Below are 70861 nucleotides of genomic sequence, written 5' to 3' on the forward strand. Positions count from 1 at the left end.
ATTTTGGGGTTTTGTGATTCCACCTCACCTCCTCCTTTTTAGTGGTCGCCGTAGGGTTTACAAAGCACACTTTGGGGTTTTGTGATTCCACCTCACCTCCTCCTTTTTAGTGGTTGCCGTAGGGTTTACAAAGCACATTTTGGGGTTTTGTGATTCCACCTCACCTCCTCCTTTTTAGTGGTTGCCGTAGCGTTTACAAAGCACATTTTGGGGTTTTGTGATTCCACCTCACCTCCTCCTTTTTAGTGCTTGCCGTAGGGTTTACAAAGCACATTTTGGGGTTTTGTGATTCCACCTCACCTCCTCCTTTTTAGTGGTTGCCGTAGGGTTTACAAAGCACATTTTGGGGTTTTGTGATTCCACCCCACCTCCTCCTTTTTAGTGCTTGCCGTAGGGTTTACAAAGCACATTTTGGGGTTTTGTGATTCCACCCCACCTCCTCCTTTTTAGTGGTTGCCGTAGGGTTTACAAAGCACATTTTGGGGTTTTGTGATTCCACCTCACCTCCTCCTTTTTAGTGGTTGCCGTAGGGTTTACAAAGCACATTTTGGGGTTTTGTGATTCCACCTCACCTCCTCCTTTTTAGTGGTTGCCGTAGGGTTTACAAAGCACATTTTGGGGTTTTGTGATTCCACCTCACCTCCTCCTTTTTAGTGGTTGCCGTAGGGTTTACAAAGCACATTTTGGGGTTTTGCGATTCCACCTCACCTCCTCCTTTTTGGTGGCTACCGTAGGGTTTACAAAGCACATTTTGGGGTTTTGTGATTCCACCTCACCTCCTCCTTTTTGGTGGCTGCCGTAGGGTTTACAAAGCACATTTTGGGGTTTTGTGATTCCACCTCACCTCCTCCTTTTTAGTGGTTGCCGTAGGGTTTACAAAGCACATTTTGGGGTTTTGTGATTCCACCTCACCTCCTCCTTTTTAGTGGTTGCCGTAGGGTTTACAAAGCACATTTTGGGGTTTTGTGATTCCACCTCACCTCCTCCTTTTTAGTGGTTGCCGTAGGGTTTACAAAGCACATTTTGGGGTTTTGTGATTCCACCTCACCTCCTCCTTTTTAGTGGTTGCCGTAGGGTTTACAAAGCACATTTTGGGCTTTTGTGATTCCACCTCACCGCCTCCTTTTTAGTGGTTGCAATAGGGTTTACAAAGCACATTTTGGGTTTTTGTGATTCCACCTCACCTCCTGCTTTTTAGTGGTTGCCGTAGGGTTTACAAAGCACATTTTGGGGTGTTGTGATTCCACCTCATCTCCTCCTTTTTAGTGGTCGCCGTAGGGTTTACAAAGCACATTTTGGGGTTTTGTGATTCCACCTCACCTCCTCCTTTTTAGTGGTTGCCGTAGGGTTTACAAAGCACATTTTGGGGTTTTGTGATTCCACCTCAGCTCCTCCTTTTTAGTGGTTGCCGTAGGGTTTACAAAGCACATTTTGGGGTTTTGTGATTCCACCTCACCTCCTCCTTTTTAGTGGTCGCCGTAGGGTTTACAAAGCACATTTTGGGGTTTTGTGATTCCACCTCACCTCCTCCATTTTAGTGGTTGCCGTAGGGTTTACAAAGCACATTTTGGGGTTTTGTGATTCCACCTCACCTCCTCCTTTTTAGTGGTTGCCGTAGGGTTTACAAAGCACATTTTGGGGTTTTGTGATTCCACCTCACCTCCTCCTTTTTAGTGGTTGCCGTAGGGTTTACAAAGCACATTTTGGGGTTTTGTGATTCCACCTCACCTCCTCCTTTTTAGTGGTTGCCGTAGGGTTTACAAAGCACATTTTGGGGTTTTGTGATTCCACCTCACCTCCTCCTTTTTGGTGGCTGCCGTAGGGTTTACAAAGCACATTTTGGGGTTTTGTGATTCCACCTCACCTCCTCCTTTTTAGTGGTTGCCGTAGGGTTTACAAAGCACATTTTGGGGTTTTGTGATTCCACCTCACCTCCTCCTTTTTAGTGGTTGCCGTAGGGTTTACAAAGCACATTTTGGGGTTTTGTGATTCCACCTCACCTCCTCCTTTTTAGTGGTTGCCGTAGGGTTTACAAAGCACATTTTGGGGTTTTGTGATTCCACCTCACCTCCTCCTTTTTAGTGGTTGCCGTAGGGTTTACAAAGCACATTTTGGGGTTTTGTGATTCCACCTCACCTCCTCCTTTTTAGTGGTTGCCGTAGGGTTTACAAAGCACATTTTGGGGTTTTGTGATTCCACCTCACCTCCTCCTTTTTAGTGGTTGCCGTAGGGTTTACAAAGCACATTTTGGGGTTTTGTGATTCCACCTCACCTCCTCCTTTTTGGTGGCTACCGTAGGGTTTACAAAGCACATTTTGGGGTTTTGTGATTCCACCTCACCTCCTCCTTTTTGGTGGCTGCCGTAGGGTTTACAAAGCACATTTTGGGGTTTTGTGATTCCACCTCACCTCCTCCTTTTTAGTGGTTGCCGTAGGGTTTACAAAGCACATTTTGGGGTTTTGTGATTCCACCTCACCTCCTCCTTTTTAGTGGTTGCCGTAGGGTTTACAAAGCACATTTTGGGGTTTTGTGATTCCACCTCACCTCCTCCTTTTTAGTGGTTGCCGTAGGGTTTACAAAGCACATTTTGGGGTTTTGTGATTCCACCTCACCTCCTCCTTTTTAGTGGTTGCCGTAGGGTTTACAAAGCACATTTTGGGCTTTTGTGATTCCACCTCACCGCCTCCTTTTTAGTGGTTGCAATAGGGTTTACAAAGCACATTTTGGGGTTTTGTGATTCCACCTCACCTCCTGCTTTTTAGTGGTTGCCGTAGGGTTTACAAAGCACATTTTGGGGTGTTGTGATTCCACCTCATCTCCTCCTTTTTAGTGGTCGCCGTAGGGTTTACAAAGCACATTTTGGGGTTTTGTGATTCCACCTCACCTCCTCCTTTTTAGTGGTTGCCGTAGGGTTTACAAAGCACATTTTGGGGTTTTGTGATTCCACCTCACCTCCTCCTTTTTAGTGGTTGCCGTAGGGTTTACAAAGCACATTTTGGGGTTTTGTGATTCCACCTCACCTCCTCCTTTTTAGTGGTCGCCGTAGGGTTTACAAAGCACATTTTGGGGTTTTGTGATTCCACCTCACCTCCTCCATTTTAGTGGTTGCCGTAGGGTTTACAAAGCACATTTTGGGGTTTTGTGATTCCACCTCACCTCCTCCTTTTTAGTGGTTGCCGTAGGGTTTACAAAGCACATTTTGGGGTTTTGTGATTCCACCTCACCTCCTCCTTTTTAGTGGTTGCCGTAGGGTTTACAAAGCACATTTTGGGGTTTTGTGATTCCACCTCACCTCCTCCTTTTTAGTGGTTGCCGTAGGGTTTACAAAGCACATTTTGGGGTTTTGTGATTCCACCTCACCTCCTCCTTTTTAGTGGTTGCCGTAGGGTTTACAAAGCACATTTTGGGGTTTTGTGATTCCACCTCACCTCCTCCTTTTTAGTGGTTGCCGTAGGGTTTACAAAGCACATTTTGGGGTTTTGTGATTCCACCTCACCTCCTCCTTTTTAGTGGTTGCCGTAGGGTTTACAAAGCACATTTTGGGGTTTTGTGATTCCACCTCACCTCCTCCTTTTTAGTGGTTGCCGTAGGGTTTACAAAGCACATTTTGGGGTTTTGTGATTCCACCTCACCTCCTCCTTTTTAGTGGTTGCCGTAGGGTTTACAAAGCACATTTTGGGGTTTTGTGATTCCACCTCACCTCCTCCTTTTTAGTGGTTGCCGTAGGGTTTACAAAGCACATTTTGGGGTTTTGTGATTCCACCTCACCTCCTCCTTTTTAGTGGTTGCCGTAGGGTTTACAAAGCACATTTTGGGGTTTTGTGATTCCACCTCACCTCCTCCTTTTTGGTGGCTACCGTAGGGTTTACAAAGCACATTTTGGGGTTTTGTGATTCCACCTCACCTCCTCCTTTTTGGTGGCTGCCGTAGGGTTTACAAAGCACATTTTGGGGTTTTGTGATTCCACCTCACCTCCTCCTTTTTAGTGGTTGCCGTAGGGTTTACAAAGCACATTTTGGGGTTTTGTGATTCCACCTCACCTCCTCCTTTTTAGTGGTTGCCGTAGGGTTTACAAAGCACATTTTGGGGTTTTGTGATTCCACCTCACCTCCTCCTTTTTAGTGGTTGCCGTAGGGTTTACAAAGCACATTTTGGGGTTTTGTGATTCCACCTCACCTCCTCCTTTTTAGTGGTTGCCGTAGGGTTTACAAAGCACATTTTGGGCTTTTGTGATTCCACCTCACCGCCTCCTTTTTAGTGGTTGCAATAGGGTTTACAAAGCACATTTTGGGGTTTTGTGATTCCAGCTCACCTCCTGCTTTTTAGTGGTTGCCGTAGGGTTTACAAAGCACATTTGGGGTGTTGTGATTCCACCTCATCTCCTCCTTTTTAGTGGTCGCCGTAGGGTTTACAAAGCACATTTTGGGGTTTTGTGATTCCACCTCACCTCCTCCTTTTTAGTGGTTGCCGTAGGGTTTACAAAGCACATTTTGGGGTTTTGTGATTCCACCTCAGCTCCTCCTTTTTAGTGGTTGCCGTAGGGTTTACAAAGCACATTTTGGGGTTTTGTGATTCCACCTCACCTCCTCCTTTTTAGTGGTCGCCGTAGGGTTTACAAAGCACATTTTGGGGTTTTGTGATTCCACCTCACCTCCTCCATTTTAGTGGTTGCCGTAGGGTTTACAAAGCACATTTTGGGGTTTTGTGATTCCACCTCACCTCCTCCTTTTTAGTGGTTGCCGTAGGGTTTACAAAGCACATTTTGGGGTTTTGTGATTCCACCTCACCTCCTCCTTTTTAGTGGTTGCCGTAGGGTTTACAAAGCACATTTTGGGGTTTTGTGATTCCACCTCACCTCCTCCTTTTTAGTGGTTGCCGTAGGGTTTACAAAGCACATTTTGGGGTTTTGTGATTCCACCTCACCTCCTCCTTTTTAGTGGTTGCCGTAGGGTTTACAAAGCACATTTTGGGGTTTTGTGATTCCACCTCACCTCCTCCTTTTTAGTGGTTGCCGTAGGGTTTACAAAGCACATTTTGGGGTTTTGTGATTCCACCTCACCTCCTCCTTTTTAGTGGTTGCCGTAGGGTTTACAAAGCACATTTTGGGGTTTTGTGATTCCACCTCACCTCCTCCTTTTTAGTGGTTGCCGTAGGGTTTACAAAGCACACTTTGGGGTTTTGTGATTCCACCTCACCTCCTCCTTTTTAGTGGTTGCCGTAGGGTTTACAAAGCACATTTTGGGGTTTTGTGATTCCACCTCACCTCATCCTTTTTAGTGGCTGCCGTAGCGTTTACAAAGCACATTTTGGGGTTTTGTGATTCCACCTCACCTCCTCCTTTTTAGTGGCTGCCGTAGGGTTTACAAAGCACATTTTGGGGTTTTGTGATTCCACCTCACCTCCTCCTTTTTAGTGGTTGCCGTAGGGTTTACAAAGCACATTTTGGGGTTTTGTGATTCCACCCCACCTCCTCCTTTTTAGTGGTTGCCGTAGGGTTTACAAAGCACATTTTGGGGTTTTGTGATTCCACCCCACCTCCTCCTTTTTAGTGGTTGCCGTAGGGTTTACAAAGCACATTTTGGGGTTTTGTGATTCCACCTCACCTCCTCCTTTTTAGTGGTTGCCGTAGGGTTTACAAAGCACATTTTGGGGTTTTGTGATTCCACCTCACCTCCTCCTTTTTAGTGGTTGCCGTAGGGTTTACAAAGCACATTTTGGGGTTTTGTGATTCCACCTCACCTCCTCCTTTGTAGTGGCTGCCGTAGCGTTTACAAAGCACATTTTGGGGTTTTGTGATTCCACCTCACCTCCTCCTTTTTAGTGCTTGCCGTAGGGTTTACAAAGCACATTTTGGGGTTTTGTGATTCCACCTCACCTCCTCCTTTTTAGTGGTTGCCGTAGGGTTTACAAAGCACATTTTGGGGTTTTGTGATTCCACCCCACCTCCTCCTTTTTAGTGGTTGCCGTAGGGTTTACAAAGCACATTTTGGGGTTTTGTGATTCCACCCCACCTCCTCCTTTTTAGTGGTTGCCGTAGGGTTTACAAAGCACATTTTGGGGTTTTGTGATTCCACCTCACCTCCTCCTTTTTAGTGGTTGCCGTAGGGTTTACAAAGCACATTTTGGGGTTTTGTGATTCCACCTCACCTCCTCCTTTTTAGTGGTTGCCGTAGGGTTTACAAAGCACATTTTGGGGTTTTGTGATTCCACCTCACCTCCTCCGTTTTGGTGGTTGCCGTAGGGTTTACAAAGCACATTTTGGGGTTTTGTGATTCCACCTCACCTCCTCCTTTTTAGTGGTTGCCGTAGGGTTTACAAAGCACATTTTGGGCTTTTGTGATTCCACCTCACCTCCTCCTTTTTAGTGGTTGCCGTAGGGTTTACAAAGCACATTGTGGGGTTTTGTGATTCCACCTCATCTCCTCCTTTTTAGTGGTTGCCGTAGGGTTTACAAAGCACATTTTGGGGTTTTGTGATTCCACCTCACCTCCTCCTTTTTAGTGGTTGCCGTAGGGTTTACAAAGCACATTTTGGGGTTTTGTGATTCCACCTCACCGCCTCCTTTTTAGTGGACGCCGTAGGGTTTACAAAGCACATTTTGGGGTTTTGTGATTCCACCTTATCGCCTCCTTTTTAGTGGTTGCCGTAGGGTTTACAAAGCACATTTTGGGGTTTTGTGATTCCACCTCACCTCCTCCTTTTTAGTGGTTGCCGTAGGGTTTACAAAGCACATTTTGGGGTTTTGTGATTCCACCTCACCTCCTCCTTTTTAGTGGTTGCCGTAGGGATTACAAAGCACATTTTGGGGTTTTGTGATTCCACCTCACCTCCTCCTTTTTAGTGGTTGCCGTAGGGTTTACAAAGCACATTTTGGGGTTTTCTGATTCCACCTCACCTCCTCCTTTTTGGTGGTTGCCGTAGGGTTTACAAAGCACATTTTGGGGTTTTCTGATTCCACCTCACCTCCTCCTTTTTGGTGGTTGCCATAGGGTTTACAAAGCACATTTTCGGGTTTTGTGATTCCACCTCACCGCCTCCTTTTTGGTGGTTGCCGTAGGGTTTACAAAGCACATTTTGGGGTTTTGTGATTCCACATCACCTCCTCCTTTTTGGTGGCTGCCGTAGGGTTTACAAAGCACATTTTGGGGTTTTGTGATTCCACCTCACCTCCTCCTTTTTGGTGGTTGCCGTAGGGTTTACAAAGCACATTTTGGGGTTTTGTGATTCCACCTCACCTCCTCCATTTTGGTGGCTGCCGTAGGGTTTACAAAGCACATTTTGGGGTTTTGTGATTCCACCTCACCTCCTCCTTTTTAGTGGTTGCCGTAGGGTTTACAAAGCACATTTTGGGGTTTTGTGATTCCACCTCACCTCCTCCTTTTTAGTGGTTGCCGTAGGGTTTACAAAGGACATTTTGGGGTTTTGTGATTCCACCTCACCGCCTCCTTTTTAGTGGTTGCCGTAGGGTTTACAAAGCACATTTTGGGGTTGTGCAATTCCACCTTACCGCCTCCATTTTAGTGGTTGCTGTAGGGTTTACAAAGCACATTTTGGGGTTTTGTGATTCCACCTCACCTCCTCAATTTTAGTGGTTGCCATAGGGTTTACAAAGCACATTTTGCGGTTTTGTGATTCCACCTCATCTCATCCTTTTTAGTGGTTGCCGCAGGGTTTACAAAGCACATTTTGGGGTTTTGTGATTCCACCTCATCTCCTCCTTTTTAGTGGTTGCCGTAGGGTTTACAAAGCACATTTTGGGGTTTTGTGATTCCACCTCACCTCCTCCTTTTTAGTGGTTGCCGTAGGGTTTACAAAGCACATTTTGGGGTTTTGTGATTCCACGTCACCTCCTCCTTTTTGGTGGCTGCCGTAGGGTTTACAAAGCACATTTTGGGGTTTTGTGATTCCATCTCACCTCCTCCTTTATAGTGCTTGCCGTAGGGTTTACAAAGCACATTTTGGGGTTTTGTGATTCCACCTCACCTCCTCCTTTTTGGTGGCTGCCGTAGCGTTTACAAAGCACATTTTGGGGTTTTGTGATTCCACCTCACCTCCTCCTTTTTAGTGGTTGCCGTAGGGTTTACAAAGCACATTTTGGGGTTTTGTGATTCCACCTCACCTCCTCCTTTTTAGTGGTTGCCGTAGGGTTTACAAAGCACATTTTGAGCTTTTCTGATTCCACCTCATCTCCACCTTTTTAGTGGTTGCCGTAGGGTTTACAAAGCACATTTTGGGGTTTTGTGATTCCACCTCACCTCCTCCTTTTTAGTGGTTGCCGTAGGGTTTACAAAGCACATTTTGGGGTTTTGTGATTCCACCTCACCTCCTCCTTTTTAGTGGTTGCCGTAGGGTTTACAAAGCACATTTTGGGGTTTTGTGATTCCACCTCACCTCCTCCTTTTTAGTGGTTGCCGTAGGGTTTACAAAGCACATTTTGGGGTTTTGTGATTCCACCTCACCTCCTCCTTTTTAGTGGTTGCCGTAGGGTTTACAAAGCACATTTTGGGGTTTTGTGATTCCACCTCACCTCCTCCTTTTTAGTGGTTGCCGTAGGGTTTGCAAAGCACATTTTGGGGTTTTGTGATTCCACCTCACATCCTCCTTTTTGGTGGTTGCCGTAGGGTTTACAAAGCACATTTTGGGGTTTTGTGATTCCACCTCACCTCCTCCTTTTTGGTGGCTGCCGTAGGGTTTACAAAGCACATTTTGGGGTTTTGTGATTCCACCTCACCTCCTCCTTTTTAGTGGTTGCCGTAGGGTTTACAAAGCACATTTTGGGGTTTTGTGATTCCACCTCACCTCCTCCTTTTTGCTGGTTGCCGTAGGGTTTACAAAGCACATTTTGGGCTTTTGTGATTCCACCTCACCTCCTCCTTTTTAGTGGTTGCCGTCGGGTTTACAAAGCACTTTTTGGGCTTTTGTGATTCCACCTCATCTCCTCCTTTTTAGTGGTTACCGTAGGGTTCACAAAGCACATTTTGGGGTTTTGTGATTCCACCTCACCTCCTCCTTTTTGGTGGCTGCCGTAGCGTTTACAAAGCACATTTTGGGGTTTTGTGATTCCACCTCACCTCCTCCTTTTTAGTGGTTGCCGTAGGGTTTACAAAGCACATTTTGGGGTTTTGTGATTCCACCTCACCTCCTCCTTTTTAGTGGTTGCCGTAGGGTTTACAAAGCACATTTTGAGCTTTTCTGATTCCACCTCATCTCCACCTTTTTAGTGGTTGCCGTAGGGTTTACAAAGCACATTTTGGGGTTTTGTGATTCCACCTCACCTCCTCCTTTTTAGTGGTTGCCGTAGGGTTTACAAAGCACATTTTGGGGTTTTGTGATTCCACCTCACCTCCTCCTTTTTAGTGGTTGCCGTAGGGTTTACAAAGCACATTTTGGGGTTTTGTGATTCCACCTCACCTCCTCCTTTTTAGTGGTTGCCGTAGGGTTTACAAAGCACATTTTGGGGTTTTGTGATTCCACCTCACCTCCTCCTTTTTAGTGGTTGCCGTAGGGTTTACAAAGCACATTTTGGGGTTTTGTGATTCCACCTCACCTCCTCCTTTTTAGTGGTTGCCGTAGGGTTTGCAAAGCACATTTTGGGGTTTTGTGATTCCACCTCACCTCCTCCTTTTTGGTGGCTGCCGTAGGGTTTACAAAGCACATTTTGGGGTTTTGTCATTCCACCTCACCTCCTCCTTTTTAGTGGTTGCCGTAGGGTTTACAAAGCACATTTTGGGGTTTTGTGATTCCACCTCACCTCCTCATTTTTGCTGGTTGCCGTAGGGTTTACAAAGCACATTTTGGGCTTTTGTGATTCCACCTCACCTCCTCCTTTTTAGTGGTTGCCGTCGGGTTTACAAAGCACTTTTTGGGCTTTTGTGATTCCACCTCATCTCCTCCTTTTTAGTGGTTACCGTAGGGTTCACAAAGCACATTTTGGGGTTTTGTGATTCCACCTCACCGCCTCCTTTTTAGTTGTTGCCGTAGGGTTTACAAAGCACATTTTGGGGTTTTGTGATTCCACCTCACCTCCTCCTTTTTGGTGGTTGCCGTAGGGTTTACAAAGCACATTTTGGGGTTTTGTGATTCCACCTCACCTCCTCCTTTTTGGTGGTTGCCGTAGGGTTTCCAAAGCACATTTTGGGGTTTTGTGATTCCACCTCACCTCCTCCTTTTTGGTGGCTACCGTAGGGTTTACAAAGCACATTTTGGGGTTTTGTGATTCCACCTCACCTCCTCCTTTTTGGTGGCTGCCGTAGGGTTTACAAAGCACATTTTGGGGTTTTGTGATTCCACCCCACCTCCTCCGTTTTAGTGGTTGCCGTAGGGTTTACAAAGCACATTTTGGGGTTTTGTGATTCCACCTCACCTCCTCCATTCTAGTGGTTGCCGTAGGGTTTACAAAGCACATTTTGGGGTTTTGTGATTCCACCTCACCTCCTCCTTTTTAGTGGTTGCCGTAGGGTTTACAAAGCACATTTTGGGGTTTTGTGATTCCACCTCACCTCCTCCTTTTTAGTTGTCGCCGTCGGGTTTACAAAGCACATTTTGGGGTTTTGTGATTCCACCTCACCTCCTCCATTTTAGTGGTTGCCGTAGGGTTTACAAAGCATATTTTGGGCTTTTGTGATTCCACCTCACCTCCTCCTTTTTGGTGGCTGCCGTAGGGTTTACAAAGCACATTTTGGGGTTTTGTGATTCCACCTCATCTCCTCCTTTTTAGTGGCTGCCGTAGGGTTTACAAAGCACACTTTGGGGTTTTGTGATTCCACCTCACCTCCTCCTTTTTAGTGGTTGCCGTAGGGTTTACAAAGCACATTTTGGGGTTTTGTGATTCCACCTCACCTCCTCCTTTTTAGTGGTTGCCGTAGCGTTTACAAAGCACATTTTGGGGTTTTGTGATTCCACCTCACCTCCTCCTTTTTAGTGCTTGCCGTAGGGTTTACAAAGCACATTTTGGGGTTTTGTGATTCCACCTCACCTCCTCCTTTTTAGTGGTTGCCGTAGGGTTTACAAAGCACATTTTGGGGTTTTGTGATTCCACCCCACCTCCTCCTTTTTAGTGGTTGCCGTAGGGTTTACAAAGCACATTTTGGGGTTTTGTGATTCCACCCCACCTCCTCCTTTTTAGTGGTTGCCGTAGGGTTTACAAAGCACATTTTGGGGTTTTGTGATTCCACCTCACCTCCTCCTTTTTAGTGGTTGCCGTAGGGTTTACAAAGCACATTTTGGGGTTTTGTGATTCCACCTCACCTCCTCCTTTTTAGTGGTTGCCGTAGGGTTTACAAAGCACATTTTGGGGTTTTGTGATTCCACCTCACCTCCTCCTTTTTGGTGGCTACCGTAGGGTTTACAAAGCACATTTTGGGGTTTTGTGATTCCACCTCACCTCCTCCTTTTTGGTGGCTGCCGTAGGGTTTACAAAGCACATTTTGGGGTTTTGTGATTCCACCTCACCTCCTCCTTTTTGGTGGTTGCCGTAGGGTTTACAAAGCACATTTTGGGGTTTTGTGATTCCACCTCACCTCCTCCTTTTTAGTGGTTGCCGTAGGGTTTACAAAGCACATTTTGGGGTTTTGTGATTCCACCTCACCTCCTCCTTTTTAGTGGTTGCCGTAGGGTTTACAAAGCACATTTTGGGGTTTTGTGATTCCACCTCACCTCCTCCTTTTTAGTGGTTGCCGTAGGGTTTACAAAGCACATTTTGGGCTTTTGTGATTCCACCTCACCGCCTCCTTTTTAGTGGTTGCAATAGGGTTTACAAAGCACATTTTGGGGTTTTGTGATTCCACCTCACCTCCTGCTTTTTAGTGGTTGCCGTAGGGTTTACAAAGCACATTTTGGGGTTTTGTGATTCCACCTCATCTCCTCCTTTTTAGTGGTTGCCGTAGGGTTTACAAAGCACATTTTGGAGTTTTGTGATTCCACCTCACCTCCTCCTTTTTAGTGGTTGCCGTAGGGTTTACAAAGCACATTTTGGGGTTTTGTGATTCCACCTCACCTCCTCCTTTTTAGTGGTTGCCGTAGGGTTTACAAAGCACATTTTGGGGTTTTGTGATTCCACCTCAGCTCCTCCTTTTTAGTGGTTGCCGTAGGGTTTACAAAGCACATTTTGGGGTTTTGTGATTCCACCTCACCTCCTCCTTTTTAGTGGTCGCCGTAGGGTTTACAAAGCACATTTTGGGGTTTTGTGATTCCACCTCACCTCCTCCATTTTAGTGGTTGCCGTAGGGTTTACAAAGCACATTTTGGCGTTTTGTGATTCCACCTCACCTCCTCCTTTTTAGTGGTTGCCGTAGGGTTTACAAAGCACATTTTGGGGTTTTGTGATTCCACCTCACCTCCTCCTTTTTAGTGGTTGCCGTAGGGTTTACAAAGCACATTTTGGGGTTTTGTGATTCCACCTCACCTCCTCCTTTTTAGTGGTTGCCGTAGGGTTTACAAAGCACATTTTGGGGTTTTGTGATTCCACCTCACCTCCTCCTTTTTAGTGGTTGCCGTAGGGTTTACAAAGCACATTTTGGGGTTTTGTGATTCCACCTCACCTCCTCCTTTTTAGTGGTTGCCGTAGGGTTTACAAAGCACATTTTGGGGTTTTGTGATTCCACCTCACCTCCTCCTTTTTAGTGGTTGCCGTAGGGTTTACAAAGCACATTTTGGGGTTTTGTGATTCCACCTCACCTCCTCCTTTTTAGTGGTTGCCGTAGGGTTTACAAAGCACACTTTGGGGTTTTGTGATTCCACCTGACCTCCTCCTTTTTAGTGGTTGCCGTAGGGTTTACAAAGCACATTTTGGGGTTTTGTGATTCCACATCACCTCCTCCTTTTTGGTGGCTGCCGTAGGGTTTACAAAGCACATTTTGGGGTTTTGTGATTCCACCTCACCTCCTCCTTTTTGGTGGTTGCCGTAGGGTTTACAAAGCACATTTTGGGGTTTTGTGATTCCACCTCACCTCCTCCTTTTTGGTGGCTGCCGTAGGGTTTACAAAGCACATTTTGGGGTTTTGTGATTCCACCTCACCTCCTCCTTTTTAGTGGTTGCCGTAGGGTTTACAAAGCACATTTTGGGGTTTTGTGATTCCACCTCACCTCCTCCTTTTTAGTGGTTACCGTAGGGTTTACAAATCACATTTTGGGGTTTTGTGATTCCACCACACCTCCTCCTTTTTAGTGGTTGCCGTAGTGTTTACAAAGGACATTTTGGGGTTTTGTGATTCCACCTCACCGCCTCCTTTTTAGTGGTTGCCGTAGGGTTTACAAAGCACATTTTGGGGTTGTGCAATTCCACCTTACCGCCTCCTTTTTAGTGGTTGCCGTAGGGTTTACAAAGCACATTTTGGGGTTTTGTGATTCCACCTCATCTCCTCCTTTTTAGTGGTTGCCGTAGGGTTTACAAAGCACATTTTGGGGTTTTGTGATTCCACCTCACCTCCTCCTTTTTAGTGGTTGCCGTAGGGATTACAAAGCACATTTTGGGGTTTTGTGATTCCACCTCATCTCCTCCGTTTTGGTGGTTGCCGTAGGGTTTACAAAGCACATTTTGGGGTTTTGTGATTCCACCTCACCTCCTCCTTTTTAGTGGTTGCCGTAGGGTTTACAAAGCACATTTTGGGGTTTTGTGATTCCACCTCACCTCCTCCTTTTTAGTGGTTGCCGTAGGGTTTACAAAGCACATTTTGGGGTTTTGTGATTCAACCTCATCTCCTCCTTTTTAGTGGTTGCCGTAGGGTTTACAAAGCACATTTTGGGGTTTTGTGATTCCACCTCACCTCCTCCTTTTTAGTGGTTGCCGTAGGGTTTACAAAGCACATTTTGGGGTTTTGTGATTCCACCTCACCGCCTCCTTTTTAGTGGTTGCCGTAGGGTTTACAAAGCACATTTTGGGGTTTTGTGATTCCACCTTACCGCCTCCTTTTTAGTGGTTGCCGTAGGGTTTACAAAGCACATTTTGGGGTTTTGTGATTCCACCCCACCTCCTCCTTTTTAGTGGTTGCCGTAGGGTTTACAAAGCACATTTTGGGGTTTTGTGATTCCACCCCACCTCCTCCTTTTTAGTGGTTGCCGTAGGGTTTACAAAGCACATTTTGGGGTTTTGTGATTCCACCTCACCTCCTCCTTTTTAGTGGTTGCCGTAGGGTTTACAAAGCACATTTTGGGGTTTTGTGATTCCACCTCACCTCCTCCTTTTTAGTGGTTGCCGTAGGGTTTACAAAGCACATTTTGGGGTTTTGTGATTCCACCTCACCTCCTCCTTTTTGGTGGCTACCGTAGGGTTTACAAAGCACATTTTGGGGTTTTGTGATTCCACCTCACCTCCTCCTTTTTGGTGGCTGCCGTAGGGTTTACAAAGCACATTTTGGGGTTTTGTGATTCCACCTCACCTCCTCCTTTTTGGTGGTTGCCGTAGGGTTTACAAAGCACATTTTGGGGTTTTGTGATTCCACCTCACCTCCTCCTTTTTAGTGGTTGCCGTAGGGTTTACAAAGCACATTTTGGGGTTTTGTGATTCCACCTCACCTCCTCCTTTTTAGTGGTTGCCGTAGGGTTTACAAAGCACATTTTGGGGTTTTGTGATTCCACCTCACCTCCTCCTTTTTAGTGGTTGCCGTAGGGTTTACAAAGCACATTTTGGGCTTTTGTGATTCCACCTCACCGCCTCCTTTTTAGTGGTTGCAATAGGGTTTACAAAGCACATTTTGGGGTTTTGTGATTCCACCTCACCTCCTGCTTTTTAGTGGTTGCCGTAGGGTTTACAAAGCACATTTTGGGGTTTTGTGATTCCACCTCATCTCCTCCTTTTTAGTGGTTGCCGTAGGGTTTACAAAGCACATTTTGGAGTTTTGTGATTCCACCTCACCTCCTCCTTTTTAGTGGTTGCCGTAGGGTTTACAAAGCACATTTTGGGGTTTTGTGATTCCACCTCACCTCCTCCTTTTTAGTGGTTGCCGTAGGGTTTACAAAGCACATTTTGGGGTTTTGTGATTCCACCTCAGCTCCTCCTTTTTAGTGGTTGCCGTAGGGTTTACAAAGCACATTTTGGGGTTTTGTGATTCCACCTCACCTCCTCCTTTTTAGTGGTCGCCGTAGGGTTTACAAAGCACATTTTGGGGTTTTGTGATTCCACCTCACCTCCTCCATTTTAGTGGTTGCCGTAGGGTTTACAAAGCACATTTTGGCGTTTTGTGATTCCACCTCACCTCCTCCTTTTTAGTGGTTGCCGTAGGGTTTACAAAGCACATTTTGGGGTTTTGTGATTCCACCTCACCTCCTCCTTTTTAGTGGTTGCCGTAGGGTTTACAAAGCACATTTTGGGGTTTTGTGATTCCACCTCACCTCCTCCTTTTTAGTGGTTGCCGTAGGGTTTACAAAGCACATTTTGGGGTTTTGTGATTCCACCTCACCTCCTCCTTTTTAGTGGTTGCCGTAGGGTTTACAAAGCACATTTTGGGGTTTTGTGATTCCACCTCACCTCCTCCTTTTTAGTGGTTGCCGTAGGGTTTACAAAGCACATTTTGGGGTTTTGTGATTCCACCTCACCTCCTCCTTTTTAGTGGTTGCCGTAGGGTTTACAAAGCACATTTTGGGGTTTTGTGATTCCACCTCACCTCCTCCTTTTTAGTGGTTGCCGTAGGGTTTACAAAGCACACTTTGGGGTTTTGTGATTCCACCTGACCTCCTCCTTTTTAGTGGTTGCCGTAGGGTTTACAAAGCACATTTTGGGGTTTTGTGATTCCACATCACCTCCTCCTTTTTGGTGGCTGCCGTAGGGTTTACAAAGCACATTTTGGGGTTTTGTGATTCCACCTCACCTCCTCCTTTTTGGTGGTTGCCGTAGGGTTTACAAAGCACATTTTGGGGTTTTGTGATTCCACCTCACCTCCTCCTTTTTGGTGGCTGCCGTAGGGTTTACAAAGCACATTTTGGGGTTTTGTGATTCCACCTCACCTCCTCCTTTTTAGTGGTTGCCGTAGGGTTTACAAAGCACATTTTGGGGTTTTGTGATTCCACCTCACCTCCTCCTTTTTAGTGGTTACCGTAGGGTTTACAAATCACATTTTGGGGTTTTGTGATTCCACCACACCTCCTCCTTTTTAGTGGTTGCCGTAGTGTTTACAAAGGACATTTTGGGGTTTTGTGATTCCACCTCACCGCCTCCTTTTTAGTGGTTGCCGTAGGGTTTACAAAGCACATTTTGGGGTTGTGCAATTCCACCTTACCGCCTCCTTTTTAGTGGTTGCCGTAGGGTTTACAAAGCACATTTTGGGGTTTTGTGATTCCACCTCATCTCCTCCTTTTTAGTGGTTGCCGTAGGGTTTACAAAGCACATTTTGGGGTTTTGTGATTCCACCTCACCTCCTCCTTTTTAGTGGTTGCCGTAGGGATTACAAAGCACATTTTGGGGTTTTGTGATTCCACCTCATCTCCTCCGTTTTGGTGGTTGCCGTAGGGTTTACAAAGCACATTTTGGGGTTTTGTGATTCCACCTCACCTCCTCCTTTTTAGTGGTTGCCGTAGGGTTTACAAAGCACATTTTGGGGTTTTGTGATTCCACCTCACCTCCTCCTTTTTAGTGGTTGCCGTAGGGTTTACAAAGCACATTTTGGGGTTTTGTGATTCAACCTCATCTCCTCCTTTTTAGTGGTTGCCGTAGGGTTTACAAAGCACATTTTGGGGTTTTGTGATTCCACCTCACCTCCTCCTTTTTAGTGGTTGCCGTAGGGTTTACAAAGCACATTTTGGGGTTTTGTGATTCCACCTCACCGCCTCCTTTTTAGTGGTTGCCGTAGGGTTTACAAAGCACATTTTGGGGTTTTGTGATTCCACCTTACCGCCTCCTTTTTAGTGGTTGCCGTAGGGTTTACAAAGCACATTTTGGGGTTTTGTGATTCCACCTCATCTCCTCCTTTTTAGTGGTTGCCGTAGGGTTTACAAAGCACATTTTGGGGTTTTGTGATTCCACCTCACCTCCTCCTTTTTAGTGGTTGCCGTAGGGATTACAAAGCACATTTTGGGGTTTTGTGATTCCACCTCACCTCCTCCTTTTTAGTGGTTGCCGTAGGGTTTACAAAGGACATTTTGGGGTTTTCTGATTCCACCTCACCTCCTCCTTTTTGGTGGTTGCCGTAGGGTTTACAAAGCACATTTTGGGGTTTTGTGATTCCACCTCACCGCCTCCTTTTTGGTGGCTGCCGTAGGGTTTACAAAGCACATTTTGGGGTTTTGTGATTCCACATCACCTCCTCCTTTTTGGTGACTGCCGTAGGGTTTACAAAGCACATTTTGGGGTTTTGTGATTCCACCTCACCTCCTCCTTTTTAGTGGTTGCCGTAGGGTTTACAAAGCACATTTTGGGGTTTTGTGATTCCACCTCACCTCCTCCTTTTTGGTGGCTGCCGTAGGGTTGACAAAGCACATTTTGGGGTTTTGTGATTCCACCTCACCTCCTCCTTTTTGGTGGTTGCCGTAGGGTTTACAAAGCACATTTTGGGGTTTTGTGATTCCACCTCACCTCCTCCTTTTTAGTGGTTGCCGTAGGGTTTACAAAGCACATTTTGGGGTTTTGTGATTCCACCTCACCTCCTCCTTTTTAGTGGTTGCCGTAGGGTTTACAAAGGACATTTTGGGGTTTTGTGATTCCACCTCACCGCCTCCTTTTAGGTGGTTGCCGTAGGGTTTACAAAGCACATTTTGGGGTTTTGTGATTCCACCTCACCTCCTCCTTTTTACTGGTTGCCGTAGGGTTTACAAAGCACATTTTGGGGTTTTGTGTTTCCACCTCACCTCCTCCTTTTTAGTGGTCGCCGTAGGGTTTACAAAGCACATTTTGGGGTTTTGTGATTCCACCTCACCTCCTCCTTTTTAGTGGTTGCCGTAGGGTTGACAAAGCACATTTTGGGGTTTTGTGATTCCACCTCACCTCCTCCTTTTTAGTGGTTGCCGTAGGGTTTACAAAGCACATTTTGGGGTTTTGTGATTCCACCTCATCTCCTCCTTTTTAGTGGTTGCCGTAGGGTTTACAAAGCACATTTTGGGGTTTTGTGATTCCACCTCACCTCCTCCTTTTTAGTGGTTGCCGTAGGGATTACAAAGCACATTTTGGGGTTTTGTGATTCCACCTCATCTCCTCCGTTTTGGTGGTTGCCGTAGGGTTTACAAAGCACATTTTGGGGTTTTGTGATTCCACCTCACCTCCTCCTTTTTAGTGGTTGCCGTAGGGTTTACAAAGCACATTTTGGGGTTTTGTGATTCCACCTCACCTCCTCCTTTTTAGTGGTTGCCGTAGGGTTTACAAAGCACATTTTGGGGTTTTGTGATTCAACCTCATCTCCTCCTTTTTAGTGGTTGCCGTAGGGTTTACAAAGCACATTTTGGGGTTTTGTGATTCCACCTCACCTCCTCCTTTTTAGTGGTTGCCGTAGGGTTTACAAAGCACATTTTGGGGTTTTGTGATTCCACCTCACCGCCTCCTTTTTAGTGGTTGCCGTAGGGTTTACAAAGCACATTTTGGGGTTTTGTGATTCCACCTTACCGCCTCCTTTTTAGTGGTTGCCGTAGGGTTTACAAAGCACATTTTGGGGTTTTGTGATTCCACCCCACCTCCTCCTTTTTAGTGGTTGCCGTAGGGTTTACAAAGCACATTTTGGGGTTTTGTGATTCCACCCCACCTCCTCCTTTTTAGTGGTTGCCGTAGGGTTTACAAAGCACATTTTGGGGTTTTGTGATTCCACCTCACCTCCTCCTTTTTAGTGGTTGCCGTAGGGTTTACAAAGCACATTTTGGGGTTTTGTGATTCCACCTCACCTCCTCCTTTTTAGTGGTTGCCGTAGGGTTTACAAAGCACATTTTGGGGTTTTGTGATTCCACCTCACCTCCTCCTTTTTGGTGGCTACCGTAGGGTTTACAAAGCACATTTTGGGGTTTTGTGATTCCACCTCACCTCCTCCTTTTTGGTGGCTGCCGTAGGGTTTACAAAGCACATTTTGGGGTTTTGTGATTCCACCTCACCTCCTCCTTTTTGGTGGTTGCCGTAGGGTTTACAAAGCACATTTTGGGGTTTTGTGATTCCACCTCACCTCCTCCTTTTTAGTGGTTGCCGTAGGGTTTACAAAGCACATTTTGGGGTTTTGTGATTCCACCTCACCTCCTCCTTTTTAGTGGTTGCCGTAGGGTTTACAAAGCACATTTTGGGGTTTTGTGATTCCACCTCACCTCCTCCTTTTTAGTGGTTGCCGTAGGGTTTACAAAGCACATTTTGGGCTTTTGTGATTCCACCTCACCGCCTCCTTTTTAGTGGTTGCAATAGGGTTTACAAAGCACATTTTGGGGTTTTGTGATTCCACCTCACCTCCTGCTTTTTAGTGGTTGCCGTAGGGTTTACAAAGCACATTTTGGGGTTTTGTGATTCCACCTCATCTCCTCCTTTTTAGTGGTTGCCGTAGGGTTTACAAAGCACATTTTGGAGTTTTGTGATTCCACCTCACCTCCTCCTTTTTAGTGGTTGCCGTAGGGTTTACAAAGCACATTTTGGGGTTTTGTGATTCCACCTCACCTCCTCCTTTTTAGTGGTTGCCGTAGGGTTTACAAAGCACATTTTGGGGTTTTGTGATTCCACCTCAGCTCCTCCTTTTTAGTGGTTGCCGTAGGGTTTACAAAGCACATTTTGGGGTTTTGTGATTCCACCTCACCTCCTCCTTTTTAGTGGTCGCCGTAGGGTTTACAAAGCACATTTTGGGGTTTTGTGATTCCACCTCACCTCCTCCATTTTAGTGGTTGCCGTAGGGTTTACAAAGCACATTTTGGCGTTTTGTGATTCCACCTCACCTCCTCCTTTTTAGTGGTTGCCGTAGGGTTTACAAAGCACATTTTGGGGTTTTGTGATTCCACCTCACCTCCTCCTTTTTAGTGGTTGCCGTAGGGTTTACAAAGCACATTTTGGGGTTTTGTGATTCCACCTCACCTCCTCCTTTTTAGTGGTTGCCGTAGGGTTTACAAAGCACATTTTGGGGTTTTGTGATTCCACCTCACCTCCTCCTTTTTAGTGGTTGCCGTAGGGTTTACAAAGCACATTTTGGGGTTTTGTGATTCCACCTCACCTCCTCCTTTTTAGTGGTTGCCGTAGGGTTTACAAAGCACATTTTGGGGTTTTGTGATTCCACCTCACCTCCTCCTTTTTAGTGGTTGCCGTAGGGTTTACAAAGCACATTTTGGGGTTTTGTGATTCCACCTCACCTCCTCCTTTTTAGTGGTTGCCGTAGGGTTTACAAAGCACACTTTGGGGTTTTGTGATTCCACCTGACCTCCTCCTTTTTAGTGGTTGCCGTAGGGTTTACAAAGCACATTTTGGGGTTTTGTGATTCCACATCACCTCCTCCTTTTTGGTGGCTGCCGTAGGGTTTACAAAGCACATTTTGGGGTTTTGTGATTCCACCTCACCTCCTCCTTTTTGGTGGTTGCCGTAGGGTTTACAAAGCACATTTTGGGGTTTTGTGATTCCACCTCACCTCCTCCTTTTTGGTGGCTGCCGTAGGGTTTACAAAGCACATTTTGGGGTTTTGTGATTCCACCTCACCTCCTCCTTTTTAGTGGTTGCCGTAGGGTTTACAAAGCACATTTTGGGGTTTTGTGATTCCACCTCACCTCCTCCTTTTTAGTGGTTACCGTAGGGTTTACAAATCACATTTTGGGGTTTTGTGATTCCACCACACCTCCTCCTTTTTAGTGGTTGCCGTAGTGTTTACAAAGGACATTTTGGGGTTTTGTGATTCCACCTCACCGCCTCCTTTTTAGTGGTTGCCGTAGGGTTTACAAAGCACATTTTGGGGTTGTGCAATTCCACCTTACCGCCTCCTTTTTAGTGGTTGCCGTAGGGTTTACAAAGCACATTTTGGGGTTTTGTGATTCCACCTCATCTCCTCCTTTTTAGTGGTTGCCGTAGGGTTTACAAAGCACATTTTGGGGTTTTGTGATTCCACCTCACCTCCTCCTTTTTAGTGGTTGCCGTAGGGATTACAAAGCACATTTTGGGGTTTTGTGATTCCACCTCATCTCCTCCGTTTTGGTGGTTGCCGTAGGGTTTACAAAGCACATTTTGGGGTTTTGTGATTCCACCTCACCTCCTCCTTTTTAGTGGTTGCCGTAGGGTTTACAAAGCACATTTTGGGGTTTTGTGATTCCACCTCACCTCCTCCTTTTTAGTGGTTGCCGTAGGGTTTACAAAGCACATTTTGGGGTTTTGTGATTCAACCTCATCTCCTCCTTTTTAGTGGTTGCCGTAGGGTTTACAAAGCACATTTTGGGGTTTTGTGATTCCACCTCACCTCCTCCTTTTTAGTGGTTGCCGTAGGGTTTACAAAGCACATTTTGGGGTTTTGTGATTCCACCTCACCGCCTCCTTTTTAGTGGTTGCCGTAGGGTTTACAAAGCACATTTTGGGGTTTTGTGATTCCACCTTACCGCCTCCTTTTTAGTGGTTGCCGTAGGGTTTACAAAGCACATTTTGGGGTTTTGTGATTCCACCTCATCTCCTCCTTTTTAGTGGTTGCCGTAGGGTTTACAAAGCACATTTTGGGGTTTTGTGATTCCACCTCACCTCCTCCTTTTTAGTGGTTGCCGTAGGGATTACAAAGCACATTTTGGGGTTTTGTGATTCCACCTCACCTCCTCCTTTTTAGTGGTTGCCGTAGGGTTTACAAAGGACATTTTGGGGTTTTCTGATTCCACCTCACCTCCTCCTTTTTGGTGGTTGCCGTAGGGTTTACAAAGCACATTTTGGGGTTTTGTGATTCCACCTCACCGCCTCCTTTTTGGTGGCTGCCGTAGGGTTTACAAAGCACATTTTGGGGTTTTGTGATTCCACATCACCTCCTCCTTTTTGGTGACTGCCGTAGGGTTTACAAAGCACATTTTGGGGTTTTGTGATTCCACCTCACCTCCTCCTTTTTAGTGGTTGCCGTAGGGTTTACAAAGCACATTTTGGGGTTTTGTGATTCCACCTCACCTCCTCCTTTTTGGTGGCTGCCGTAGGGTTGACAAAGCACATTTTGGGGTTTTGTGATTCCACCTCACCTCCTCCTTTTTGGTGGTTGCCGTAGGGTTTACAAAGCACATTTTGGGGTTTTGTGATTCCACCTCACCTCCTCCTTTTTAGTGGTTGCCGTAGGGTTTACAAAGCACATTTTGGGGTTTTGTGATTCCACCTCACCTCCTCCTTTTTAGTGGTTGCCGTAGGGTTTACAAAGGACATTTTGGGGTTTTGTGATTCCACCTCACCGCCTCCTTTTAGGTGGTTGCCGTAGGGTTTACAAAGCACATTTTGGGGTTTTGTGATTCCACCTCACCTCCTCCTTTTTACTGGTTGCCGTAGGGTTTACAAAGCACATTTTGGGGTTTTGTGTTTCCACCTCACCTCCTCCTTTTTAGTGGTCGCCGTAGGGTTTACAAAGCACATTTTGGGGTTTTGTGATTCCACCTCACCTCCTCCTTTTTAGTGGTTGCCGTAGGGTTGACAAAGCACATTTTGGGGTTTTGTGATTCCACCTCACCTCCTCCTTTTTAGTGGTTGCCGTAGGGTTTACAAAGCACACTTTGGGGTTTTGTGATTCCACCTCACCTCCTCCTTTTTAGTGGTTGCCGTAGGGTTTACAAAGCACATTTTGGGGTTTTGTGATTCCACCTCACCTCCTCCTTTTTACTGGTTGCCGTAGGGTTTACAAAGCACATTTTGGGGTTTTGTGATTCCACCCCACCTCCTCCTTTTTAGTGGTTGCCGTAGGGTTTACAAAGCACATTTTGGGGTTTTGTGATTCCACCCCACCTCCTCCTTTTTAGTGGTTGCCGTAGGGTTTACCAAGCACATTTTGGGGTTTTGTGATTCCACCTCACCTCCTCCTTTTTAGTGGTTGCCGTAGGGTTGACAAAGCACATTTTGGGGTTTTGTGATTCCACCTCATCTCCTCCGTTTTGGTGGTTGCCGTAGGGTTTACAAAGCACATTTTGGGGTTTTGTGATTCCACCTCACCTCCTCCTTTTTAGTGGTTGCCGTAGGGTTTACAAAGCACATTTTGGGCTTTTGTGATTCCACCTCACCTCCTCCTTTTTAGTGGTTGCCGTAGGGTTTACAAAGCACATTTTGGGGTTTTGTGATTCCACCTCATCTCCTCCTTTTTAGTGGTTGCCGTAGGGTTTACAAAGCACATTTTGGGGTTTTGTGATTCCACCTCACCTCCTCCTTTTTAGTGGTTGCCGTAGGGTTTACAAAGCACATTTTGGGGTTTTGTGATTCCACCTCACCTCCTCCTTTTTGGTGGCTGCCGTAGGGTTGACAAAGCACATTTTGGGGTTTTGTGATTCCACCTCACCTCCTCCTTTTTGGTGGTTGCCGTAGGGTTTACAAAGCACATTTTGGGGTTTTGTGATTCCACCTCACCTCCTCCTTTTTAGTGGTTGCCGTAGGGTTTACAAAGCACATTTTGGGGTTTTGTGATTCCACCTCACCTCCTCCTTTTTAGTGGTTGCCGTAGGGATTACAAAGCACATTTTGGGGTTTTGTGATTCCACCTCACCTCCTCCTTTTTAGTGGTTGCCGTAGGGTTTACAAAGGACATTTTGGGGTTTTCTGATTCCACCTCACCTCCTCCTTTTTGGTGGTTGCCGTAGGGTTTACAAAGCACATTTTGGGGTTTTGTGATTCCACCTCACCGCCTCCTTTTTGGTGGTTGCCGTAGGGTTTACAAAGCACATTTTGGGGTTTTGTGATTCCACATCACCTCCTCCTTTTTGGTGGCTGCCGTAGGGTTTACAAAGCACATTTTGGGGTTTTGTGATTCCACCTCACCTCCTCCTTTTTGGTGGTTGCCGTAGGGTTTACAAAGCACATTTTGGGGTTTTGTGATTCCACCTCACCTCCTCCTTTTTGGTGGCTGCCGTAGGGTTTACAAAGCACATTTTGGGGTTTTGTGATTCCACCTCACCTCCTCCTTTTTAGTGGTTGCCGTAGGGTTTACAAAGCACATTTTGGGGTTTTGTGATTCCACCTCACCTCCTCCTTTTTAGTGGTTGCCGTAGGGTTTACAAAGCACATTTTGGGCTTTTGTGATTCCACCTCACCTCCTCCTTTTTAGTGGTTGCCGTCGGGTTTACAAAGCACTTTTTGGGCTTTTGTGATTCCACCTCATCTCCTCCTTTTTAGTGGTTACCGTAGGGTTCACAAAGCACATTTTGGGGTTTTGTGATTCCACCTCACCGCCTCCTTTTTAGTGGTTGCCGTAGGGTTTACAAAGCACATTTTGGGGTTTTGTGATTCCACCTCACCTCCTCCTTTTTGGTGGTTGCCGTAGGGTTTACAAAGCACATTTTGGGGTTTTGTGATTCCACCTCACCTCCTCCTTTTTGGTGGTTGCCGTAGGGTTTCCAAAGCACATTTTGGGGTTTTGTGATTCCACCTCACCTCCTCCTTTTTGGTGGCTACCGTAGGGTTTACAAAGCACATTTTGGGGTTTTGTGATTCCACCTCACCTCCTCCTTTTTACTGGTTGCCGTAGGGTTTACAAAGCACATTTTGGGGTTTTGTGATTCCACCCCACCTCCTCCTTTTTAGTGGTTGCCGTAGGGTTTACAAAGCACATTTTGGGGTTTTGTGATTCCACCCCACCTCCTCCTTTTTAGTGGTTGCCGTAGGGTTTACCAAGCACATTTTGGGGTTTTGTGATTCCACCTCACCTCCTCCTTTTTAGTGGTTGCCGTAGGGTTGACAAAGCACATTTTGGGGTTTTGTGATTCCACCTCATCTCCTCCGTTTTGGTGGTTGCCGTAGGGTTTACAAAGCACATTTTGGGGTTTTGTGATTCCACCTCACCTCCTCCTTTTTAGTGGTTGCCGTAGGGTTTACAAAGCACATTTTGGGCTTTTGTGATTCCACCTCACCTCCTCCTTTTTAGTGGTTGCCGTAGGGTTTACAAAGCACATTTTGGGGTTTTGTGATTCCACCTCATCTCCTCCTTTTTAGTGGTTGCCGTAGGGTTTACAAAGCACATTTTGGGGTTTTGTGATTCCACCTCACCTCCTCCTTTTTAGTGGTTGCCGTAGGGTTTACAAAGCACATTTTGGGGTTTTGTGATTCCACCTCACCTCCTCCTTTTTGGTGGCTGCCGTAGGGTTGACAAAGCACATTTTGGGGTTTTGTGATTCCACCTCACCTCCTCCTTTTTGGTGGTTGCCGTAGGGTTTACAAAGCACATTTTGGGGTTTTGTGATTCCACCTCACCTCCTCCTTTTTAGTGGTTGCCGTAGGGTTTACAAAGCACATTTTGGGGTTTTGTGATTCCACCTCACCTCCTCCTTTTTAGTGGTTGCCGTAGGGATTACAAAGCACATTTTGGGGTTTTGTGATTCCACCTCACCTCCTCCTTTTTAGTGGTTGCCGTAGGGTTTACAAAGGACATTTTGGGGTTTTCTGATTCCACCTCACCTCCTCCTTTTTGGTGGTTGCCGTAGGGTTTACAAAGCACATTTTGGGGTTTTGTGATTCCACCTCACCGCCTCCTTTTTGGTGGTTGCCGTAGGGTTTACAAAGCACATTTTGGGGTTTTGTGATTCCACATCACCTCCTCCTTTTTGGTGGCTGCCGTAGGGTTTACAAAGCACATTTTGGGGTTTTGTGATTCCACCTCACCTCCTCCTTTTTGGTGGTTGCCGTAGGGTTTACAAAGCACATTTTGGGGTTTTGTGATTCCACCTCACCTCCTCCTTTTTGGTGGCTGCCGTAGGGTTTACAAAGCACATTTTGGGGTTTTGTGATTCCACCTCACCTCCTCCTTTTTAGTGGTTGCCGTAGGGTTTACAAAGCACATTTTGGGGTTTTGTGATTCCACCTCACCTCCTCCTTTTTAGTGGTTGCCGTAGGGTTTACAAAGCACATTTTGGGCTTTTGTGATTCCACCTCACCTCCTCCTTTTTAGTGGTTGCCGTCGGGTTTACAAAGCACTTTTTGGGCTTTTGTGATTCCACCTCATCTCCTCCTTTTTAGTGGTTACCGTAGGGTTCACAAAGCACATTTTGGGGTTTTGTGATTCCACCTCACCGCCTCCTTTTTAGTGGTTGCCGTAGGGTTTACAAAGCACATTTTGGGGTTTTGTGATTCCACCTCACCTCCTCCTTTTTGGTGGTTGCCGTAGGGTTTCCAAAGCACATTTTGGGGTTTTGTGATTCCACCTCACCTCCTCCTTTTTGGTGGCTACCGTAGGGTTTCCAAAGCACATTTTGGGGTTTTGTGATTCCACCTCACCTCCTCCTTTTTGGTGGTTGCCGTAGGGTTTCCAAAGCACATTTTGGGGTTTTGTGATTCCACCTCACCTCCTCCTTTTTGGTGGCTACCGTAGGGTTTACAAAGCACATTTTGGGGTTTTGTGATTCCACCTCACCTCCTCCTTTTTACTGGTTGCCGTAGGGTTTACAAAGCACATTTTGGGGTTTTGTGATTCCACCCCACCTCCTCCTTTTTAGTGGTTGCCGTAGGGTTTACAAAGCACATTTTGGGGTTTTGTGATTCCACCCCACCTCCTCCTTTTTAGTGGTTGCCGTAGGGTTTACCAAGCACATTTTGGGGTTTTGTGATTCCACCTCACCTCCTCCTTTTTAGTGGTTGCCGTAGGGTTGACAAAGCACATTTTGGGGTTTTGTGATTCCACCTCATCTCCTCCGTTTTGGTGGTTGCCGTAGGGTTTACAAAGCACATTTTGGGGTTTTGTGATTCCACCTCACCTCCTCCTTTTTAGTGGTTGCCGTAGGGTTTACAAAGCACATTTTGGGCTTTTGTGATTCCACCTCACCTCCTCCTTTTTAGTGGTTGCCGTAGGGTTTACAAAGCACATTTTGGGGTTTTGTGATTCCACCTCATCTCCTCCTTTTTAGTGGTTGCCGTAGGGTTTACAAAGCACATTTTGGGGTTTTGTGATTCCACCTCACCTCCTCCTTTTTAGTGGTTGCCGTAGGGTTTACAAAGCACATTTTGGGGTTTTGTGATTCCACCTCACCTCCTCCTTTTTGGTGGCTGCCGTAGGGTTGACAAAGCACATTTTGGGGTTTTGTGATTCCACCTCACCTCCTCCTTTTTGGTGGTTGCCGTAGGGTTTACAAAGCACATTTTGGGGTTTTGTGATTCCACCTCACCTCCTCCTTTTTAGTGGTTGCCGTAGGGTTTACAAAGCACATTTTGGGGTTTTGTGATTCCACCTCACCTCCTCCTTTTTAGTGGTTGCCGTAGGGATTACAAAGCACATTTTGGGGTTTTGTGATTCCACCTCACCTCCTCCTTTTTAGTGGTTGCCGTAGGGTTTACAAAGGACATTTTGGGGTTTTCTGATTCCACCTCACCTCCTCCTTTTTGGTGGTTGCCGTAGGGTTTACAAAGCACATTTTGGGGTTTTGTGATTCCACCTCACCGCCTCCTTTTTGGTGGTTGCCGTAGGGTTTACAAAGCACATTTTGGGGTTTTGTGATTCCACATCACCTCCTCCTTTTTGGTGGCTGCCGTAGGGTTTACAAAGCACATTTTGGGGTTTTGTGATTCCACCTCACCTCCTCCTTTTTGGTGGTTGCCGTAGGGTTTACAAAGCACATTTTGGGGTTTTGTGATTCCACCTCACCTCCTCCTTTTTGGTGGCTGCCGTAGGGTTTACAAAGCACATTTTGGGGTTTTGTGATTCCACCTCACCTCCTCCTTTTTAGTGGTTGCCGTAGGGTTTACAAAGCACATTTTGGGGTTTTGTGATTCCACCTCACCTCCTCCTTTTTAGTGGTTGCCGTAGGGTTTACAAAGCACATTTTGGGCTTTTGTGATTCCACCTCACCTCCTCCTTTTTAGTGGTTGCCGTCGGGTTTACAAAGCACTTTTTGGGCTTTTGTGATTCCACCTCATCTCCTCCTTTTTAGTGGTTACCGTAGGGTTCACAAAGCACATTTTGGGGTTTTGTGATTCCACCTCACCGCCTCCTTTTTAGTGGTTGCCGTAGGGTTTACAAAGCACATTTTGGGGTTTTGTGATTCCACCTCACCTCCTCCTTTTTGGTGGTTGCCGTAGGGTTTACAAAGCACATTTTGGGGTTTTGTGATTCCACCTCACCTCCTCCTTTTTGGTGGTTGCCGTAGGGTTTCCAAAGCACATTTTGGGGTTTTGTGATTCCACCTCACCTCCTCCTTTTTGGTGGCTACCGTAGGGTTTACAAAGCACATTTTGGGGTTTTGTGATTCCACCTCACCTCCTCCTTTTTGGTGGCTGCCGTAGGGTTTACAAAGCACATTTTGGGGTTTTGTGATTCCACCCCACCTCTTCCGTTTTAGTGGTTGCCGTAGGGTTTACAAAGCACATTTTGGGGTTTTGTGATTCCACCTCACCTCCTCCATTCTAGTGGTTGCCGTAGGGTTTACAAAGCACATTTTGGGGTTTTGTGATTCCACCTCACCTCCTCCTTTTTAGTGGTTGCCGTAGGGTTTACAAAGCACATTTTGGGGTTTTGTGATTCCACCTCACCTCCTCCTTTTTAGTGGTCGCCGTCGGGTTTACAAAGCACATTTTGGGGTTTTGTGATTCCACCTCACCTCCTCCATTTTAGTGGTTGCCGTAGGGTTTACGAAGCATATTGTGGGCTTTTGTGATTCCACCTCATCTCCTCCTTTTTAGTGGTTGCCGTAGGGTTTACAAAGCACATTTTGGGGTTTTGTGATTCCACCTCACCTCCTCAATTTTAGTGGTTGCCGTAGGGTTTACAAAGCACATTTTGGGGTTTTGTGATTCCACCTCATCTCCTCCTTTTTAGTGGCTGCCGTAGGGTTTACAAAGCACATTTTGGGGTTTTGTGATTCCACCTCACCTCCTCCTTTTTGGTGGCTTCCGTAGGGTTTACAAAGCACATTTTGGGGTTTTGTGATTCCACCTCACCTCCTCCTTTTTAGTGGTTGCCGTAGGGTTTACAAAGCACATTTTGGGGTTTTGTGATTCCACCTCACCTCCTCCTTTTTAGTGGTTGCCGTAGGGTTTACAAAGCACATTTTGGGGTTTTGTGATTCCACCTCACCTCCTCCTTTTTAGTGGTTGCCGTAGGGTTTACAAAGCACATTTTGGGGTTTTGTGATTCCACCTCACCTCCTCCTTTTTAGTGGCTGCCGTAGGGTTTACAAAGCACATTTTGGGGTTTTGTGATTCCACCTCACCTCCTCCTTTTTAGTGGTTGCTGTAGTGTTTACAAAGCACATTTTGGGGTTTTGTGATTCCACCTCACCTCCTCCTTTTTAGTGGCTGCCGTAGGGTTTACAAAGCACATTTTGGGGTTTTGTGATTCCACCTCACCTCCTCCTTTTTAGTGGTTGCCGTAGGGTTTACAAAGCACATTTTGGGGTTTTGTGATTCCACCTCACCTCCTCCTTTTTGGTGGCTGCCGTAGGGTTTACAAAGCACATTTTGGGGTTTTCTGATTCCACCTCACCTCCTCCTTTTTAGTGGTTGCCGTAGGGTTTACAAAGCACATTTTGGGGTTTTGTGATTCCACCTCACCTCCTCCTTTTTAGTGGTTGCCGTAGGGTTTACAAAGCACATTTTGGGGTTTTGTGATTCCACCTCACCTCCTCCTTTTTAGTGGTTGCCGTAGGGTTTACAAAGCACATTTTGGGGTTTTGTGATTCCACCTCACCTCCTCCTTTTTAGTGGTTGCCGTAGGGTTTACAAAGCACATTTTGGGCTTTTGTGATTCCACCTCACCTCCTCCTTTTTAGTGGTTGCCGTAGGGTTTACAAAGCACATTTTGGGGTTTTGTGATTCCACCTGCACCTCCTCCTTTTTGGTGGTTGCCGTAGGGTTTCCAAAGCACATTTTGGGGTTTTGTGATTCCACCTCACCTCCTCCTTTTTGGTGGCTACCGTAGGGTTTACAAAGCACATTTTGGGGTTTTGTGATTCCACCTCACCTCCTCCTTTTTGGTGGCTGCTGTAGGGTTTACAAAGCACATTTTGGGGTTTTGTGATTCCACCTCACCTCCTCCTTTTTGGTGGCTGCCGTAGGGTTTACAAAGCACATTTTGGGGTTTTGTGATTCCACCTCACCTCCTCCTTTTTAGTGGTTGCCGTAGGGTTTACAAAGCACATTTTGGGGTTTTGTGATTCCACCTCACCTCCTCCTTTTTGGTGGCTGCCGTAGGGTTTACAAAGCACATTTTGGGGTTTTGTGATTCCACCTCACCTCCTCCTTTTTAATGGTTGCCGTAGGGTTTACAAAGCACATTTTGGGGTTTTGTGATTCCACCTCACCTCCTCCTTTTTGGTGGTTGCCGTAGGGTTTACAAAGCACATTTTGGGGTTTTCTGATTCCACCTCACCTCCTCCTTTTTGGTGGCTGCCGTAGGGTTTACAAAGCACATTTTGGGGTTTTCTGATTCCACCTCACCTCCTCCTTTTGCGTGGTTGCCGTAGGGTTTACAAAGCACATTTTGGGGTTTTGTGATTCCACCTCACCTCCTCCTTTTTAGTGGTTGCCGTAGGGTTTACAAAGCACATTTTGGGGTTTTGTGATTCCACCTCACCGCCTCCTTTTTAGTGGTTGCCGTAGGGTTTACAAAGCACATTTTGGGCTTTTGTGATTCCACCTCACCGCCTCCTTTTTAGTGGTTGCCGTAGGGTTTACAAAGCACATTTTGGGGTTTTGTGATTCCACCTCACCTCCTCCATTTTAGTGGTTGCCGTAGGGTTTAGAAAGCACATTTTGGGGTTTTGTGATTCCACCTCACCTCCTCCTTTTCGGTGGTTGCCGTAGGGTTTACAAAGCACATTTTGGGGTTTTGTGATTCCACCTCTCCTCCTCCTTTTTGGTGGCTGCCGTAGGGTTTACAAAGCACATTTTGGGGTTTTGTGATTCCACCTCACCTCCTCCTTTTTAGTGGTTGCCGTAGGGTTTACAAAGCACATTTTGGGGTTTTGTGATTCCACCTCACCTCCTCCTTTTTAGTGGTTGCCGTAGGGTTTACAAAGCACATTTTGGGGTTTTCTGATTCCACCTCACCTCCTCCTTTTGCGTGGCTGCCGTAGGGTTTACAAAGCACATTTTGGGGTTTTGTGATTCCACCTCACCTCCTCCTTTTTGGTGGCTGCCGTAGGGTTTACAAAGCACATTTTGGGGTTTTCTGATTCCACCTCACCTCCTCCTTTTGCGTGGTTGCCGTAGGGTTTACAAAGCACATTTTGGGGTTTTGTGATTCCATCTCACCTCCTCCTTTTTAGTGGTTGCCGTAGGGTTTACAAAGCACATTTTGGGGTTTTGTGATTCCACCTCACCTCCTCCTTTTTAGCGGTTGCCGTAGGGTTTACAAAGCACATTTCTGGGTTTTGTGATTCCACCTCACTGCCTCCTTTTTAGTGGTTGCCGTAGGGTTTACAAAGCACATTTTGGGGTTTTGTGATTCCACCTCACCTCCTCCTTGTTAGTGGTTGCCGTAGGGTTTACAAAGCACATTTTGGGGTTTTGTGATTCCACCTCACCTCCTGCTTTTTAGTGGTTGCCGTAGGGTTTACAAAGCACATTTTGGGGTTTTGTGATTCCACCTCACCTCCTCCTTTTTAGTGGTTGCCGTAGGGTTTACAAAGCACATTTTGGGCTTTTGTGATTCCACCTCACCTCCTCCTTTTTAGTGGTTGCCGTCGGGTTTACAAAGCACTTTTTGGGCTTTTGTGATTCCACCTCATCTCCTCCTTTTTAGTGGTTACCGTAGGGTTCACAAAGCACATTTTGGGGTTTTGTGATTCCACCTCACCGCCTCCTTTTTAGTGGTTGCCGTAGGGTTTACAAAGCACATTTTGGGGTTTTGTGATTCCACCTCACCTCCTCCTTTTTGGTGGTTGCCGTAGGGTTTACAAAGCACATTTTGGGGTTTTGTGATTCCACCTCACCTCCTCCTTTTTGGTGGTTGCCGTAGGGTTTCCAAAGCACATTTTGGGGTTTTGTGATTCCACCTCACCTCCTCCTTTTTGGTGGCTACCGTAGGGTTTACAAAGCACATTTTGGGGTTTTGTGATTCCACCTCACCTCCTCCTTTTTGGTGGCTGCCGTAGGGTTTACAAAGCACATTTTGGGGTTTTGTGATTCCACCCCACCTCCTCCGTTTTAGTGGTTGCCGTAGGGTTTACAAAGCACATTTTGGGGTTTTGTGATTCCACCTCACCTCCTCCATTCTAGTGGTTGCCGTAGGGTTTACAAAGCACATTTTGGGGTTTTGTGATTCCACCTCACCTCCTCCTTTTTAGTGGTTGCCGTAGGGTTTACAAAGCACATTTTGGGGTTTTGTGATTCCACCCCACCTCCTCCTTTTTAGTGGTTGCCGTAGGGTTTACAAAGCACATTTTGGGGTTTTGTGATTCCACCCCACCTCCTCCTTTTTAGTGGTTGCCGTAGGGTTTACAAAGCACATTTTGGGGTTTTGTGATTCCACCTCACCTCCTCCTTTTTAGTGGTTGCCGTAGGGTTTACAAAGCACATTTTGGGGTTTTGTGATTCCACCTCAGCTCCTCCTTTTTAGTGGTTGCCGTAGGGTTTACAAAGCACATTTTGGGGTTTTGTGATTCCACCTCACCTCCTCCTTTTTAGTGGTTGCCGTAGGGTTTACAAAGCACATTTTGGGGTTTTGTGATTCCACCTCACCTCCTCCTTTTTGGTGGCTACCGTAGGGTTTACAAAGCACATTTTGGGGTTTTGTGATTCCACCTCACCTCCTCCTTTTTAGTGGTTGCTGTAGGGTTTACAAAGCACATTTTGGGGTTTTGTGATTCCACCTCACCTCCTCCTTTTTGGTGGCTACCGTAGGGTTTACAAAGCACATTTTGGGGTTTTGTGATTCCACCTCACCTCCTCCTTTTTAGTGGTTGCCGTAGGGTTTACAAAGCACATTTTGGGGTTTTGTGATTCCACCCCACCTCCTCCTTTTTAGTGGTTGCCGTAGGGTTTACAAAGCACATTTTGGGGTTTTGTGATTCCACCCCACCTCCTCCTTTTTAGTGGTTGCCGTAGGGTTTACAAAGCACATTTTGGGGTTTTGTGATTCCACCTCACCTCCTCCTTTTTAGTGGTCGCCGTCGGGTTTACAAAGCACATTTTGGGGTTTTGTGATTCCACCTCACCTCCTCCATTTTAGTGGTTGCCGTAGGGTTTACAAAGCATATTTTGGGCTTTTGTGATTCCACCTCATCTCCTTCTTTTTAGTGGTTGCCGTAGGGTTTACAAAGCACATTTTGGGGTTTTGTGATTCCACCTCACCTCCTCAATTTTAGTGGTTGCCGTAGGGTTTACAAAGCACATTTTGGGGTTTTGTGATTCCACCTCATCTCCTCCTTTTTAGTGGCTGCCGTAGGGTTTACAAAGCACATTTTGGGGTTTTGTGATTCCACCTCATCTCCTCCTTTTTAGTGGTTGCCGTAGGGTTTACAAAGCACATTTTGGGGTTTTGTGATTCCACCTCACCTCCTCCTTTTTAGTGGTTGCCGTAGGGTTTACAAAGCACATTTTGGGGTTTTGTGATTCCACCTCACCTCCTCCTTTTTAGTGGTTGCCGTAGGGTTTACAAAGCACATTTTGGGGTTTTGTGATTCCACCTCACCTCCTCCTTTTTAGTGGTTGCCGTAGGGTTTACAAAGCACACTTTGGGGTTTTGTGATTCCACCTCACCTCCTCCTTTTTAGTGGTTGCCGTAGGGTTTACAAAGCACATTTTGGGGTTTTGTGATTCCACCTCACCTCCTCCTTTTTAGTGGTTGCCGTAGGGTTTACAAAGCACATTTTGGGGTTTTGTGATTCCACCTCACCTCCTCCTTTTTGGTGGCTACCGTAGGGTTTACAAAGCACATTTTGGGGTTTTGTGATTCCACCTCACCTCCTCCTTTTTAGTGGTTGCTGTAGGGTTTACAAAGCACATTTTGGGGTTTTGTGATTCCACCTCACCTCCTCCTTTTTGGTGGCTACCGTAGGGTTTACAAAGCACATTTTGGGGTTTTGTGATTCCACCTCACCTCCTCCTTTTTAGTGGTTGCTGTAGGGTTTACAAAGCACATTTTGGGGTTTTCTGATTCCACCTCACCTCCTCCTTTTTAGTGGTTGCCGTAGGGTTTACAAAGCACATTTTGGGGTTTTGTGATTCCACCTCACCTCCTCCTTTTTAGTGGTTGCCGTAGGGTTTACAAAGCACATTTTGGGGTTTTGTGATTCCACCTCACCTCCTCCTTTTTAGTGGTTGCCGTAGGGTTTACAAAGCACATTTTGGGGTTTTGTGATTCCACCTCACCTCCTCCTTTTTAGTGGTTGCCGTAGTGTTTACAAAGCACATTTTGGGGTTTTGTGATTCCACCTCACCTCCTCCTTTTTAGTGGCTGCCGTAGGGTTTACAAAGCACATTTTGGGGTTTTGTGATTCCACCTCACCTCCTCCTTTTTAGTGGTTGCCGTAGGGTTTACAAAGCACATTTTGGGGTTTTGTGATTCCACCTCACCTCCTCCTTTTTGGTGGCTGCCGTAGGATTTACAAAGCACATTTTGGGGTTTTCTGATTCCACCTCACCTCCTCCTTTTTAGTGGTTGCCGTAGGGTTTACAAAGCACATTTTGGGGTTTTGTGATTCCACCTCACCTCCTCCTTTTTGGTGGCTGCCGTAGGGTTTACAAAGCACATTTTGGGGTTTTGTGATTCCACCTCACCTCCTCCTTTTTAGTGGTTGCCGTAGGGTTTACAAAGCACATTTTGGGGTTTTGTGATTCCACCTCACCTCCTCCTTTTTAGTGGTTGCCGTAGGGTTTACAAAGCACATTTTGGGGTTTTGTGATTCCACCTCACCTCCTCCTTTTTAGTGGTTGCCGTAGGGTTTACAAAGCACATTTTGGGGTTTTGTGATTCCACCTCACCTCCTCCTTTTTAGTGGTTGCCGTAGGGTTTACAAAGCACATTTTGGGGTTTTGTGATTCCACCTCACCTCCTCCTTTTTAGTGGTTGCCGTAGGGTTTACAAAGCACATTTTGGGCTTTTGTGATTCCACCTCACCTCCTCCTTTTTAGTGGTTGCCGTAGGGTTTACAAAGCACATTTTGGGGTTTTGTGATTCCACCTGCACCTCCTCCTTTTTGGTGGTTGCCGTAGGGTTTCCAAAGCACATTTTGGGGTTTTGTGATTCCACCTCACCTCCTCCTTTTTGGTGGCTACCGTAGGGTTTACAAAGCACATTTTGGGGTTTTGTGATTCCACCTCACCTCCTCCTTTTTGGTGGCTGCCGTAGGGTTTACAAAGCACATTTTGGGGTTTTGTGATTCCACCTCACCTCCTCCTTTTTGGTGGCTGCCGTAGGGTTTACAAAGCACATTTTGGGGTTTTGTGATTCCACCTCACCTCCTCCTTTTTGGTGGCTGCCGTAGGGTTTACAAAGCACATTTTGGGGTTTTGTGATTCCACCTCACCTCCTCCTTTTTGGTGGCTGCCGTAGGGTTTACAAAGCACATTTTGGGGTTTTGTGATTCCACCTCACCTCCTCCTTTTTGGTGGCTACCGTAGGGTTTACAAAGCACATTTTGGGGTTTTGTGATTCCACCTCACCTCCTCCTTTTTAGTGGTTGCTGTAGGGTTTACAAAGCACATTTTGGGGTTTTCTGATTCCACCTCACCTCCTCCTTTTTAGTGGTTGCCGTAGGGTTTACAAAGCACATTTTGGGGTTTTGTGATTCCACCTCACCTCCTCCTTTTTAGTGGCTGCCGTAGGGTTTACAAAGCACATTTTGGGGTTTTGTGATTCCACCTCACCTCCTCCTTTTTAGTGGTTGCCGTAGGGTTTACAAAGCACATTTTGGGGTTTTGTGATTCCACCTCACCTCCTCCTTTTTAGTGGTTGCCGTAGGGTTTACAAAGCACATTTTGGGGTTTTGTGATTCCACCTCACCTCCTCCTTTTTAGTGGTTGCCGTAGGGTTTACAAAGCACATTTTGGGGTTTTGTGATTCCACCTCACCTCCTCCTTTTTAGTGGTTGCCGTAGGGTTTACAAAGCACATTTTGGGCTTTTGTGATTCCACCTCACCTCCTCCTTTTTAGTGGTTGCCGTAGGGTTTACAAAGCACATTTTGGGGTTTTGTGATTCCACCTGCACCTCCTCCTTTTTGGTGGTTGCCGTAGGGTTTCCAAAGCACATTTTGGGGTTTTGTGATTCCACCTCACCTCCTCCTTTTTGGTGGCTACCGTAGGGTTTACAAAGCACATTTTGGGGTTTTGTGATTCCACCTCACCTCCTCCTTTTTGGTGGCTGCCGTAGGGTTTACAAAGCACATTTTGGGGTTTTGTGATTCCACCTCACCTCCTCCTTTTTGGTGGCTGCCGTAGGGTTTACAAAGCACATTTTGGGGTTTTGTGATTCCACCTCACCTCCTCCTTTTTAGTGGTTGCCGTAGGGTTTACAAAGCACATTCTGGGGTTTTGTGATTCCACCTCACCTCCTCCTTTTTGGTGGCTGCCGTAGGGTTTACAAAGCACATTTTGGGGTTTTGTGATTCCACCTCACCTCCTCCTTTTTAATGGTTGCCGTAGGGTTTACAAAGCACATTTTGGGGTTTTGTGATTCCACCTCACCTCCTCCTTTTTGGTGGTTGCCGTAGGGTTTACAAAGCACATTTTGGGGTTTTCTGATTCCACCTCACCTCCTCCTTTTTGGTGGCTGCCGTAGGGTTTACAAAGCACATTTTGGGGTTTTCTGATTCCACCTCACCTCCTCCTTTTGCGTGGTTGCCGTAGGGTTTACAAAGCACATTTTGGGGTTTTGTGATTCCACCTCACCTCCTCCTTTTTAGTGGTTGCCGTAGGGTTTACAAAGCACATTTTGGGGTTTTGTGATTCCACCTCACCGCCTCCTTTTTAGTGGTTGCCGTAGGGTTTACAAAGCACATTTTGGGCTTTTGTGATTCCACCTCACCGCCTCCTTTTTAGTGGTTGCCGTAGGGTTTACAAAGCACATTTTGGGGTTTTGTGATTCCACCTCACCTCCTCCATTTTAGTGGTTGCCGTAGGGTTTAGAAAGCACATTTTGGGGTTTTGTGATTCCACCTCACCTCCTCCTTTTCGGTGGTTGCCGTAGGGTTTACAAAGCACATTTTGGGGTTTTGTGATTCCACCTCTCCTCCTCCTTTTTGGTGGCTGCCGTAGGGTTTACAAAGCACATTTTGGGGTTTTGTGATTCCACCTCACCTCCTCCTTTTTAGTGGTTGCCGTAGGGTTTACAAAGCACATTTTGGGGTTTTGTGATTCCACCTCACCTCCTCCTTTTTAGTGGTTGCCGTAGGGTTTACAAAGCACATTTTGGGGTTTTCTGATTCCACCTCACCTCCTCCTTTTGCGTGGCTGCCGTAGGGTTTACAAAGCACATTTTGGGGTTTTGTGATTCCACCTCACCTCCTCCTTTTTGGTGGCTGCCGTAGGGTTTACAAAGCACATTTTGGGGTTTTCTGATTCCACCTCACCTCCTCCTTTTGCGTGGTTGCCGTAGGGTTTACAAAGCACATTTTGGGGTTTTGTGATTCCATCTCACCTCCTCCTTTTTAGTGGTTGCCGTAGGGTTTACAAAGCACATTTTGGGGTTTTGTGATTCCACCTCACCTCCTCCTTTTTAGTGGTTGCTGTAGGGTTTACAAAGCACATTTTGGGGTTTTCTGATTCCACCTCACCTCCTCCTTTTTAGTGGTTGCCGTAGGGTTTACAAAGCACATTTTGGGGTTTTGTGATTCCACCTCACCTCCTCCTTTTTAGTGGTTGCCGTAGGGTTTACAAAGCACATTTTGGGGTTTTGTGATTCCACCTCACCTCCTCCTTTTTAGTGGTTGCCGTAGGGTTTACAAAGCACATTTTGGGGTTTTGTGATTCCACCTCACCTCCTCCTTTTTAGTGGTTGCCGTAGTGTTTACAAAGCACATTTTGGGGTTTTGTGATTCCACCTCACCTCCTCCTTTTTAGTGGCTGCCGTAGGGTTTACAAAGCACATTTTGGGGTTTTGTGATTCCACCTCACCTCCTCCTTTTTAGTGGTTGCCGTAGGGTTTACAAAGCACATTTTGGGGTTTTGTGATTCCACCTCACCTCCTCCTTTTTGGTGGCTGCCGTAGGATTTACAAAGCACATTTTGGGGTTTTCTGATTCCACCTCACCTCCTCCTTTTTAGTGGTTGCCGTAGGGTTTACAAAGCACATTTTGGGGTTTTGTGATTCCACCTCACCTCCTCCTTTTTGGTGGCTGCCGTAGGGTTTACAAAGCACATTTTGGGGTTTTGTGATTCCACCTCACCTCCTCCTTTTTAGTGGTTGCCGTAGGGTTTACAAAGCACATTTTGGGGTTTTGTGATTCCACCTCACCTCCTCCTTTTTAGTGGTTGCCGTAGGGTTTACAAAGCACATTTTGGGGTTTTGTGATTCCACCTCACCTCCTCCTTTTTAGTGGTTGCCGTAGGGTTTACAAAGCACATTTTGGGGTTTTGTGATTCCACCTCACCTCCTCCTTTTTAGTGGTTGCCGTAGGGTTTACAAAGCACATTTTGGGGTTTTGTGATTCCACCTCACCTCCTCCTTTTTAGTGGTTGCCGTAGGGTTTACAAAGCACATTTTGGGCTTTTGTGATTCCACCTCACCTCCTCCTTTTTAGTGGTTGCCGTAGGGTTTACAAAGCACATTTTGGGGTTTTGTGATTCCACCTGCACCTCCTCCTTTTTGGTGGTTGCCGTAGGGTTTCCAAAGCACATTTTGGGGTTTTGTGATTCCACCTCACCTCCTCCTTTTTGGTGGCTACCGTAGGGTTTACAAAGCACATTTTGGGGTTTTGTGATTCCACCTCACCTCCTCCTTTTTGGTGGCTGCCGTAGGGTTTACAAAGCACATTTTGGGGTTTTGTGATTCCACCTCACCTCCTCCTTTTTGGTGGCTGCCGTAGGGTTTACAAAGCACATTTTGGGGTTTTGTGATTCCACCTCACCTCCTCCTTTTTGGTGGCTGCCGTAGGGTTTACAAAGCACATTTTGGGGTTTTGTGATTCCACCTCACCTCCTCATTTTGGTGGCTGCCGTAGGGTTTACAAAGCACATTTTGGGGTTTTGTGATTCCACCTCACCTCCTCCTTTTTGGTGGCTACCGTAGGGTTTACAAAGCACATTTTGGGGTTTTGTGATTCCACCTCACCTCCTCCTTTTTAGTGGTTGCTGTAGGGTTTACAAAGCACATTTTGGGGTTTTCTGATTCCACCTCACCTCCTCCTTTTTAGTGGTTGCCGTAGGGTTTACAAAGCACATTTTGGGGTTTTGTGATTCCACCTCACCTCCTCCTTTTTAGTGGCTGCCGTAGGGTTTACAAAGCACATTTTGGGGTTTTGTGATTCCACCTCACCTCCTCCTTTTTAGTGGTTGCCGTAGGGTTTACAAAGCACATTTTGGGGTTTTGTGATTCCACCTCACCTCCTCCTTTTTAGTGGTTGCCGTAGGGTTTACAAAGCACATTTTGGGGTTTTGTGATTCCACCTCACCTCCTCCTTTTTAGTGGTTGCCGTAGGGTTTACAAAGCACATTTTGGGGTTTTGTGATTCCACCTCACCTCCTCCTTTTTAGTGGTTGCCGTAGGGTTTACAAAGCACATTTTGGGCTTTTGTGATTCCACCTCACCTCCTCCTTTTTAGTGGTTGCCGTAGGGTTTACAAAGCACATTTTGGGGTTTTGTGATTCCACCTGCACCTCCTCCTTTTTGGTGGTTGCCGTAGGGTTTCCAAAGCACATTTTGGGGTTTTGTGATTCCACCTCACCTCCTCCTTTTTGGTGGCTACCGTAGGGTTTACAAAGCACATTTTGGGGTTTTGTGATTCCACCTCACCTCCTCCTTTTTGGTGGCTGCCGTAGGGTTTACAAAGCACATTTTGGGGTTTTGTGATTCCACCTCACCTCCTCCTTTTTGGTGGCTGCCGTAGGGTTTACAAAGCACATTTTGGGGTTTTGTGATTCCACCTCACCTCCTCCTTTTTAGTGGTTGCCGTAGGGTTTACAAAGCACATTTTGGGGTTTTGTGATTCCACCTCACCTCCTCCTTTTTGGTGGCTGCCGTAGGGTTTACAAAGCACATTTTGGGGTTTTGTGATTCCACCTCACCTCCTCCTTTTTAATGGTTGCCGTAGGGTTTACAAAGTACATTTTGGGGTTTTGTGATTCCACCTCACCTCCTCCTTTTTGGTGGTTGCCGTAGGGTTTACAAAGCACATTTTGGGGTTTTCTGATTCCACCTCACCTCCTCCTTTTTGGTGGCTGCCGTAGGGTTTACAAAGCACATTTTGGGGTTTTCTGATTCCACCTCACCTCCTCCTTTTGCGTGGTTGCCGTAGGGTTTACAAAGCACATTTTGGGGTTTTGTGATTCCACCTCACCTCCTCCTTTTTAGTGGTTGCCGTAGGGTTTACAAAGCACATTTTGGGGTTTTGTGATTCCACCTCACCGCCTCCTTTTTAGTGGTTGCCGTAGGGTTTACAAAGCACATTTTGGGCTTTTGTGATTCCACCTCACCGCCTCCTTTTTAGTGGTTGCCGTAGGGTTTACAAAGCACATTTTGGGGTTTTGTGATTCCACCTCACCTCCTCCATTTTAGTGGTTGCCGTAGGGTTTAGAAAGCACATTTTGGGGTTTTGTGATTCCACCTCACCTCCTCCTTTTCGGTGGTTGCCGTAGGGTTTACAAAGCACATTTTGGGGTTTTGTGATTCCACCTCTCCTCCTCCTTTTTGGTGGCTGCCGTAGGGTTTACAAAGCACATTTTGGGGTTTTGTGATTCCACCTCACCTCCTCCTTTTTAGTGGTTGCCGTAGGGTTTACAAAGCACATTTTGGGGTTTTGTGATTCCACCTCACCTCCTCCTTTTTAGTGGTTGCCGTAGGGTTTACAAAGCACATTTTGGGGTTTTCTGATTCCACCTCACCTCCTCCTTTTGCGTGGCTGCCGTAGGGTTTACAAAGCACATTTTGGGGTTTTGTGATTCCACCTCACCTCCTCCTTTTTGGTGGCTGCCGTAGGGTTTACAAAGCACATTTTGGGGTTTTCTGATTCCACCTCACCTCCTCCTTTTGCGTGGTTGCCGTAGGGTTTACAAAGCACATTTTGGGGTTTTGTGATTCCATCTCACCTCCTCCTTTTTAGTGGTTGCCGTAGGGTTTACAAAGCACATTTTGGGGTTTTGTGATTCCACCTCACCTCCTCCTTTTTAGTGGTTGCCGTAGGGTTTACAAAGCACATTTCTGGGTTTTGTGATTCCACCTCACTGCCTCCTTTTTAGTGGTTGCCGTAGGGTTTACAAAGCACATTTTGGGGTTTTGTGATTCCACCTCACCTCCTTCTTGTTAGTGGTTGCCGTAGGGTTTACAAAGCACATTTTGGGGTTTTGTGATTCCACCTCACCTCCTGCTTTTTAGTGGTTGCCGTAGGGTTTACAAAGCACATTTTGGGGTTTTGTGATTCCACCTCACCTCCTCCTTTTTAGTGGTTGCCGTAGGGTTTACAAAGCACATTTTGGGCTTTTGTGATTCCACCTCACCTCCTCCTTTTTAGTGGTTGCCGTCGGGTTTACAAAGCACTTTTTGGGCTTTTGTGATTCCACCTCATCTCCTCCTTTTTAGTGGTTACCGTAGGGTTCACAAAGCACATTTTGGGGTTTTGTGATTCCACCTCACCGCCTCCTTTTTAGTGGTTGCCGTAGGGTTTACAAAGCACATTTTGGGGTTTTGTGATTCCACCTCACCTCCTCCTTTTTGGTGGTTGCCGTAGGGTTTACAAAGCACATTTTGGGGTTTTGTGATTCCACCTCACCTCCTCCTTTTTGGTGGTTGCCGTAGGGTTTACAAAGCACATTTTGGGGTTTTGTGATTCCACCTCACCTCCTCCTTTTTGGTGGCTACCGTAGGGTTTACAAAGCACATTTTGGGGTTTTGTGATTCCACCTCACCTCCTCCTTTTTGGTGGCTGCCGTAGGGTTTACAAAGCACATTTTGGGGTTTTGTGATTCCACCTCACCTCCTCCGTTTTAGTGGTTGCCGTAGGGTTTACAAAGCACATTTTGGGGTTTTGTGATTCCACCTCACCTCCTCCATTCTAGTGGTTGCCGTAGGGTTTACAAAGCACATTTTGGGGTTTTGTGATTCCACCTCACCTCCTCCTTTTTAGTGGTTGCCGTAGGGTTTACAAAGCACATTTTGGGGTTTTGTGATTCCACCCCACCTCCTCCTTTTTAGTGGTTGCCGTAGGGTTTACAAAGCACATTTTGGGGTTTTGTGATTCCACCCCACCTCCTCCTTTTTAGTGGTTGCCGTAGGGTTTACAAAGCACATTTTGGGGTTTTGTGATTCCACCTCACCTCCTCCTTTTTAGTGGTTGCCGTAGGGTTTACAAAGCACATTTTGGGGTTTTGTGATTCCACCTCAGCTCCTCCTTTTTAGTGGTTGCCGTAGGGTTTACAAAGCACATTTTGGGGTTTTGTGATTCCACCTCACCTCCTCCTTTTTAGTGGTTGCCGTAGGGTTTACAAAGCACATTTTGGGGTTTTGTGATTCCACCTCACCTCCTCCTTTTTGGTGGCTACCGTAGGGTTTACAAAGCACATTTTGGGGTTTTGTGATTCCACCTCACCTCCTCCTTTTTAGTGGTTGCTGTAGGGTTTACAAAGCACATTTTGGGGTTTTGTGATTCCACCTCACCTCCTCCTTTTTGGTGGCTACCGTAGGGTTTACAAAGCACATTTTGGGGTTTTGTGATTCCACCTCACCTCCTCCTTTTTAGTGGTTGCCGTAGGGTTTACAAAGCACATTTTGGGGTTTTGTGATTCCACCCCACCTCCTCCTTTTTAGTGGTTGCCGTAGGGTTTACAAAGCACATTTTGGGGTTTTGTGATTCCACCCCACCTCCTCCTTTTTAGTGGTTGCCGTAGGGTTTACAAAGCACATTTTGGGGTTTTGTGATTCCACCTCACCTCCTCCTTTTTAGTGGTCGCCGTCGGGTTTACAAAGCACATTTTGGGGTTTTGTGATTCCACCTCACCTCCTCCATTTTAGTGGTTGCCGTAGGGTTTACAAAGCATATTTTGGGCTTTTGTGATTCCACCTCATCTCCTTCTTTTTAGTGGTTGCCGTAGAGTTTACAAAGCACATTTTGGGGTTTTGTGATTCCACCTCACCTCCTCAATTTTAGTGGTTGCCGTAGGGTTTACAAAGCACATTTTGGGGTTTTGTGATTCCACCTCATCTCCTCCTTTTTAGTGGCTGCCGTAGGGTTTACAAAGCACATTTTGGGGTTTTGTGATTCCACCTCATCTCCTCCTTTTTAGTGGTTGCCGTAGGGTTTACAAAGCACATTTTGGGGTTTTGTGATTCCACCTCACCTCCTCCTTTTTAGTGGTTGCCGTAGGGTTTACAAAGCACATTTTGGGGTTTTGTGATTCCACCTCACCTCCTCCTTTTTAGTGGTTGCCGTAGGGTTTACAAAGCACATTTTGGGGTTTTGTGATTCCACCTCACCTCCTCCTTTTTAGTGGTTGCCGTAGGGTTTACAAAGCACACTTTGGGGTTTTGTGATTCCACCTCACCTCCTCCTTTTTAGTGGTTGCCGTAGGGTTTACAAAGCACATTTTGGGGTTTTGTGATTCCACCTCACCTCCTCCTTTTTAGTGGTTGCCGTAGGGTTTACAAAGCACATTTTGGGGTTTTGTGATTCCACCTCACCTCCTCCTTTTTGGTGGCTACCGTAGGGTTTACAAAGCACATTTTGGGGTTTTGTGATTCCACCTCACCTCCTCCTTTTTAGTGGTTGCTGTAGGGTTTACAAAGCACATTTTGGGGTTTTGTGATTCCACCTCACCTCCTCCTTTTTGGTGGCTACCGTAGGGTTTACAAAGCACATTTTGGGGTTTTGTGATTCCACCTCACCTCCTCCTTTTTAGTGGTTGCCGTAGGGTTTACAAAGCACATTTTGGGGTTTTGTGATTCCACCTCACCTCCTCCTTTTTAGTGGTTGCCGTAGGGTTTACAAAGCACATTTTGGGGTTTTGTGATTCCACCTCACCTCCTCCTTTTTAGTGGTTGCCGTAGGGTTTACAAAGCACATTTTGGGGTTTTCTGATTCCACCTCACCTCCTCCTTTTGCGTGGCTGCCGTAGGGTTTACAAAGCACATTTTGGGGTTTTGTGATTCCACCTCACCTCCTCCTTTTTGGTGGCTGCCGTAGGGTTTACAAAGCACATTTTGGGGTTTTCTGATTCCACCTCACCTCCTCCTTTTGCGTGGTTGCCGTAGGGTTTACAAAGCACATTTTGGGGTTTTGTGATTCCATCTCACCTCCTCCTTTTTAGTTGTTGTCGTAGGGTTTACAAAGCACATTTTGGGGTTTTGTGATTCCACCTCACCTCCTCCTTTTTAGTGGTTGCCGTAGGGTTTACAAAGCACATTTCTGGGTTTTGTGATTCCACCTCACTGCCTCCTTTTTAGTGGTTGCCGTAGGGTTTACAAAGCACATTTTGGGGTTTTGTGATTCCACCTCACCTCCTCCTTGTTAGTGGTTGCCGTAGGGTTTACAAAGCACATTTTGGGGTTTTGTGATTCCACCTCACCTCCTGCTTTTTAGTGGTTGCCGTAGGGTTTACAAAGCACATTTTGGGGTTTTGTGATTCCACCTCACCTCCTCCTTTTTAGTGGTTGCCGTAGGGTTTACAAAGCACATTTTGGGCTTTTGTGATTCCACCTCACCTCCTCCTTTTTAGTGGTTGCCGTCGGGTTTACAAAGCACTTTTTGGGCTTTTGTGATTCCACCTCATCTCCTCCTTTTTAGTGGTTACCGTAGGGTTCACAAAGCACATTTTGGGGTTTTGTGATTCCACCTCACCGCCTCCTTTTTAGTGGTTGCCGTAGGGTTTACAAAGCACATTTTGGGGTTTTGTGATTCCACCTCACCTCCTCCTTTTTGGTGGTTGCCGTAGGGTTTACAAAGCACATTTTGGGGTTTTGTGATTCCACCTCACCTCCTCCTTTTTGGTGGTTGCCGTAGGGGTTCCAAAGCACATTTTGGGGTTTTGTGATTCCACCTCACCTCCTCCTTTTTGGTGGCTACCGTAGGGTTTACAAAGCACATTTTGGGGTTTTGTGATTCCACCTCACCTCCTCCTTTTTGGTGGTTGCCGTAGGGTTTAAAAGGACATTTTGGGGTTTTGTGATTCCACCCCACCTCCTCCGTTTTAGTGGTTGCCGTAGGGTTTACAAAGCACATTTTGGGGTTTTGTGATTCCACCTCACCTCCTCCATTCTAGTGGTTGCCGTAGGGTTTACAAAGCACATTTTGGGGTTTTGTGATTCCACCTCACCTCCTCCTTTTTAGTGGTTGCCGTAGGGTTTACAAAGCACATTTTGGGGTTTTGTGATTCCACCCCACCTCCTCCTTTTTAGTGGTTGCCGTAGGGTTTACAAAGCACATTTTGGGGTTTTGTGATTCCACCCCACCTCCTCCTTTTTAGTGGTTGCCGTAGGGTTTACAAAGCACATTTTGGGGTTTTGTGATTCCACCTCACCTCCTCCTTTTTAGTGGTTGCCGTAGGGTTTACAAAGCACATTTTGGGGTTTTGTGATTCCACCTCAGCTCCTCCTTTTTAGTGGTTGCCGTAGGGTTTACAAAGCACATTTTGGGGTTTTGTGATTCCACCTCACCTCCTCCTTTTTAGTGGTTGCCGTAGGGTTTACAAAGCACATTTTGGGGTTTTGTGATTCCACCTCACCTCCTCCTTTTTGGTGGCTACCGTAGGGTTTACAAAGCACATTTTGGGGTTTTGTGATTCCACCTCACCTCCTCCTTTTTAGTGGTTGCTGTAGGGTTTACAAAGCACATTTTGGGGTTTTGTGATTCCACCTCACCTCCTCCTTTTTGGTGGCTACCGTAGGGTTTACAAAGCACATTTTGGGGTTTTGTGATTCCACCTCACCTCCTCCTTTTTAGTGGTTGCCGTAGGGTTTACAAAGCACATTTTGGGGTTTTGTGATTCCACCCCACCTCCTCCTTTTTAGTGGTTGCCGTAGGGTTTACAAAGCACATTTTGGGGTTTTGTGATTCCACCCCACCTCCTCCTTTTTAGTGGTTGCCGTAGGGTTTACAAAGCACATTTTGGGGTTTTGTGATTCCACCTCACCTCCTCCTTTTTAGTGGTCGCCGTCGGGTTTACAAAGCACATTTTGGGGTTTTGTGATTCCACCTCACCTCCTCCATTTTAGTGGTTGCCGTAGGGTTTACAAAGCATATTTTGGGCTTTTGTGATTCCACCTCATCTCCTTCTTTTTAGTGGTTGCCGTAGAGTTTACAAAGCACATTTTGGGGTTTTGTGATTCCACCTCACCTCCTCAATTTTAGTGGTTGCCGTAGGGTTTACAAAGCACATTTTGGGGTTTTGTGATTCCACCTCATCTCCTCCTTTTTAGTGGCTGCCGTAGGGTTTACAAAGCACATTTTGGGGTTTTGTGATTCCACCTCATCTCCTCCTTTTTAGTGGTTGCCGTAGGGTTTACAAAGCACATTTTGGGGTTTTGTGATTCCACCTCACCTCCTCCTTTTTAGTGGTTGCCGTAGGGTTTACAAAGCACATTTTGGGGTTTTGTGATTCCACCTCACCTCCTCCTTTTTAGTGGTTGCCGTAGGGTTTACAAAGCACATTTTGGGGTTTTGTGATTCCACCTCACCTCCTCCTTTTTAGTGGTTGCCGTAGGGTTTACAAAGCACACTTTGGGGTTTTGTGATTCCACCTCACCTCCTCCTTTTTAGTGGTTGCCGTAGGGTTTACAAAGCACATTTTGGGGTTTTGTGATTCCACCTCACCTCCTCCTTTTTAGTGGTTGCCGTAGGGTTTACAAAGCACATTTTGGGGTTTTGTGATTCCACCTCACCTCCTCCTTTTTGGTGGCTACCGTAGGGTTTACAAAGCACATTTTGGGGTTTTGTGATTCCACCTCACCTCCTCCTTTTTAGTGGTTGCTGTAGGGTTTACAAAGCACATTTTGGGGTTTTGTGATTCCACCTCACCTCCTCCTTTTTGGTGGCTACCGTAGGGTTTACAAAGCACATTTTGGGGTTTTGTGATTCCACCTCACCTCCTCCTTTTTAGTGGTTGCCGTAGGGTTTACAAAGCACATTTTGGGGTTTTGTGATTCCACCTCACCTCCTCCTTTTTAGTGGTTGCCGTAGGGTTTACAAAGCACATTTTGGGGTTTTGTGATTCCACCTCACCTCCTCCTTTTTAGTGGTTGCCGTAGGGTTTACAAAGCACATTTTGGGGTTTTCTGATTCCACCTCACCTCCTCCTTTTGCGTGGCTGCCGTAGGGTTTACAAAGCACATTTTGGGGTTTTGTGATTCCACCTCACCTCCTCCTTTTTGGTGGCTGCCGTAGGGTTTACAAAGCACATTTTGGGGTTTTCTGATTCCACCTCACCTCCTCCTTTTGCGTGGTTGCCGTAGGGTTTACAAAGCACATTTTGGGGTTTTGTGATTCCATCTCACCTCCTCCTTTTTAGTTGTTGTCGTAGGGTTTACAAAGCACATTTTGGGGTTTTGTGATTCCACCTCACCTCCTCCTTTTTAGTGGTTGCCGTAGGGTTTACAAAGCACATTTCTGGGTTTTGTGATTCCACCTCACTGCCTCCTTTTTAGTGGTTGCCGTAGGGTTTACAAAGCACATTTTGGGGTTTTGTGATTCCACCTCACCTCCTCCTTGTTAGTGGTTGCCGTAGGGTTTACAAAGCACATTTTGGGGTTTTGTGATTCCACCTCACCTCCTGCTTTTTAGTGGTTGCCGTAGGGTTTACAAAGCACATTTTGGGGTTTTGTGATTCCACCTCACCTCCTCCTTTTTAGTGGTTGCCGTAGGGTTTACAAAGCACATTTTGGGCTTTTGTGATTCCACCTCACCTCCTCCTTTTTAGTGGTTGCCGTCGGGTTTACAAAGCACTTTTTGGGCTTTTGTGATTCCACCTCATCTCCTCCTTTTTAGTGGTTACCGTAGGGTTCACAAAGCACATTTTGGGGTTTTGTGATTCCACCTCACCGCCTCCTTTTTAGTGGTTGCCGTAGGGTTTACAAAGCACATTTTGGGGTTTTGTGATTCCACCTCACCTCCTCCTTTTTGGTGGTTGCCGTAGGGTTTACAAAGCACATTTTGGGGTTTTGTGATTCCACCTCACCTCCTCCTTTTTGGTGGTTGCCGTAGGGGTTCCAAAGCACATTTTGGGGTTTTGTGATTCCACCTCACCTCCTCCTTTTTGGTGGCTACCGTAGGGTTTACAAAGCACATTTTGGGGTTTTGTGATTCCACCTCACCTCCTCCTTTTTGGTGGCTGCCGTAGGGTTTAAAAGGACATTTTGGGGTTTTGTGATTCCACCCCACCTCCTCCGTTTTAGTGGTTGCCGTAGGGTTTACAAAGCACATTTTGGGGTTTTGTGATTCCACCTCACCTCCTCCATTCTAGTGGTTGCCGTAGGGTTTACAAAGCACATTTTGGGGTTTTGTGATTCCACCTCACCTCCTCCTTTTTAGTGGTTGCCGTAGGGTTTACAAAGCACATTTTGGGGTTTTGTGATTCCACCCCACCTCCTCCTTTTTAGTGGTTGCCGTAGGGTTTACAAAGCACATTTTGGGGTTTTGTGATTCCACCCCACCTCCTCCTTTTTAGTGGTTGCCGTAGGGTTTACAAAGCACATTTTGGGGTTTTGTGATTCCACCTCACCTCCTCCTTTTTAGTGGTTGCCGTAGGGTTTACAAAGCACATTTTGGGGTTTTGTGATTCCACCTCAGCTCCTCCTTTTTAGTGGTTGCCGTAGGGTTTACAAAGCACATTTTGGGGTTTTGTGATTCCACCTCACCTCCTCCTTTTTAGTGGTTGCCGTAGGGTTTACAAAGCACATTTTGGGGTTTTGTGATTCCACCTCACCTCCTCCTTTTTGGTGGCTACCGTAGGGTTTACAAAGCACATTTTGGGGTTTTGTGATTCCACCTCACCTCCTCCTTTTTAGTGGTTGCTGTAGGGTTTACAAAGCACATTTTGGGGTTTTGTGATTCCACCTCACCTCCTCCTTTTTGGTGGCTACCGTAGGGTTTACAAAGCACATTTTGGGGTTTTGTGATTCCACCTCACCTCCTCCTTTTTAGTGGTTGCCGTAGGGTTTACAAAGCACATTTTGGGGTTTTGTGATTCCACCCCACCTCCTCCTTTTTAGTGGTTGCCGTAGGGTTTACAAAGCACATTTTGGGGTTTTGTGATTCCACCCCACCTCCTCCTTTTTAGTGGTTGCCGTAGGGTTTACAAAGCACATTTTGGGGTTTTGTGATTCCACCTCACCTCCTCCTTTTTAGTGGTCGCCGTCGGGTTTACAAAGCACATTTTGGGGTTTTGTGATTCCACCTCACCTCCTCCATTTTAGTGGTTGCCGTAGGGTTTACAAAGCATATTTTGGGCTTTTGTGATTCCACCTCATCTCCTTCTTTTTAGTGGTTGCCGTAGGGTTTACAAAGCACATTTTGGGGTTTTGTGATTCCACCTCACCTCCTCAATTTTAGTGGTTGCCGTAGGGTTTACAAAGCACATTTTGGGGTTTTGTGATTCCACCTCATCTCCTCCTTTTTAGTGGCTGCCGTAGGGTTTACAAAGCACATTTTGGGGTTTTGTGATTCCACCTCATCTCCTCCTTTTTAGTGGTTGCCGTAGGGTTTACAAAGCACATTTTGGGGTTTTGTGATTCCACCTCACCTCCTCCTTTTTAGTGGTTGCCGTAGGGTTTACAAAGCACATTTTGGGGTTTTGTGATTCCACCTCACCTCCTCCTTTTTAGTGGTTGCCGTAGGGTTTACAAAGCACATTTTGGGGTTTTGTGATTCCACCTCACCTCCTCCTTTTTAGTGGTTGCCGTAGGGTTTACAAAGCACACTTTGGGGTTTTGTGATTCCACCTCACCTCCTCCTTTTTAGTGGTTGCCGTAGGGTTTACAAAGCACATTTTGGGGTTTTGTGATTCCACATCACCTCCTCCTTTTTAGTGGTTGCCGTAGGGTTTACAAAGCACGTTTTGGGGTTTTGTGATTCCACCTCACCTCCTCCTTTTTGGTGGCTACCGTAGGGTTTACAAAGCACATTTTGGGGTTTTGTGATTCCACCTCACCTCCTCCTTTTTAGTGGTTGCCGTAGGGTTTACAAAGCACATTTTGGGGTTTTGTGATTCCACCTCACCTCCTCCTTTTTGGTGGCTGCCGTAGGGTTTACAAAGCACATTTTGGGGTTTTGTGATTCCACCTCACCTCCTCCTTTTTAGTGGTTGCCGTAGGGTTTACAAAGCACATTTTGGGGTTTAGTGATTCCACCTCACCTCCTCCTTTTTAGTGGTTGCCGTAGGGTTTACAAAGCACATTTTGGGGTTTTGTGATTCCACCTCACCTCCTCCTTTTTAGTGGTTGCCGTAGGGTTTACAAAGCACATTTTGGGGTTTTGTGATTCCACCTCACCTCCTCCTTTTTAGTGGTTGCCGTAGGGTTTACAAAGCACATTTTGGGGTTTTGTGATTCCACCTCACCTCCTCCTTTTTAGTGGTTGCCGTAGGGTTTACAAAGCACATTTTGGGCTTTTGTGATTCCACCTCACCTCCTCCTTTTTAGTGGTTGCCGTAGGGTTTACAAAGCACATTTTGGGGTTTTGTGATTCCACCTGCACCTCCTCCTTTTTGGTGGTTGCCGTAGGGTTTCCAAAGCACATTTTGGGGTTTTGTGATTCCATCTCACCTCCTCCTTTTTGGTGGCTACCGTAGGGTTTACAAAGCACATTTTGGGGTTTTGTGATTCCACCTCACCTCCTCCTTTTTGGTGGCTGCCGTAGGGTTTACAAAGCACATTTTGGGGTTTTGTGATTCCACCTCACCTCCTCCTTTTTGGTGGCTGCCGTAGGGTTTACAAAGCACATTTTGGGGTTTTGTGATTCCACCTCACCTCCTCCTTTTTGGTGGCTGCCGTAGGGTTTACAAAGCACATTTTGGGGTTTTGTGATTCCACCTCACCTCCTCCTTTTTGGTGGCTGCCGTAGGGTTTACAAAGCACATTTTGGGGTTTTGTGATTCCACCTCACCTCCTCCTTTTTGGTGGCTACCGTAGGGTTTACAAAGCACATTTTGGGGTTTTGTGATTCCACCTCACCTCCTCCTTTTTAGTGGTTGCTGTAGGGTTTACAAAGCACATTTTGGGGTTTTCTGATTCCACCTCACCTCCTCCTTTTTAGTGGTTGCCGTAGGGTTTACAAAGCACATTTTGGGGTTTTGTGATTCCACCTCACCTCCTCCTTTTTAGTGGCTGCCGTAGGGTTTACAAAGCACATTTTGGGGTTTTGTGATTCCACCTCACCTCCTCCTTTTTAGTGGTTGCCGTAGGGTTTACAAAGCACATTTTGGGGTTTTGTGATTCCACCTCACCTCCTCCTTTTTACTGGTTGCCGTAGGGTTTACAAAGCACATTTTGGGGTTTTGTGATTCCACCTCACCTCCTCCTTTTTAGTGGTTGCCGTAGGGTTTACAAAGCACACTTTGGGGTTTTGTGATTCCACCTTACCTCCTCCTTTTTAGTGGTTGCCGTAGGGTTTACAAAGCACATTTTGGGGTTTTGTGATTCCACCTCACCTCCTCCTTTTTAGTGGTTGCCGTAGGGTTTACAAAGCACATTTTGGGGTTTTGTGATTCCACCTCACCTCCTCCTTTTTAGTGCTTGCCGTAGGGTTTACAAAGCACATTTTGGGGTTTTGTGATTCCACCTCACCTCCTCCTTTTTAGTGGTTGCCCTAGGGTTTACAAAGCACATTTTGGGGTTTTGTGATTCCACCCCACCTCCTCCTTTTTAGTGGTTGCCGTAGGGTTTACAAAGCACATTTTGGGGTTTTGTGATTCCACCCCACCTCCTCCTTTTTAGTGGTTGCCGTAGGGTTTACAAAGCACATTTTGGGGTTTTGTGATTCCACCTCACCTCCTCCTTTTTAGTGGTTGCCGTAGGGTTTACAAAGCACATTTTGGGGTTTTGTGATTCCACCTCACCTCCTCCTTTTTAGTGGTTGCCGTAGGGTTTACAAAGCACATTTTGGGGTTTTGTGATTCCACCTCACCTCCTCCTTTTTAGTGGTTGCCGTAGGGTTTACAAAGCACATTTTGGGGTTTTGTGATTCCACCTCACCTCCTCCTTTTTGGTGGCTACCGTAGGGTTTACAAAGCACATTTTGGGGTTTTGTGATTCCACCTCACCTCCTCCTTTTTAGTGGTTGCCGTAGGGTTTACAAAGCATATTTTGGGGTTTTGTGATTCCACCCCACCTCCTCCTTTTTAGTGGTTGCCGTAGGGTTTACAAAGCACATTTTGGGGTTTTGTGATTCCACCCCACCTCCTCCTTTTTAGTGGTTGCCGTAGGGTTTACAAAGCACATTTTGGGGTTTTGTGATTCCACCTCACCTCCTCCTTTTTAGTGGTTGCCGTAGGGTTTACAAAGCACATTTTGGGGTTTTGTGATTCCACCTCACCTCCTCCTTTTTAGTGGTTGCCGTAGGGTTTACAAAGCACATTTTGGGGTTTTGTGATTCCACCTCACCTCCTCCTTTTTAGTGGTTGCCGTAGGGTTTACAAAGCACATTTTGGGGTTTTGTGATTCCACCTCACCTCCTCCTTTTTGGTGGCTACCGTAGGGTTTACAAAGCACATTTTGGGGTTTTGTGATTCCACCTCACCTCCTCCTTTTTAGTGGTTGCTGTAGGGTTTACAAAGCACATTTTGGGGTTTTGTGATTCCACCTCACCTCCTCCTTTTTGGTGGCTACCGTAGGGTTTACAAAGCACATTTTGGGGTTTTGTGATTCCACCTCACCTCCTCCTTTTTAGTGGTTGCTGTAGGGTTTACAAAGCACATTTTGGGGTTTTCTGATTCCACCTCACCTCCTCCTTTTTAGTGGTTGCCGTAGGGTTTACAAAGCACATTTTGGGGTTTTGTGATTCCACCTCACCTCCTCCTTTTTAGTGGTTGCCGTAGGGTTTACAAAGCACATTTTGGGGTTTTGTGATTCCACCTCACCTCCTCCTTTTTAGTGGTTGCCGTAGGGTTTACAAAGCACATTTTGGGGTTTTGTGATTCCACCTCACCTCCTCCTTTTTAGTGGTTGCCGTAGGGTTTACAAAGCACATTTTGGGGTTTTGTGATTCCACCTCACCTCCTCCTTTTTAGTGGCTGCCGTAGGGTTTACAAAGCACATTTTGGGGTTTTGTGATTCCACCTCACCTCCTCCTTTTTAGTGGTTGCCGTAGGGTTTACAAAGCACATTTTGGGGTTTTGTGATTCCACCTCACCTCCTCCTTTTTGGTGGCTGCCGTAGGGTTTACAAAGCACATTTTGGGGTTTTCTGATTCCACCTCACCTCCTCCTTTTTAGTGGTTGCCGTAGGGTTTACAAAGCACATTTTGGGGTTTTGTGATTCCACCTCACCTCCTCCTTTTTGGTGGCTGCCGTAGGGTTTACAAAGCACATCTTGGGGTTTTGTGATTCCACCTCACCTCCTCCTTTTTAGTGGTTGCCGTAGGGTTTACAAAGCACATTTTGGGGTTTTGTGATTCCACCTCACCTCCTCCTTTTTAGTGGTTGCCGTAGGGTTTACAAAGCACATTTTGGGGTTTTGTGATTCCACCTCACCTCCTCCTTTTTAGTGGTTGCCGTAGGGTTTACAAAGCACATTTTGGGGTTTTGTGATTCCACCTCACCTCCTCCTTTTTAGTGGTTGCCGTAGGGTTTACAAAGCACATTTTGGGTTTTTGTGATTCCACCTCACCTCCTCCTTTTTAGTGGTTGCCGTAGGGTTTACAAAGCACATTTTGGGCTTTTGTGATTCCACCTCACCTCCTCCTTTTTAGTGGTTGCCGTAGGGTTTACAAAGCACATTTTGGGGTTTTGTGATTCCACCTGCACCTCCTCCTTTTTGGTGGTTGCCGTAGGGTTTCCAAAGCACATTTTCGGGTTTTGTGATTCCACCTCACCTCCTCCTTTTTGGTGGCTACCGTAGGGTTTACAAAGCACATTTTGGGGTTTTGTGATTCCACCTCACCTCCTCCTTTTTGGTGGCTGCCGTAGGGTTTACAAAGCACATTTTGGGGTTTTGTGATTCCACCTCACCTCCTCCTTTTTGGTGGCTGCCGTAGGGTTTACAAAGCACATTTTGGGGTTTTGTGATTCCACCTCACCTCCTCCTTTTTAGTGGTTGCCGTAGGGTTTACAAAGCACATTTTGGGGTTTTGTGATTCCACCTCACCTCCTCCTTTTTGGTGGCTGCCGCAGGGTTTACAAAGCACATTTTGGGGTTTTGTGATTCCACCTCACCTCCTCCTTTTTAGTGGTTGCCGTAGGGTTTACAAAGCACATTTTGGGGTTTTGTGATTCCACCTCACCTCCTCCTTTTTGGTGGTTGCCGTAGGGTTTACAAAGCACATTTTGGGGTTTTCTGATTCCACCTCACCTCCTCCTTTTTGGTGGCTGCCGTAGGGTTTACAAAGCACATTTTGGGGTTTTCTGATTCCACCTCACCTCCTCCTTTTGCGTGGTTGCCGTAGGGTTTACAAAGCACATTTTGGGGTTTTGTGATTCCACCCCACCTCCTCCTCTTTAGTGGTTGCCGTAGGGTTTACAAAGCACATTTTGGGGTTTTCTGATTCCACCTCACTGCCTCCTTTTTAGTGGTTGCCGTAGGGTTTACAAAGCACATTTTGGGGTTTTGTGATTCCACCTCACCTCCTCCTTTTTAGTGGTTGCCGTAGGGTTTAAAAAGCACATTTTGGGGTTTTGTGATTCCACCTCACCTCCTCCTTTTTAGTGGTTGCCGTAGGGTTTACAAAGCACATTTCTGGGTCTTGTGATTCCACCTCACTGCCTCCTTTTTAGTGGTTGCCGTAGGGTTTACAAAGCACATTTTGGGGTTTTGTGATTCCACCTCACCTCCTCCTTGTTAGTGGTTGCCGTAGGGTTTACAAAGCACATTTTGGGGTTTTGTGATTCCACCTCACCTCCTCCTTTTTAGTGGTTGCCGTAGGGTTTACAAAGCACATTTTGGGGTTTTGTGATTCCACCTCACCTCCTCCTTTTTAGTGGTTGCCGTAGGGTTTACAAAGCACATTTTGGGCTTTTGTGATTCCACCTCACCTCCTCCTTTTTAGTGGTTGCCGTCGGGTTTACAAAGCACTTTTTGGGCTTTTGTGATTCCACCTCATCTCCTCCTTTTTAGTGGTTACCGTAGGGTTCACAAAGCACATTTTGGGGTTTTGTGATTCCACCTCACCGCCTCCTTTTTAGTGGTTGCCGTAGGGTTTACAAAGCACATTTTGGGGTTTTGTGATTCCACCTCACCTCCTCCTTTTTGGTGGTTGCCGTAGGGTTTACAAAGCACATTTTGGGGTTTTGTGATTCCACCTCACCTCCTCCTTTTTGGTGGTTGCCGTAGGGTTTCCAAAGCACATTTTGGGGTTTTGTGATTCCACCTCACCTCCTCCTTTTTGGTGGCTACCGTAGGGTTTACAAAGCACATTTTGGGGTTTTGTGATTCCACCTCACCTCCTCCTTTTTGGTGGCTGCCGTAGGGTTTACAAAGCACATTTTGGGGTTTTGTGATTCCACCTCACCTCCTCCTTTTTAGTGGTTGCCGTAGGGTTTACAAAGCACATTTTGGGGTTTTGTGATTCCACCTCACCTCCTCCTTTTTGGTGGCTGCCGTAGGGTTTACAAAGCACATTTTGGGGTTTTGTGATTCCACCTCACCTCCTCCTTTTTAGTGGTTGCCGTAGGGTTTACAAAGCACATTTTGGGGTTTTGTGATTCCACCTCACCTCCTCCTTTTTGGTGGTTGCCGTAGGGTTTACAAAGCACATTTTGGGGTTTTGTGATTCCACCTCACCTCCTCCTTTTTGGTGGCTGCCGTAGGGTTTACAAAGCACATTTTGGGGTTTTCTGATTCCACCTCACCTCCTCCTTTTGCGTGGTTGCCGTAGGGTTTACAAAGCACATTTTGGGGTTTTGTGATTCCACCTCACCTCCTCCTTTTTAGTGGTTGCCGTAGGGTTTACAAAGCACATTTTGGGGTTTTGTGATTCCACCTCACTGCCTCCTTTTTAGTGGTTGCCGTAGGGTTTACAAAGCACATTTTGGGGTTTTGTGATTCCACCTCACCTCCTCCTTTTTAGTGGTTGCCGTAGGGTTTACAAAGCACATTTTGGGGTTTTGTGATTCCACCTCACCTCCTCCTTTTTAGTGGTTGCCGTAGGGTTTACAAAGCACATTTTGGGGTTTTGTGATTCCACCTCACCTCCTCCTTTTTAGTGGTTGCCGTAGGGTTTACAAAGCACATTTTGGGGTTTTGTGATTCCACCTCACCGCCTCCTTTTTAGTGGTTGCCGTAGGGTTTACAAAGCACATTTTGGGGTTTTGTGATTCCACCTCACCGCCTCCTTTTTAGTGGTTGCCGTAGGGTTTACAAAGCACATTTTGGGGTTTTGTGATTCCACCTCACCTCCTCCATTTTAGTGGTTGCCGTAGGGTTTAGAAAGCACATTTTGGGGTTTTGTGATTCCACCTCACCTCCTCCTTTTTAGTGGTTGCCGTAGGGTTTACAAAGCACATTTTGGGGTTTTGTGATTCCACCTCACCTCCTCCTTTTTAGTGGTTGCCGTAGGGTTTACAAAGCACATTTTGGGGTTTTGTGATTCCACCTCACCTCCTCCTTTTTGGTGGCTGCCGTAGGGTTTACAAAGCACATTTTGGGGTTTTGTGATTCCACCTCACCTCCTCCTTTTTAGTGGTTGCCGTAGGGTTTACAAAGCACATTTTGGGGTTTTGTGATTCCACCTCACCTCCTCCTTTTGCGTGGCTGCCGTAGGGTTTACAAAGCACATTTTGGGGTTTTGTGATTCCACCTCACCTTCTCCTTTTTGGTGGCTGCCGTAGGGTTTACAAAGCACATTTTGGGGTTTTGTGATTCCACCTCACCTCCTCCTTTTTAGTGGTTGCCGTAGGGTTTACAAAGCACATTTTGGGGTTTTCTGATTCCACCTCACCTCCTCCTTTTTAGTGGTTGCCGTAGGGTTTACAAAGCACATTTTGGGGTTTTGTGATTCCACCTCACCTTCTCCTTTTTGGTGGCTGCCGTAGGGTTTACAAAGCACATTTTGGGGTTTTGTGATTCCACCTCACCTCCTCCTTTTTAGTGGTTGCCGTAGGGTTTACAAAGCACATTTTGGGGTTTTCTGATTCCACCTCACCTCCTCCTTTTTAGTGGTTGCCGTAGGGTTTACAAAGCACATTTTGGGGTTTTGTGATTCCACCTCACCTCCTCCTTTTTAGTGGTTGCCGTAGGGTTTACAAAGCACATTTTGGGGTTTTGTGATTCCACCTCACCTCCTCCTTTTTAGTGGTTGCCGTAGGGTTTACAAAGCACATTTTGGGGTTTTGTGATTCCACCTCACCTCCTCCTTTTTAGTGGTTGCCGTAGGGTTTACAAAGCACATTTTGGGGTTTTGTGATTCCACCTCACCTCCTCCTTTTTGGTGGCTACCGTAGGGTTTACAAAGCACATTTTGGGGTTTTGTGATTCCACCTCACCTCCTCCTTTTTAGTGGTTGCTGTAGGGTTTACAAAGCACATTTTGGGGTTTTGTGATTCCACCTCACCTCCTCCTTTTTGGTGGCTACCGTAGGGTTTACAAAGCACATTTTGGGGTTTTGTGATTCCACCTCACCTCCTCCTTTTTAGTGGTTGCTGTAGGGTTTACAAAGCACATTTTGGGGTTTTCTGATTCCACCTCACCTCCTCCTTTTTAGTGGTTGCCGTAGGGTTTACAAAGCACATTTTGGGGTTTTGTGATTCCACCTCACCTCCTCCTTTTTAGTGGTTGCCGTAGGGTTTACAAAGCACATTTTGGGGTTTTGTGATTCCACCTCACCTCCTCCTTTTTAGTGGTTGCCGTAGGGTTTACAAAGCACATTTTGGGGTTTTGTGATTCCACCTCACCTCCTCCTTTTTAGTGGTTGCCGTAGGGTTTACAAAGCACATTTTGGGGTTTTGTGATTCCACCTCACCTCCTCCTTTTTAGTGGCTGCCGTAGGGTTTACAAAGCACATTTTGGGGTTTTGTGATTCCACCTCACCTCCTCCTTTTTAGTGGTTGCCGTAGGGTTTACAAAGCACATTTTGGGGTTTTGTGATTCCACCTCACCTCCTCCTTTTTGGTGGCTGCCGTAGGGTTTACAAAGCACATTTTGGGGTTTTCTGATTCCACCTCACCTCCTCCTTTTTAGTGGTTGCCGTAGGGTTTACAAAGCACATTTTGGGGTTTTGTGATTCCACCTCACCTCCTCCTTTTTGGTGGCTGCCGTAGGGTTTACAAAGCACATCTTGGGGTTTTGTGATTCCACCTCACCTCCTCCTTTTTAGTGGTTGCCGTAGGGTTTACAAAGCACATTTTGGGGTTTTGTGATTCCACCTCACCTCCTCCTTTTTAGTGGTTGCCGTAGGGTTTACAAAGCACATTTTGGGGTTTTGTGATTCCACCTCACCTCCTCCTGTTTAGTGGTTGCCGTAGGGTTTACAAAGCACATTTTGGGGTTTTGTGATTCCACCTCACCTCCTCCTTTTTAGTGGTTGCCGTAGGGTTTACAAAGCACATTTTGGGTTTTTGTGATTCCACCTCACCTCCTCCTTTTTAGTGGTTGCCGTAGGGTTTACAAAGCACATTTTGGGCTTTTGTGATTCCACCTCACCTCCTCCTTTTTAGTGGTTGCCGTAGGGTTTACAAAGCACATTTTGGGGTTTTGTGATTCCACCTGCACCTCCTCCTTTTTGGTGGTTGCCGTAGGGTTTCCAAAGCACATTTTGGGGTTTTGTGATTCCACCTCACCTCCTCCTTTTTGGTGGCTACCGTAGGGTTTACAAAGCACATTTTGGGGTTTTGTGATTCCACCTCACCTCCTCCTTTTTGGTGGCTGCCGTAGGGTTTACAAAGCACATTTTGGGGTTTTGTGATTCCACCTCACCTCCTCCTTTTTGGTGGCTGCCGTAGGGTTTACAAAGCACATTTTGGGGTTTTGTGATTCCACCTCACCTCCTCCTTTTTAGTGGTTGCCGTAGGGTTTACAAAGCACATTTTGGGGTTTTGTGATTCCACCTCACCTCCTCCTTTTTGGTGGCTGCCGCAGGGTTTACAAAGCACATTTTGGGGTTTTGTGATTCCACCTCACCTCCTCCTTTTTAGTGGTTGCCGTAGGGTTTACAAAGCACATTTTGGGGTTTTGTGATTCCACCTCACCTCCTCCTTTTTGGTGGTTGCCGTAGGGTTTACAAAGCACATTTTGGGGTTTTCTGATTCCACCTCACCTCCTCCTTTTTGGTGGCTGCCGTAGGGTTTACAAAGCACATTTTGGGGTTTTCTGATTCCACCTCACCTCCTCCTTTTGCGTGGTTGCCGTAGGGTTTACAAAGCACATTTTGGGGTTTTGTGATTCCACCCCACCTCCTCCTCTTTAGTGGTTGCCGTAGGGTTTACAAAGCACATTTTGGGGTTTTGTGATTCCACCTCACTGCCTCCTTTTTAGTGGTTGCCGTAGGGTTTACAAAGCACATTTTGGGGTTTTGTGATTCCACCTCACCTCCTCCTTTTTAGTGGTTGCCGTAGGGTTTAAAAAGCACATTTTGGGGTTTTGTGATTCCACCTCACCTCCTCCTTTTTAGTGGTTGCCGTAGGGTTTACAAAGCACATTTCTGGGTCTTGTGATTCCACCTCACTGCCTCCTTTTTAGTGGTTGCCGTAGGGTTTACAAAGCACATTTTGGGGTTTTGTGATTCCACCTCACCTCCTCCTTGTTAGTGGTTGCCGTAGGGTTTACAAAGCACATTTTGGGGTTTTGTGATTCCACCTCACCTCCTCCTTTTTAGTGGTTGCCGTAGGGTTTACAAAGCACATTTTGGGGTTTTGTGATTCCACCTCACCTCCTCCTTTTTAGTGGTTGCCGTAGGGTTTACAAAGCACATTTTGGGCTTTTGTGATTCCACCTCACCTCCTCCTTTTTAGTGGTTGCCGTCGGGTTTACAAAGCACTTTTTGGGCTTTTGTGATTCCACCTCATCTCCTCCTTTTTAGTGGTTACCGTAGGGTTCACAAAGCACATTTTGGGGTTTTGTGATTCCACCTCACCGCCTCCTTTTTAGTGGTTGCCGTAGGGTTTACAAAGCACATTTTGGGGTTTTGTGATTCCACCTCACCTCCTCCTTTTTGGTGGTTGCCGTAGGGTTTACAAAGCACATTTTGGGGTTTTGTGATTCCACCTCACCTCCTCCTTTTTGGTGGTTGCCGTAGGGTTTCCAAAGCACATTTTGGGGTTTTGTGATTCCACCTCACCTCCTCCTTTTTGGTGGCTACCGTAGGGTTTACAAAGCACATTTTGGGGTTTTGTGATTCCACCTCACCTCCTCCTTTTTGGTGGCTGCCGTAGGGTTTACAAAGCACATTTTGGGGTTTTGTGATTCCACCTCACCTCCTCCTTTTTGGTGGCTGCCGTAGGGTTTACAAAGCACATTTTGGGGTTTTGTGATTCCACCTCACCTCCTCCTTTTTAGTGGTTGCCGTAGGGTTTACAAAGCACATTTTGGGGTTTTGTGATTCCACCTCACCTCCTCCTTTTTGGTGGCTGCCGTAGGGTTTACAAAGCACATTTTGGGGTTTTGTGATTCCACCTCACCTCCTCCTTTTTAGTGGTTGCCGTAGGGTTTACAAAGCACATTTTGGGGTTTTGTGATTCCACCTCACCTCCTCCTTTTTGGTGGTTGCCGTAGGGTTTACAAAGCACATTTTGGGGTTTTCTGATTCCACCTCACCTCCTCCTTTTTGGTGGCTGCCGTAGGGTTTACAAAGCACATTTTGGGGTTTTCTGATTCCACCTCACCTCCTCCTTTTGCGTGGTTGCCGTAGGGTTTACAAAGCACATTTTGGGGTTTTGTGATTCCACCTCACCTCCTCCTTTTTAGTGGTTGCCGTAGGGTTTACAAAGCACATTTTGGGGTTTTGTGATTCCACCTCACTGCCTCCTTTTTAGTGGTTGCCGTAGGGTTTACAAAGCACATTTTGGGGTTTTGTGATTCCACCTCACCTCCTCCTTTTTAGTGGTTGCCGTAGGGTTTACAAAGCACATTTTGGGGTTTTGTGATTCCACCTCACCTCCTCCTTTTTAGTGGTTGCCGTAGGGTTTACAAAGCACATTTTGGGGTTTTGTGATTCCACCTCACCTCCTCCTTTTTAGTGGTTGCCGTAGGGTTTACAAAGCACATTTTGGGGTTTTGTGATTCCACCTCACCGCCTCCTTTTTAGTGGTTGCCGTAGGGTTTACAAAGCACATTTTGGGGTTTTGTGATTCCACCTCACCGCCTCCTTTTTAGTGGTTGCCGTAGGGTTTACAAAGCACATTTTGGGGTTTTGTGATTCCACCTCACCTCCTCCATTTTAGTGGTTGCCGTAGGGTTTAGAAAGCACATTTTGGGGTTTTGTGATTCCACCTCACCTCCTCCTTTTTAGTGGTTGCCGTAGGGTTTACAAAGCACATTTTGGGGTTTTGTGATTCCACCTCACCTCCTCCTTTTTAGTGGTTGCCGTAGGGTTTACAAAGCACATTTTGGGGTTTTGTGATTCCACCTCACCTCCTCCTTTTTGGTGGCTGCCGTAGGGTTTACAAAGCACATTTTGGGGTTTTGTGATTCCACCTCACCTCCTCCTTTTTAGTGGTTGCCGTAGGGTTTACAAAGCACATTTTGGGGTTTTGTGATTCCACCTCACCTCCTCCTTTTGCATGGCTGCCGTAGGGTTTACAAAGCACATTTTGGGGTTTTGTGATTCCACCTCACCTTCTCCTTTTTGGTGGCTGCCGTAGGGTTTACAAAGCACATTTTGGGGTTTTGTGATTCCACCTCACCTCCTCCTTTTTAGTGGTTGCCGTAGGGTTTACAAAGCACATTTTGGGGTTTTCTGATTCCACCTCACCTCCTCCTTTTTAGTGGTTGCCGTAGGGTTTACAAAGCACATTTTGGGGTTTTGTGAATTCCACCTCACCTCCTCCTTTTTAGTGGTTGCCGTAGGGTTAACAAAGCACATTTTGGGGTTTTGTGATTCCACCTCACCTCCTCCTTTTTAGTGGTTGCCGTAGGGTTTACAAAGCACATTTTAGGGTTTTGTGATTCCACCTCACCTCCTCCTTTTTAGTGGTTGCCGTAGGGTTTACAAAGCACATTTTGGGGTTTTGTGATTCCACCTCACCTCCTCCTTTTTGGTGGCTGCCGTAGGGTTTACAAAGCACATTTTGAGGTTTTGTGATTCCACCTCACCTCCTCCATTTTAGTGGTTGCCGTAGGGTTTACAAAGCACATTTTGGGGTTTTGTGATTCCACCTCACCTCCTCCTTTTTAGTGGTTGCCGTAGGGTTTACAAAGCACATTTTGGGGTTTTGTGATTCCACCTCACCTCCTCCTTTTTAGTGGTTGCCGTAGGGTTTACAAAGCACATTTTGGGGTTTTGTGATTCAACCTCACCTCCTCCTTTTTGGTGGCTGCCGTAGGGTTTACAAAGCACATTTTGGGGTTTTGTGATTCCACCTCACCTCCTCCTTTTTAGTGGTTGCCGTAGGGTTTACAAAGCACATTTTGGGGTTTTGTGATTCCACCTCACCTCCTCCTTTTGAGTGGTTGCCGTAGGGTTTACAAAGCACATTTTGGGGTTTTGTGATTCCACCTCACCTCCTCCTTTTTAGTGGTTGCCGTAGGGTTTACAAAGCACATTTTGGGGTTTTGTGATTCCACCTCACCTCCTCCTTTTTAGTGGTTGCCATAGGGTTTACAGAGCACATTTTGGGGTTTTGTGATTCCACCTCACCTCCTCCTTTTTAGTGGTTGCCGGAGGGTTTACAGAGCACATTTTGAGGTTTTGTGATTCCACCTCACCTCCTCCTTTTTAGTGGTTGCCGTAGGGTTTACAAAGCACATTTTAGGGTTTTGTGATTCCACCTCACCTCCTCCTTTATAGTGGTTGCCGTAGGGTTTACAAAGCACCTTTTGGGGTTTTGTGATTCCACGTCACCTCCTCCATTTTAGTGGTTGCCGTAGGGTTTACAAAGCACCTTTTGGGGTTTTGTGATTCCACCTCATCTCCTCCTTTTTAGTGGTTGCCGTAGGGTTTACAAAGCACATTTTGGGGTTTTGTGATTCCACCTCACCTCCTCCTTTTTGGTGGCTGCCATAGGGTTTACAAAGCACATTTTGGGGTTTTGTGATTCCACCTCACCTCCTCCTTTTTAGTGGTTGCCGTAGGGTTTACAAAGCACATTTTGTGGTTTTGTGATTCCACCTCACCACCTCCTTTTTGGTGGCTGCCGTAGGGTTTACAAAGCACATTTTGGGGTTTTGTGATTCCACCTCACCTCCTCCTTTTTAGTGGTTGCCGTAGGGTTTACAAAGCACATTTTGGGCTTTTGTGATTCCACCTCACCTCCTCCTTTTTAGTGGTTGCCGTAGGGTTTACAAAGCACATTTTGGGGTTTTGTGATTCCACCTCACCTCCTCCTTTTTAGTGGTTGCCGTAGGGTTTACAAAGCACATTTTGGGGTTTTGTGATTCCACCTCACCTCCTCCTTTTTAGTGGTTGCCGTAGGGTTTACAAAGCACATTTTGGGGTTTTGTGATTCCACCTCACCTCCTCCTTTTTAATGGTTGCCGTAGGGTTTACAAAGCACATTTTGGGGTTTTGTGATTCCACCTCACCTCCTCCTTTTTAGTGGTTGCCGTAGGGTTTACAAAGCACATTTTGGGGTTTTGTGATTCCACCTCACCTCCTCCTTTTTGGTGGCTGCCATATGGTTTACAAAGCACATTTTGGGGTTTTGTGATTCCACCTCACCTCCTCCTTTTTAGTGGTTGCCGTAGGCTTTACAAAGCACATTTTGGGGTTTTGTGATTCCACCTCACCTCCTCCTTTTTGGTGGCTGCCATATGGTTTACAAAGCACATTTTGGGGTTTTGTGATTCCACCTCACCTCCTCCTTTTTAGTGGTTGCCGTAGGGTTTACAAAGCACATTTTGGGGTTTTGTGATTCCACCTCACCTCCTCCTTTTTGGTGGCTGCCGTAGGGTTTACAAAGCACATTTTGGGGTTTTGTGATTCCACCTCACCTCCTCCTTTTTAGTGGTTGCCGTAGGGTTTACAAAGCACATTTTGGGGTTTTGTGATTCCACCTCACCTCCTCCTTTTTAGTGGTTGCCGTAGGGTTTACAAAGCACATTTTGGGGTTTTGTGATTCCACCTCACCTCCTCCTTTTTAGTGGTTGCCGTAGGGTTTACAAAGCACATTTTGGGGTTTTGTGATTCCACCTCACCTCCTCCTTTTTAGTGGTTGCCGTAGGGTTTACAAAGCACATTCCGGGGTTTTGTGATTCCACCTCACCTCCTCCTTTTTAGTGGTTGCCGTAGGGTTTACAAAGCACATTTTGGGGTTTTGTGATTCCACCTCACCTCCTCCTTTTTAGTGGTTGCCGTAGGGTTTACAAAGCACATTTTGGGGTTTTGTGATTCCACCGCACCTCCTCCTTTTTAGTGGTTGCCGTAGGGTTTACAAAGCACATTTTGGGGTTTTGTGATTCCACCTCACCTCCTCCTTTTGAGTAGTTGCCGTAGGGTTTACAAAGCACATTTTGGGGTTTTGTGATTCCACCTCACCTCCTCTTTTTTAGTGGTTGCCGTAGGGTTTACAAAGCACATTTTGGGGTTTTGTGATTCCACCTCACCTCCTCCTTTTTAGTGGTTGCCGTAGGGTTTACAAAGCACATTTTGCGGTTTTGTGATTCCACCTCAACTCCTCCTTTTTAGTGGTTGCCGTAGGGTTTACAAAGCACATTTTGGGGTTTTGTGATTCCACCTCACCTCCTCCTTTTTAGTGGTTGCCGTAGGGTTTACAAAGCACATTTTGGGGTTTTGTGATTCCACCTCACCTCCTCCTTTTTGGTGGCTGCCGTAGGGTTTACAAAGCACATTTTGGGGTTTTGTGATTCCACCTCACCTCCTCCTTTTGAGTGGTTGCCGTAGGGTTTACAAAGCACATTTTGGGGTTTTGTGATTCCACCTCACCTCCTCCTTTTGAGTGGTTGCCGTAGGGTTTAGAAAGCACATTTTGGGGTTTTGTGATTCCACCTCACCTCCTCCTTTTTAGTGGTTGCCGTAGGGTTTACAAAGCACATTTTAGGGTTTTGTGATTCCACCTCACCTCCTCCTTTTTAGTGGTTGCCCTAGGGTTTACAAAGCACATTTTGGGGTTTTGTGATTCCACCTCACCTCCTCCTTTTTGCTGGTTGCCGTAGGGTTTACAAAGCACATTTTGGGGTTTTGTGATTCCACCTCACGTCCTCCTTTTTGGTGGCTGCCGTAGGGTTTACAAAGCACATTTTGCGGTTTTGTGATTCCACCTCATCTCCTCCTTTTTAGTGGTTGCCGTAGGGTTTACAAAGCACATTTTGGGGTTTTGTGATTCCACCTCACCTCCTCCTTTTTGGTGGCTGCCGTAGGGTTTACAAAGCACATTTTGAGGTTTTGTGATTCCACCTCACCTCCTCCATTTTAGTGGTTGCCGTAGGGTTTACAAAGCACATTTTGGGGTTTTGTGATTCCACCTCACCTCCTCCTTTTTAGTGGTTGCCGTAGGGTTTACAAAGCACATTTTGGGGTTTTGTGATTCCACCTCACCTCCTCCTTTTTAGTGGTTGCCGTAGGGTTTACAAAGCACATTTTGGGGTTTTGTGATTCCACCTCACCTCCTCCTTTTTAATGGTTGCCGTAGGGTTTACAAAGCACATTTTGGGGTTTTGTGATTCCACCTCACCTCCTCCTTTTTAGTGGTTGCCGTAGGGTTTACAAAGCACATTTTGGGGTTTTGTGATTCCACCTCACCTCCTCCTTTTTGGTGGCTGCCATATGGTTTACAAAGCACATTTTGGGGTTTTGTGATTCCACCTCACCTCCTCCTTTTTAGTGGTTGCCGTAGGCTTTACAAAGCACATTTTGGGGTTTTGTGATTCCACCTCACCTCCTCCTTTTTGGTGGCTGCCATATGGTTTACAAAGCACATTTTGGGGTTTTGTGATTCCACCTCACCTCCTCCTTTTTAGTGGTTGCCGTAGGGTTTACAAAGCACATTTTGGGGTTTTGTGATTCCACCTCACCTCCTCCTTTTTGGTGGCTGCCGTAGGGTTTACAAAGCACATTTTGGGGTTTTGTGATTCCACCTCACCTCCTCCTTTTTAGTGGTTGCCGTAGGGTTTACAAAGCACATTTTGGGGTTTTGTGATTCCACCTCACCTCCTCCTTTTTAGTGGTTGCCGTAGGGTTTACAAAGCACATTTTGGGGTTTTGTGATTCCACCTCACCTCCTCCTTTTTAGTGGTTGCCGTAGGGTTTACAAAGCACATTTTGGGGTTTTGTGATTCCACCTCACCTCCTCCTTTTTAGTGGTTGCCGTAGGGTTTACAAAGCACATTCTGGGGTTTTGTGATTCCACCTCACCTCCTCCTTTTTAGTGGTTGCCGTAGGGTTTACAAAGCACATTTTGGGGTTTTGTGATTCCACCTCACCTCCTCCTTTTTAGTGGTTGCCGTAGGGTTTACAAAGCACATTTTGGGGTTTTGTGATTCCACCGCACCTCCTCCTTTTTAGTGGTTGCCGTAGGGTTTACAAAGCACATTTTGGGGTTTTGTGATTCCACCTCACCTCCTCCTTTTGAGTAGTTGCCGTAGGGTTTACAAAGCACATTTTGGGGTTTTGTGATTCCACCTCACCTCCTCTTTTTTAGTGGTTGCCGTAGGGTTTACAAAGCACATTTTGGGGTTTTGTGATTCCACCTCACCTCCTCCTTTTTAGTGGTTGCCGTAGGGTTTACAAAGCACATTTTTGGGTTTTGTGATTCCACCTCAACTCCTCCTTTTTAGTGGTTGCCGTAGGGTTTACAAAGCACATTTTGGGGTTTTGTGATTCCACCTCACCTCCTCCTTTTTAGTGGTTGCCGTAGGGTTTACAAAGCACATTTTGGGGTTTTGTGATTCCACCTCACCTCCTCCTTTTTGGTGGCTGCCGTAGGGTTTACAAAGCACATTTTGGGGTTTTGTGATTCCACCTCACCTCCTCCTTTTGAGTGGTTGCCGTAGGGTTTACAAAGCACATTTTGGGGTTTTGTGATTCCACCTCACCTCCTCCTTTTGAGTGGTTGCCGTAGGGTTTAGAAAGCACATTTTGGGGTTTTGTGATTCCACCTCACCTCCTCCTTTTTAGTGGTTGCCGTAGGGTTTACAAAGCACATTTTGGGGTTTTGTGATTCCACCTCACCTCCTCCTTTTTAGTGGTTGCCGTAGGGTTTACAAAGCACATTTTGGGGTTTTGTGATTCCACCTCACCTCCTTCTTTTTATTGGTTGCCGTAGGGTTTACAGAGCACATTTTGGGGTTTTGTGATTCCACCTCACCTCCTCCTTTTTAGTGGTTGCCGGAGCGTTTACAGAGCACATTTTGGGGTTTTGTGATTCCACCTCACCTCCTCCTTTTTAGTGGTTGCCGTAGGGTTTACAAAGCACATTTTGGGGTTTTGTGATTCCACCTCACCTCCTCCTTTTTAGTGGTTGCCGTAGGGTTTACAAAGCACATTTTGGGGTTTTGTGATTCCACCTCACCTCCTCCATTTTAGTGGTTGCCGTAGGGTTTACAAAGCACCTTTTGGGGTTTTGTGATTCCACCTCATCTCCTCCTTTTTAGTGGTTGCCGTAGGGTTTACAAAGCACATTTTGGGGTTTTGTGATTCCACCTCACCTCCTCCTTTTTGGTGGCTGCCGTAGGGTTTACAAAGCACATTTTGAGGTTTTGTGATTCCACCTCACCTCCTCCATTTTAGTGGTTGCCGTAGGGTTTACAAAGCACATTTTGGGGTTTTGTGATTCCACCTCACCTCCTCCTTTTTAGTGGTTGCCGTAGGGTTTACAAAGCACATTTTGGGGTTTTGTGATTCCACCTCACCTCCTCCTTTTTAGTGGTTGTCGTAGGGTATACAAAGCACATTTTGGGGTTTTGTGATTCAACCTCACCTCCTCCTTTTTGGTGGCTGCCGTAGGGTTTACAAAGCACATTTTGGGGTTTTGTGATTCCACCTCACCACCTCCTATTTGGTGGCTGCCGTAGGGTTTACAAAGCACATTTTGGGGTTTTGTGATTCCACCTCACCTCCTCCTTTTTAGTGGTTGCCGTAGGGTTTACAAAGCACATTTTGGGGTTTTGTGATTCCACCTCACCTCCTCCTTTTTAGTGGTTGCCGTAGGGTTTACAAAGCACATTTTGTGGTTTTGTGATTCCACCGCACCTCCTCCTTTTTAGTGGTTGCCATAGGGTTTACAAAGCACATTTTGGGGTTTTGTGATTCCACCTCACCTCCTCCTTTTTAGTGGTTGCCGTAGGGTTTACAAAGCACATTTTGGGGTTTTGTGATTCCACCTCACCTCCTCCTTTTTAGTGGTTGCCGTAGGGTTTACAAAGCACATTTTGGGGTTTTGTGATTCCACCTCACCTCCTCCTTTTTAGTGGTTGCCGTGGCGTTTACAAAGCACATTTTGGGGTTTTGTGATTCCACCGCACCTCCTCCTTTTTAGTGGTTGCCGTAGGGTTTACAAAGCACATTTTGGGGTTTTGTGATTCCACCTCACCTCCTCCTTTTGAGTGGTTGCCGTAGGGTTTACAAAGCACATTTTGGGGTTTTGTGATTCCACCTCACCTCCTCTTTTTTAGTGGTTGCCGTAGGGTTTACAAAGCACATTTTGGGGTTTTGTGATTCCACCTCACCTCCTCCTTTTTAGTGGTTGCCGTAGGGTTTACAAAGCACATTTTGGGGTTTTGTGATTCCACCTCACCTCCTCCTTTTTAGTGGTTGCCGTAGGGTTTACAAAGCACATTTTGGGGTTTTGTGATTCCACCTCACCTCCTCCTTTTTAATGGTTGCCGTAGGGTTTACAAAGCACATTTTGGGGTTTTGTGATTCCACCTCACCTCCTCCTTTTTGGTGGTTGCCGTAGGGTTTACAAAGCACATTTTGGGGTTTTGTGATTCCACCTCACCTCCTCCTTTTTGGTGGCTGCCGTAGGGTTTACAAAGCACATTTTGGGGTTTTGTGATTCCACCTCACCTCCTCCTTTTTAGTGGTTGCCGTAGGGTTTACAAAGCACATTTTGGGCTTTTGTGATTCCACCTCACCTCCTCCTTTTTGGTGGCTGCCGTAGGGTTTACATAGCACATTTTGGGGTTTTGTGATTCCACCTCACCTCCTCCTTTTTAGTGGTTGCCGTAGGGTTTACAAAGCACATTTTGGGGTTTTGTGATTCCATCTCACCTCCTCCTTTTTAGTGGTTGCCGTAGGGTTTACAAAGCACATTTTGGGGTTTTGTGATTCCACCTCACCTCCTCCTTTTTAGTGGTTGCCGTAGGGTTTACAAAGCACATTTTGGGGTTTTGTGATTCCACCTCACCTCCTCCTTTTTAGTGGTTGCCGTAGGGTTTACAAAGCACATTTTGGGGTTTTGTGATTCCACCTCACCTCCTCCTTTTTAGTGGTTGCCGTAGGGTTTACAAAGCACATTTTGGGGTTTTGTGATTCCACCTCACCTCCTCCTTTTTAGTGGTTGCCGTAGGGTTTACAAAGCACATTTTGGGGTTTTGTGATTCCACCGCACCTCCTCCTTTTTAGTGGTTGCCGTAGGGTTTACAAAGCACATTTTGGGGTTTTGTGATTCCACCTCACCTCCTCCTTTTGAGTGGTTGCCGTAGGGTTTACAAAGCACATTTTGGGGTTTTGTGATTCCACCTCACCTCCTCCTTTATAGTGGTTGCCGTAGGGTTTACAAAGCACATTTTGGGGTTTTGTGATTCCACCTCACCTCCTCCTTTTTAATGGTTGCCGTAGGGTTTACAAAGCACATTTTGGGGTTTTGTGATTCCACCTCACCTCCTCTTTTTTAGTGGTTGCCGTAGGGTTTACAAAGCACATTTTGGGGTTTTGTGATTCCACCTCACCTCCTCCTTATTAGTGGTTGCCGTAGGGTTTACAAAGCACATTTTGGGGTTTTGTGATTCCACCTCAACTCCTCCTTTTTAGTGGTTGCCGTAGGGTTTACAAAGCACATTTTGGGGTTTTGTGATTCCACCTCACCTCCTCCATTTTAGTGGTTGCCGTAGGGTTTACAAAGCACATTTTGGGGTTTTGTGATTCCACCTCACCTCCTCCTTTTTGGTGGCTGCCGTAGGGTTTACAAAGCACATTTTGGGGTTTTGTGATTCCACCTCACCTCCTCCTTTTTAGTGGTTGCCGTAGGGTTTACAAAGCACATTTTGGGGTTTTGTGATTCCACCTCACCTCCTCCTTTTTAGTGGTTGCCGTAGGGTTTACAAAGCACATTTTGGGGTTTTGTGATTCCACCTCACCTCCTCCTTTTTAGTGGTTGCCGTAGGGTTTACAAAGCACATTTTAGGGTTTTGTGATTCCACCTCACCTCCTCCTTTTTAGTGGTTGCCGTAGGGTTTACAAAGCACATTTTGGGGTTTTGTGATTCCACCTCACCTCCTCCTTTTTGGTGGTTGCCGTAGGGTTTACAAAGCACATTTTGGGGTTTTGTGATTCCACCTCACGTCCTCCTTTTTGGTGGCTGCCGTAGGGTTTACAAAGCAC

This window comes from Equus asinus, chromosome 20 (genome assembly GCF_041296235.1).
Source record: "Equus asinus isolate D_3611 breed Donkey chromosome 20, EquAss-T2T_v2, whole genome shotgun sequence".
Taxonomy (NCBI): domain Eukaryota; kingdom Metazoa; phylum Chordata; class Mammalia; order Perissodactyla; family Equidae; genus Equus; species Equus asinus.